The sequence below is a fragment of the Musca vetustissima genome, unplaced genomic scaffold (assembly GCF_032173495.1).
Source record: "Musca vetustissima isolate MV318-11 ecotype Yass unplaced genomic scaffold, APGP_CSIRO_Mvet_v1 utg8676, whole genome shotgun sequence".
NCBI classification, from domain to species: domain Eukaryota; kingdom Metazoa; phylum Arthropoda; class Insecta; order Diptera; family Muscidae; genus Musca; species Musca vetustissima.
The window spans coordinates 52,272-124,360 of record NW_026877688.1 but is presented as its reverse complement, the minus strand read 5'-3'; the positions used below and the strand labels follow the sequence as shown (position 1 = coordinate 124,360).

The 72,089-nt window shown below is 34.7% G+C and overlaps 1 protein-coding gene across 1 annotated transcript; it reads right to left on the bottom strand.

Annotated features, from left to right (window-relative positions):
- Positions 1–13,064: 13,064 nt before the first annotated feature.
- On the bottom strand, positions 13,065–62,902 carry LOC133322369 (putative uncharacterized protein DDB_G0271606). Its single transcript, XM_061531371.1, is given in 5 exon segments — positions 13,065–13,200; positions 26,852–26,966; positions 61,447–62,437; positions 62,439–62,452; positions 62,455–62,902. Coding segments are annotated over 5 exon segments (1,704 nt in total).
- Between the last annotated feature and the right edge of the window lie 9,187 nt (positions 62,903–72,089).

The window sequence follows — 72,089 nt, the reverse complement described above, 5'->3', positions numbered from 1 at the left end:
TGTTATGCATGCAGCAAGTCCTTCTAAAAATATATAATCCTCCCCAAAAAATATATCCATGAATAATGATGATGATTCATGATGACTCTGCTGTAATAGTCGATTATCAAAAGTGAAACTACAAAAAAAGAGATTAATTTTTATTGCACATTTTGCAGCAACTGATAAGAGTTGCAATCTCAGACGCATAATAGCACATTCACACGAAAGCACACTCACATACAAGTGTGAAAAGAAGGAGAAAAAAGAGGAAAACGGATTTTTAAATAAAAATATATTTTTTTCTCATGGTAAAAAATTTTCAGATTCTGTTGCTTTCACTTTTTGGCTACTTTTTTGTGTGTAAACTTTTTTACGAAATTTCCTTCATTTTTCTTGCTGATAGCAATTTAGAAACTTTTACGACATTTACTCGAATTTTTTTCATATCATGTTGGCTATGCTGTTGCTGCTTTGCATGCGATTTTTTTCATCTAACTTCCTTCGCATTATATCACATTTATTTTAGGCGCGCGCATTTTTTGATTATTTTTTTTTCTTTCACTTTTATTAGCTCAGCGAAGACACCATGGATTGAGTAGGGGAGTGGTGCTGGGGGTACCACTTTCACGCTAGATTGAATTATGATTTTCGATATTCGATTCGCTGAGGCGCAAAATTAAATTTTTTCCTTATATTCATCGCTGGCGTTGTTATCATTTTAATTCGAACCAACAAAACGACGACCAAACCAAAAAAAAAAAATGCCGTTTTATGCAACGTTTAAGGATTCACTCGTTCGTTCCTTCGCTTACACACTCACTAACCGGCAACCGAACAATGTAGACTATTTTCATTTTCCACTGTTTGTTGCTCAGCTGGTTGGTTGGTAGGCTGGCATTCTCCCGGGGGGTTTCCTTTCCCCACCAAATACCTTTTTGGCACCTTTTGCTTCAGCATGTTTTGTTACCAAAACCGAACTCAACGAGGTGTAAGTGACTGAATGTAACAAGAACAACAACAACAATATCAAAAACCCAAACAAAAGCAACAATAGGGGAGACTGGGGCACCTTCGGCACTTTTTTTTTAGAGCTCTATATCTCAGTAATTATTCAACATATATAACAACTTTATGGCTGATTATTGTCCTCTGACTCTTAATTATAAAAAATAGTACAAAAAAGATATAAAAAAATAGTATTAGTTAACAAATTTTACAGTTTTGTAAAAAAAGTCAAATTCGCCGAATGTGCCCCAACCCGGGGTAGCTTCGGCATTTGATGGGGCACATTCGGCATCATAGTCATAGCCGGGTAATTGTCATCGCTATCAGTCTAGTTGAAATTCTGATCCTCTAAAAGCTCTATTTGGTTTGAATACGCCACACAATGTTTGAATTATAGGGCTTTATTTTCTAGTGTCGGACGTTTACATCTGAAGGTCGCACACACCATCAGAAATAGGGGGTTTCTATCGCATTTTCGTCAATACAAGCACGTCTGATGTTATATATGCGAATTCGAGCAATATTAAAGGATTAGTTTTAAAGACAAACTCAAAAACATTTTAAGGAAATAATATTACACAATCTGTATATGGCCGAATGTGCCCCACTTTAAAATGCCGAATGTACCCCGAATGTACATTTTATAGTTTTTTTCATTTTTTTCGATCAGATTTGTAAAAACTTATATTTTTAAATATTTTTATAATAATACACATCGTAGTTAACCACTTTTTAATAATATTGCCTTAAAAATTTTAAAAGTTTTATACATGAAATACTTAAGAAATCGAAATATTACCAAAACATCTTTAAAATTACAAAAACCCATGTATCTAAATAAGTTTATTAGCTAGAAATTTCAAAATTTGTGTCAGTTATTTATTTCGATATTCGATACCTATGTATCGAAACTAGTGATGTACGGTGAGAGCTTCATATCGAAAAGGCGATTGCCGAAGGTGCCCCGATGCCGAAGGTGCCCCAGTCTCCCCTACATACAGATAGAAAACCCCAACATTGTTGCCGCCAACCTCTGCCATTGCCGCCTGCAACCACCACCGCCGCCGACATCGTGGTAGAATCTTCAACATTGTTATTTGCATGTTTTTTGCCTAGTCTGATAATAGTTTGTTGTTGTTATTGCAATGAAAAAAAAAACAAAAAACTTTTCTAATACATTCTGTGGTAGGTTCATTCGCATTTATTGTTGTTGTTGTTTTTGTTGTCTTTTCATTATAACACAAATTCTCCTGCACACAGTGTGTGCGTATATTTTTTATATGTCTGTCCATAAATATGTAACATCCACACATACACACACATACATACAATGAATGTAAAATGTCTGTGCATTCAAGTGAGCAGACCCCACACCCCAGCTACTACCCATCATTTTCAAATGTAATCAAAATTATAACTATTTACAGCTGAGAGCAAAGCCTTGCTAAGCTTTGGGGTTTACTTCGTAATGTCCTTGTAGTGGTCCTTGAAAAAATATTCTTGAAAAAATCCACGCCTTGTTTGTGGTCCTTGAAAAAATATTCTTTAAAAAATCCACGCCTTCTATAGTCCTGGAAAAAATATTGTGTTAATCCTTGAAAAAAAATTCTTTAAAAAATCCACGCCTTCTATAGTCCTGGAAAAAATATTGTGTTAATCCTTGAAACCCCCCCCCCCCCCATTTATAGTCCTGGAAAAAATATTGTGTTAATCCTTGAAAAAAAATCTTTAAAAAATCCACGCCTTGAGTTAATCCTTGAAAAAAAAATTCTTTAAAAAATCCACGCCTTGAATTAATCCTTGAAAAAAAATTCTTTAAAAAATCCACGCCTTGAGTTAATCCTTGAAAATAAAATTTTTAAAAAATCCACGCCTTGAGTTAATCCTTGAAAAAAAATTCTTTAAAAAATCCACGCCTTGAGTTAATCCTTGAAAAAAAAATCTTTAAAAAATCCAGGTCTTGAGTTAATCCTTGAAAAAAAAATCTTTAAAAAATCCACGCCTTGAGTTAATCCTTGAAAAAAATCTTTAAAAAATCCACGCCTTGAGTTAAGGCTTTGAAAAAAAAAATTCTTTAAAAAATCCACGCCTGGGGTGAGCCTTGAAAAAAAATTCTTTAAAAAATCCAGGTCTTGAGTTAATCCTTGAAAAAAATTCTTTAAAAAATCCACGCCTTCTATAGTCCTGGAAAAAAATATTGTGTTAATCCTTGAAACCCCCCCCCCCCCCTCTCTATAGTCCTGGAAAAAATATTGTGTTAATCCTTGAAAAAAAATCTTTAAAAAATCCACGCCTTCTATAGTCCTGGAAAAAAATATTGTGTTAATCCTTGAACAACCCCCCCCCCCCCCCCCCCCCTCTATAGTCCTGGAAAAAATATTGTGTTAATCCTTGAAAAAAAATCTTTAAAAAATCCACGCCTTGAGTTAATCCTTGAAAAAAAATTCTTTAAAAAATCCACGCCTTGAGTTAATCCTTGAAAAAAAAAATCTTTAAAAAATCCACGCCTTGAGTTAATCCTTGAAAAAAAAATTCTTTAAAAAATCCAGGTCTTGAGTTAATCCTTGAAAAAAAATTCTTTAAAAAATCCACGCCTCTAAATAGAGCCTAAAAAAAAAATTCTTTAAAAAATCCAGGCCTTGTATAATCCTTGAAAAAAAATCTTTAAAAAATCCACTCCTTGAGTTAATCCTTGAAAAAAAATTCTTTAAAAAACCAACGCCTTGAGTTAATCCTTGAAAAAAAAAAATTCTTTAAAAAACCAACGCCTTGAGTTAATCCTTGAAAAAAAATCTTTAAAAAACCAACGCCTTGAGTTAATCCTTGAAAAAAAAATCTTTAAAAAATCCACGCCTTGAGTTAATCCTTAAAAAAAAATATTCTTTAAAAAATCCACGCCTTGTGTTATGACCCTTGAAAAAATATTCTTTAAAAAATCCACGCCTTGTGTTATGACCCTTGAAAAAATATTCTTTAAAAAATCCACGCCTTGTGTTATGACCCTTGAAAAAATATTCTATAAAAAATCCACGCCTTGTGTTATGACCCTTGAAAAAATATTCTTTAAAAAATCCACGCCTTGTGTTATGACCCTTGAAAAAATATTCTTTAAAAAATCCACGCCTTGTAGTCATCCTTGAAAAGATATTCTTTAAAAATCCACGCCTTTTTTTGTGATCCTTGAAAAAATATTCTTTAAAAATCTAGCCTTTTTTGTGATCCTTGAAAAAAATATTCTTTAAAAAATCCACGCCTTGTTTGTGGTCCTTGAAAAAATATTCTTTAAAAAATCCACGCATTCTATAGTCCTCGAAAAAAATGTTATTTAAAAAATCCATGCCTTGTATTGTTCCTTGAAAGATATTGTTAAAAATATCCATGCCCTATACAGTCCTTGAAAAAATTTCCTTTAAAAAATCCTCGCCTTATGTAGAGCTTGAAAAAATATTTTTGTAAAATTAACCCTTTGTCCTGCTAACATTTAGCTCACTACTGTTAACACCTATTTTACATGCAAATATAAAATGTGTTGATGTGTTATATGGCTGTCTGTCTGTCTGTCTTGTTACACTTATAGTCAATAATAGTATCCTCATACGCCATTTCCGTAGGCATCCAATATTTGTGTTGGTGGTGTGGTAGTCACAACAACCAGGCACAACACACTCACACACACCAACAAACTAAAGAAAACAATACAAACACACGCATCGTGTAGCAGTAGTTTCTAGACAACAATAGTTGTTGCTTGTTGCCGACGACTGTCTGGCAGTCAGGCTAACGTGACATGACGCGATCGACCGACCGACCGACCGTTCAACGAACGTATTTTAAATAATTGTTATACAATTTTGTTAAAATTTCGTCATACTTCGTTGTTTCTGTGCTTTCAATTTTGTAGACCATTTAGAATATTTACATGAACACCAATGGGGCGGATGGATGGGTGCATGGAGAATATGATGGAATGATATTTAGGTGTTTAAAATTGGTAGTTGTCCAATTCATACCTTCGGTACAACATGTTAGGCTGGCATAGCCTAATTGCGGTAGTGTATGGAAAAATATAATAAACAATTTAAGTTGTTGTTGTTTCCATAAAGCGAGCCTAAATGCTTTCATTTTAGATATGTAACAACTAAATTGTGTTATTATTATTTGTGCGCTTAGCTGCCAGATATGAGGATAATAATAGGGTGGAGAGAGCGAAGGATTTTTTAAAGAACACTTCAAATGCAACTACAAGCTCGATTTGTTTAAGAATATTTGTCAGGACCACTACAGGGCGTATTTTTTTCAAGGACTATACAGGACGTGGATCTTTTAAAGATTTTTTCAAGGCCTGCACAGAGCGTGGATTTATTAAAGAATATTTTTTTATGGACAATTACAAGGCGAGGATTTTTTAAAGAATATTTTCAAAGACCATTACAAGGCGTGGATTTTTTAAACAAGATTTTTTCAAGGACTATACAAGGCGTGGATATTTTAACGAATATTTTTTCAAGGACTATAAAAGGCGTGGATATATTAACGAATATTTTTTCAAGGCCTACACCAGGAGTGGATATTTTAACGATTATTTTTTAAGGCTTCCCTAAAGCGTGGATTTTTAAACAATATTTTTTCAAGGCCTACACCAGGAGTGGATATTTTAACGATTATTTTTTTAAGGACTATACAAGGCGTGGATATTTTAACGAATATTTTTTCAAGGACTATAAAAGGCGTGGATATTTTAACGAATATTTTTTCAAGGACTATACAAGGCGTGGATTTTTTAAAGAATATTTTTTTAAGGACTATACAAGGCGTGGATTTTTTAAAGAATATTTTTTTAAGGACTATACAAGGCGTGGATTTTTTAAAGAATATTTTTTTAAGGACTATACAAGGCGTGGATTTTTTAACGAATATTTTTTCAAGGACTATACTAAGCGTGGATATTAAAATATCCACGAAGAAAATTTTAGTAGAACACTTTTTGAAAAAACTTCCCAGACTTTAATTATGAATATTTTTTTTTTAAATATATTCGTCCACTCCACCCCAACATATTAATTACATATAACGTATATAGATTTCACTTCATATATGCATGTATGTACGAATGTGTCCTCCAATGTTTTTTTTATTCAAAAATTCTTTTTTTTAATTTGTCTGGCTGCATTTGAATAAAACTGCCCAATTAAGGACACACAACCACGAACACGAACTACAAAGACAGAACTACAAACAAAAAAACTCAGAACCATAAATGTTTCAAACTGTTTGGTTGGTTTGTTTCTAAGTTCTTCTTCTACTTTGTTACAATAAAGTTTTTGTAGTTGTTGTTGGTTTTATTATTTACATATATCCAGGTGTAAAGTCCCAGTAGTTCGAGTAACTGGTGATGAACTACATATTTTACTAATTACCTGTAGGTACCACTAGTTACCACTTCATGCCCTAGACTGGTGAATTTAACATGTGTATGTCATTGGGGAAGTCAATTGTCCCCTGCCTGCGTTACCAGTATACAGTCATTTCGATAGTCGATTCATTACCCTTTGCATTACCAGTAACTACTGAACTGGTATGATGTGCGTAGACAACCTTTTCAATTGACAAAAAAATCCAACAGTCTACTTTGTGTTCCTTTTTGGGGTATGAAGTAACTAGATCACCAAGTAACTAGTCGTATAACTATATAAAGGCAGACAATTGATATTTTTTGAGCAACTGGGGTGAGTGTCAAAAGAAGCCCCACATACTATACTATGGTTTTTGGCATATATGTGTATTTATTTTTTGTTTTTTTATTTTGATAATAAATAACTTTCACATTGGAAACAGAACAGAATGGAAATTAGCATTTTTTTCTTTTGTGTGTGGAAAAAATGCCAACCATGTCATGCCAGTCGGTCAAAATGCAATTTAATTAGAAATGGCGGGAGTAAGGTGACTAGGTGCTATGCGCTACAGTGTTGGAGGTGGTGTATTTGGGGTAAGGACTAAACAAGGCGTGGAGTTTTAAAGAATATTTTTTCATGGGTCAAAACACAAGGCGTGGATTTTTTAAAGAATATTTTTTCATGGGTCAAAACACAAGGCGTGGATTTTTTAAAGAATATTTTTTCAAGGGTCATAACACAAGACGTGGATTTTTTAAAGAATATTTTTTCAAGGGCCATAACACAAGGCGTGGATTTTTTAAAGAATATTTTTTCAAGGGTCATAACACAAGGCGTGGATTTTTTAAAGAATATTTTTTCAAGGGTCATAACACAAGGCGTGGATTTTTTAAAGAATATTTTTTCAAGGGTCATAACACAAGGCGTGGATTTTTTAAAGAATATTTTTTCAAGGGTCATAACACAAGGCGTGGATTTTTTAAAGAATATTTTTTCAAGGGTCATAACACAAGGCGTGGATTTTTTAAAGAATATTTTTTCAAGGGTCATAACATAAGGCGTGGATTTTTTAAAGAATATTTTTTCAAGGGTCATAACACAAGGCGTGGATTTTTTAAAGAATATTATTCAAGGGTCACAACACAAGGCGTAGATTTTTTAAAGAATATTTTTTTAAGGACCACAAAAAAGGCGTAGATTTTTTAAAGAATATTTTTTTAAGGACCACAAAAAAGGCGTGGATTTTTTAAAGAATATTTTTTCAAGGGTCATAACACAAGGCGTAGATTTTTTAAAGAATATTTTTTCAAGGGTCATAACACAAGGCGTGGATTTTTTAAAGAATATTTTTTTAAGGGTCTAACTAACAAAGGCGTGGATTTTTTAAAGAATATTTTTTAAAAGGTCTAACCAATGCGTGGATGTTTTAAAGAATATTTTTTTCAGGACTATTACAAGGCATGGATGTTTTAAAGAATATTTGTTTTCAGGACTTTTATGGATGTTTTAAAGAATATTTTGTTAGGACTATTACAAGGCGTGGATATTTTAAAGAATATCTTTTTAGGACTATTACAAGGCGTGGATGTTTTAAAGAATATTTTTTCAAGGCCCGTAAAAAGGGTGGATTTTTTGAAGAATATTTTTTTTAAGGACCACTACACCACCCGTAAAAAGGATGGATTTTTTAAATAATATTTTTTAAGGTCCACTACAAGGCGTGGATTTTTTTAAGAACTTTTCAAGGCGTGACGTTTTTAATTATATTTTTAGAATTAAAAAATTATGTCTGTGTCCCCTATACTTAGTATAGAGTGTTACAACAAAATTTTGGTATATTTCAAAATTGCTGACAATTATCAACTGCAGTGCCAAAAATGTCCGTTGTCAAGAGCAATGCCAAAATATAAGTTGACTGTTTTATTGACAATTTAATAACGAAATATAAAACCTCGAAACAAGAGAATGGCAAGAAAGAACTTGACAAACAGGTGAGATAAATAACTGAAGGGTGAATTGCAGATTACAAACTAAAACATATGATTTGTGATTGAAATAAAAATGAATAATTAAACATTTTTATAGTTCACTGACAATGAATGGATATTTTTTAAAAATTTTTATTTTACATAAAAATATAAAAATTGTGTCCATCGTTTTTACGGGTAACTTTCCCGTTCAGAAAATTCTTCAGTAGGTTAAATATATGCCAAGGAGCGTCGATAACATTGTCAACCTTCTATCGATCACAGGGTTTACATGTGCAATTCACCAAATGATTGTGTCACTGCTTTCGATTACAGGGTGACACTGTTTTCAACAATACATGGTTCGTGTATATGCTACACACATAACAGCAGAAATTGTCTGAACTAATACATTTAATTACTTCTTGAACGCATGCCCATATTTACCCTACTGATGACTACTTTTAACCGACATTTTTTATGATGATCGATCAATATTCAGCGGGTCAAATGGGCCAACAAAATTTGTCTAAAAGAAGGATGGTTGACCTTTAATCTAATATCTAATCCCTTGAAATAAGAAGACGGATATTGGAGAAATACAGACTGATTTCGAAAAGCGCTTTACATATTATAATATGGTTCAAATTTTACCATTACTACATATTAAATGTCCTTGAATGAATTTAAATATCGGAAAAATATTTCCTTACCAGGGATTAATATCTGGAGAATGTTAAAGTTCATGGATAGTTGTGTAGAATTGCCGACTATGCTGCCCACTTTACTGATTTGTTCATTTGTCTGTAACTGTTAATTATTATTATTTTTTGAATCTAAATTAATTTTTGTATTTTTGGAAAACAAAATGTAAATCGAAATCTCAGATACTGCTGTCAAAATATAATCATAAAACATTTTTAGTAACGTAAATTGCTATAAAGAGTAATGTATATTTCTAAATTAAAAATATTTCTTTTGGTTTTTCTCTAGCATATCAATATTTGTTTCTTTAATATTTGATAAACCTGCCTACATTTCCCCCATTTTAGTAATACATATTTGATCCGAATATTGTCTTTAAATGTTTTTCCATTACTTCAAGTTATTTTACTTTATTTTTATTTTCATGCAATTTCCCTTTAAAAATTGTTCTCCAACAACAAAAAACATGTTCGCTAACCACGAAACGTTTAAAAAAATAAATATCAAAGGCATGATGGAAAAAACATGACTGACATATGGTCAGACAGAGACTGGTTTGGAAAACCTACAATGAGGATAATGTGTAAATGCATTGAACAACTTACGAGAACGACAACAACAACAACAGTAGCAAAAAAAAAGAAGAAGCACACAAAAAACGATTACCACTCAGAGTCACACATCAGTACTACGTGTACTGCAGCAGAACACGTTTGTGTTCGTGCAAATCCAAAGATATGTTCATGTCCGCATCATGTGAGCATTTTGGAAGTGAAACCTACAATTACGATTTTTTATTTTGCTTTTTGGCAGACATTTAAAGGTATGAAATCTCAAAAACGTAGTTTGGGAGGGGGAAATAATAAGAGACACAATTATTGGAAAGTTTTTTATGTATTTTTTAAAAAGAAAATTGGCCTAATGAGTGAAGTATATTTTTTTCAGAAAAAAATCGGAGATAACATTTAGAAGTGATAGTAGAGATTAGGGAAATAACTAAGCAATATAATTTGTGGTATTAATTTATATAAATGACAGTATTAGTTTGAAATATATAGTTCAGATTTTAAGTATCATCCAAGTCGCATTAAAAAAAATCTGATAAATAGATTCGAAAATAAGACAAATCTGTCCCACATAATATTATAATCCTCATATTACGGTATTAGGCTATGTGATCACTGGGTAGTAACTCTTCCCTCGAAAATTAAAAATATCGATCGCTCTCTTGGTACGCTCCCCATATATTAGTCCAGGTCTTTTGTAGGTATTTTGATTCTTCTTGGCTATAATTTTCAATATAACGCTATGTTTCTACATAGCGTCCATTCAAAAGGTAGGCGACGTGTGTTCAAGGTATGTACTCGACCTATTTTCTAACACAAGATTCCATAGTTTCGCATTTCCTGGCAGCATTTTGTCATGGCATAACCATTACATTAATGTTTTGATTGATGTTATGTATTTTGAATGCCCACCTCATGGTTCAGGGTATAAAAAGTTTAGCCCGGCAGAATTTAACGACAATTGTAGTTGTTTTTCCTTTATCGAAGTAGATTTACGTTGACATTTTGAGAGGGCGAAAGATTTCCTCACAGAAAATTTTCATTATCGGTACGTGTTATAAACACCCTTCATTTAAAGGTTCCGATCTAATTTAGGTATCTCGTAGGTCTCTAATTACCTATGATATTACTAAAGATTGAGATTACTGGTTCCGAAAAAAAACAAATTAAAAGGTTCTTGTTCTGATGTAGCCGGCCATATTGAGACACCTTTAGGGTCCCCTCCTTCGGAATATGAGATAACAATTAATTATTTCGGATTCGAAGAAAACACCTCATGAGAGAAAATAAAATCAATACAGTACCCAATACGGGCTTTGACAGATTTTACGATTTTTTAAGACCCAGCCTCATTTTTCAACCGAAGTACCAGCAATTTGAAATGTTGGGTTCTCATAGGATAGAATACCCCCTAAGGTCCTAAGCACTTTATTTTATCAATGTGTCTGCTATTTTGGGGTTCATACAGTACAATCGATTTGTCAAAAATGTCTGAGAGAAGTTGTGACAAAACACTGCTCCGAATTAGTTCTATTTTTCATATATAAAAAATTGTATCCACCGTTTTTACAGGCACCTTTTCAGTTCAAAATATTCTTCAGTAGGTTAAAAATGGACACGAGTTCAATAAGTAATGAAATGTATCATATGCCAAGCAGCGTCGATAACAGTGTCACCCTGCTATCGATCACAGGTTTACATTTGAAATTCACCAAATGATTGTGTATCTGCTATCGATCACAGGGCGACGCTAAACATATAACAGCAGACATTGACTGCAATTTGGGGTTTCAGTTGACATAACCATATACTTTAAAGATCCAAGGTAATTTTTTCATACAGTACAATAGATTTGTTAGAAATAACTGAGAGAAATTATGACAAAACACTACTCCGAATTATTTGTATATTTAGTGTATAAAAATTGTGTTTACCATTCTTACAGGCTCCTTTTCAGTTGAAAATATTCTTCAGTAGGTTAAATATGGGCACGAGTTCCACGAGTAATGAAATGTGTCATATGCCAAGGAGTGTCGATAACACTGTCACCCTGCTTTCGATCACAGGGTTACATCTACAATTCACCAAATGATTGTGTCTCTTCTATAGATCACAGGTCGATACTGTTTTCGACATTACATGGTTCGGGTACACGCATCACACATAACAGCATAAATTGGCTGCAATTTGGGGTTTCAGTTGACATAGCCATATACTTTAACGATCCAAGGTAAATTTTTCATACAGTACAATTGATTTGTTGGAAATGTCTAAGAGAAGTTATGACAAAACACTGCTCCGAATTATTTGTATTTTTCGTATATGTGTGTCTACCGTTTTTACATGTAGCTTTTCAGTTAAAAATATTCTTCAGTAGAGTAAATATGGAAACGAGTTCAATAAGTAATGAAATGTGTACTATTGCATTCTAGTGCAGACAAATATCGTCAGAGAGCATTGTCATGTGTGTAGCGTAGATATAAACCAAGAAATGTCGATAACAGTGTCACCCTGATATCGATAACAGGGTTACACCTGAAATTCATGAAAATATTGTGTCCCTGCTATCGATCACAGGGCGACACTGTTTTCGACATTCGTTCGTTTACACGCTACTCACATAACAACGGCACATGTCTGAACTAAAACTTTTAATTACTTCTGGACGCATGACCATATTTACCCTACTGATGATTATTTTTAACTTAAAAGGTATGTGTAAAACCTATAGTGCCCATTTTTACCCTACTAACATGATCGTTTTTATGATGATCGATCAATATTCAGCGGGTCAAATAGGTCTAGAATTTTCAGTAAAATAATAAAAAAAATCGATATTATGGCATAGATGTTAACTCCGTAAAAGTTTTGTCTATTAACGTTGCCTGTGTCTAAAGAGGGATGGTTGACCTTTAATCCGATATAAAATCTTTTGAAATAAGAAAATGGAAAAGCGGTTTGCATATTCTAATAAGATACAATATTATAAATTACATTACATGTCATAGAAACAATTTAAATATCGCAAAATATTCCCTGACTGTAGATTAATATCCGGTGAAAGTTAAATTTCATGGATAGTTGTATAGAATAACCAATTATGCTGCTCACCTTACTGGTTTGTTTATTTGACTGTAACTTTTAAATTTTTTTCACTTTTATTTTGGTATTAATTAATTTTTGTACTTAATTATCATTTATTCAAAAATTATAAAAATTCCATTCCTTTAAATATTAAAATTGCCAACGTAAATTTACTGAATGCTGAGAACCATTTAAGTGCAACAAAATTATTGAACATGGATGCCTATATAAAATGACACTCTTATTTCTACTCAATAAATTTATGTATTTGTATGCCTATCTGTACGACGAAGAAAATGTATGTCATCATCATAGTTCCATTACAGTTCGTTTTGGGGCAATCGTGTGTCCTTATAGTTGTCCTAGTCCTCGTGATTGTCGTCACCAACGTCATCGTCATCATCCTCATCATCACCACCATCATGGTGCCAAGAATCATCATCATCATCACAGAAATCATAATCACCATCACTTTGTGTAGTTTTGTTTTGTGCCTGACTTTTGACGGAATGGCAAATGAAAGAGGAAACTGCAACTAACGTGGTCGAATGAAAAAAGACGAGGTTTATAAATAAAACGTAAAAGTGGTGTTTTCATTTTGTTGTTTACAAATAGAAATAAAGAAAAACCATACGAAGGAAAATCAAAACAACAAAACCAAACAACACAACCCTTCTTTTTTTAGACAGAGGTTACTATTTTTGTAAAGCTTTAGCCATGACAGTGTACACGAGGAGACTTTGGTGCCGCAGTTAGTAGAGGTTGTTTTTTTATTTTTCTCCACTTTCTTTATTTTCCGTTTCTTTTGCGAATGTTATTGGCATAACTGACACGTTTTTGGTGGAAAATGTCGAAACGAAATTTCGCAAAGCTCTTTTTTTCCTTCCAGATAACAGTGCTGGCAAGTGTTGCAACTGACCGACTGTTATAAGCTTTTGCTTTAGCATGACTAAGTTATGAGATTTAAAAATTTAAATGCTATATTTGACATTTCGAGTGTAGGTAATAAAATAAACCGTTTATGATAGTGTTAACATTTTTCTAATGCAGGTTAGCGTTGAATATTATGGAAGAGGTAATAAAAATTGTATTTCATAAAAAAATATTATTTTATAGAATACATATGAATGGAATGGTATTTGAAAAGTGTTGCACAAAAATATATCTGAACAACAGGAATACATCTGAATAAGTGAGGATGTAGAAAAAATTATTATTATTATCGATATGAAAACAGACCGTCCATCTCAACAATCAGAAATGATTTAGATATATTATCGTCATCCGCCACTTTAATTTTTAATAAAGGCGTATGCGCAGTTATGGACCGCACTTGTTAAGAGTGACATGCTTGCCCTGTCGTTCTATAAAGTACATATTCATATTGAAATATTTTAATTTGGCATATGTAGAAAATTGTCCTAGCGGGTCAGGTATGTTGTATAACACTTTTTTATAATTACCACAATGAAATGTAAAGGATGATTTTCTATAAAAATGTATTATTTGAAGTAGCCCACAAAACAAGTACGGACAGAATTTAAACATTAGAAGACCCTAGTCTAATTTTGCAAAACAATTGCCTTTTGTTTAGAATTTTAGATTTACAGGGGAAAAAACTCATCATAGCAGAAAATACCAGCATATATCTATGCCTTAAAAGCTCACACTTTGTCGTTGTAATTCCAAATTTCGGATTCTAAGAGCATTAAATGTTTGTTGGCTGAACCTCTTCATCGTATATCAATGAAATCCCAAAACTATTCAGAATTATTTGTATTTTTCGTCTATAGAAATTATCTCTAATGTGTAACGGATTCGAAAAGTTGTATTTCATAATGAGTCCAAACTTTAAAGTGCAAAATATTCATTAGTAGGGTAAATATGGACACACGTTCAAAAAGTAATCAAAGGTGTCAAATCACATTTTAGTACAGACAATTGCCGTCAGGAGGTGCTATCGTGTGTGTTGCAGAGATACGAACCATGTAATGTTGAAAACAATGTTGATGCTATCGACAACAGAATTACGTCTGTACTTCTTGAAATAATTGTGTCCCTGCTATAGATCACAGGATGACACTGTATTGATTTTACAATTTTAGGTTATTAAATCGAATCCCAAGAGGAATGAATATGCCCAGGTTGAAATAGGTCAAAATGATTTCAGTCGGTTTTACGCCTACCTTTTCAGTGTAAAATATTCATCAATAGGGTAAATATGGGCACAGGGTTCAAATGTGTCAAATTACATCTTAGTACATACCGTTGCCGTCAGAGGGCACTGTCGTGTGTGTTGCATAGATACTAACCATTTAATGTTCATAACAATGATGACGCTATCGATCACAGGACTACGTCTGTACTTCATCAAAGAATTGTGTCCCTGCTATCGATCACAGGGTGGCACTGTTATTGATATTAACATTTTAGGTTATTAAATCGAATACTCAGTGTAAGAATATGCCCTGGTTGAAATAAGTCAAGACTTCTTCCCCATATAAATATCCAATATCCTTTGTATTTTATTGTAAAAGTCATAATTTTAAATCTCAAAATATGTGATTGTAATTTATTATTCCATATTGCATATTCACCGGCGACCCAATTAAGTATAAATATTTTATATTCTTGGTCCGAAGAAAATCTAATGCAGATTTAGCCTTGTTCCTCTGCCGAATCGCGTTTGAATTCGTTTATTTAAAAAAGAGCTTTAAAAATTTGAATATACACTGTGACAAATATTTAAGATGGAGCTAATATTTCCAGAAGGTTTGGTATTTGGAATTTTGGGCACATTTTTCAATCAAATTTCACAACTATGTTGTCAGGATATTATAGCTTTGTGCAGCCCTAAGCGTATGTAACACCGCGAAATATTGGTCCCAGACCCACCCTTTAGTATACCGATCGCCATATCTCGACTAGCTGAGTCGATCTAGACATGTGTGTCCGTCCGTCTGTCCATTATAATTTGTAAACACGATACAGGCCACAGTTATGGATCAAAATTCACGAAATTTTGCATGCAGGATGGGTTCTGACCAATGAAGACCCCTAATGTTTTTCGTAAAAATCAATTAATATTTAGGGGATAAAATTGACCAAATACTAAATTTTTGTCGGTTTTTCTGGTCGCTCCAGAGGCCACAATTATTTCCCGAACATCGTAAAATTTTACGTACAGAAGGGATCGGGCCAAAGAATAAGCATGCCTGTTTTGATAAAGGTCGGTTAATATTTAGCGGGTCAAATGGTGAAAAATGACAAATTTTGTATTCTATGGCATATATATTTAGCTCTGAAGGACATAGACCCGAGAAGTGGTTGGCCGTTAAGTTGATACCAATTATATTATCGTATAATATGAACTCGGATGTTGGAGTTACATTTAAATATTTACTGGTGCTTACGTATTAATGTATTATTTTGTAACTCATTACCACACTGGAGGACGGAAATATAGCGATGATCGATTTAAAATTTTCCATGAGGTTCCAGTTATGGCCAAGGACAACGCCTATAATTTTCAGTGATGATCAGATAATTATTTTGGGATAAAGTGGACAGAAAATATATTTTTTTAGTTTTTCGAATCGATTTATTGGCCACAATTATAAGCCGAACATCACCACACAATATTCGGGACAGAGGGTGCAAATATAACGAAATATTGCCCAGGCTCGGAGTAAACATCTGCAGGATGTTGGAATTCCGTGGTAGTTGTGTAGGGTATCGGTATGGTCGGCCCCGTCCGAATATACTGCTCCGTTCACTGGTATTTTTAGACCTTTTACTGGGTGGCAAAACTTCGTAAAAACGGTTCAATATTGGTATTATGGGGAGTTTGGCCACGATTTTCAAAGTAGCTGTAATTTTATATTTGGTGAACATTTACCCACATTTCGGGTAGCACCTAATTAACGGATGGACCCTAAATAACCCTAGATAACGGAATTAGGTAATAGGTAAAATAAAATCATTCGAATTTACTGCAGCAATGTCATCTCAAAAAATGCATGCAATAGCTACAAATCCCGATATGAAGCTTTCTCCTCAAGTATAATGGGTCGCCAACAAAAAAAAATATTCCTCTGGGATTTCATATACTCACCAAGGTCTTTCAAGACCATGGCGACGATTTTGTGGCACAGTGTAATGGGTACATATATTTAAACCTTCTATACTCATCATATGCGGAACCTATAATGATTGCATATTAAAGAGTCAAGATGTCGGAAAAAATGTCATATAATGTATGAATAAAAATAAAACTTTACTCCAAGTAAAAAAATGGTAACCAAGAATGGCCACTTCTCCTTGAGAGCGGTGTGGATTTTAGAATATAGACGACTTTATGTATTTTCGGTTTGCGCACTTTATTTGTCGCTGCACTTTATAGCTTCAGATCTGGCAAATTTTAAAACGTGGTAAAACAGAAAATTTTTACGAATAACGATTCCCTGTCATTTTGCGAATATCGATACCCTATCTGAAATCTTATGACCTATTTTTTGTGGAATACTCTATGATTCAAGAAAATAAGGACGAAATAGACGAACGAGAATTCAAGAAAACAAAGAAAAATTCTCATTCATTTTGAACTGTCAATTGAAGTTAAATTTCCTAACCTCCTTTTCATTACAGCTCATGTATTTTCTATTGGATTTATAAAAACACTTCCCCTTACAATTGGATTTATACAGAGCAATGGTACATGTGTGGTCTCTCTACAGATTTACTGGTCTATATAAAGGCATTGGTCTGTATAGAGGCCGATTAAAAGTAAATAAAGATCACAGTTCTGCAGAGGTATGTATAAAGATCAATGAGTTTGTATATGGAACACAGAGCTTTATATAATCGAATTGGTCTGTATAGGGGTCACAGGCCTTTGACCAATTGGTATGTAAGCAGACTGATTGGAAGTGTATAGATACCACAGATCTACTGAGAGACCATAGGTCTCTATAAAGACCAATTAGTCGGTATAGGGAAAACAGGATTTTATAAATGCCAATTGGTCTTTATAAGGACTTGTGACCTCTATACTGACCAATTGGTCCTTATAAACCGCTCTCTTCTCAAAATAAACAGATAAACCTCTGTTTTCCTACAGCGTATTACCAATTAATCCATTTTAATAAACCTCATAGTACAACATTTTTATTTTCAACCCCGGTTCAATTTTTTATATCAAAGGGTAATTCATATACCTTAAAAAGGTGATAGTTTTCGTTGTGAATAACTTTTGACCCAATTTTATTTTAAAACCCATAATTTTTTACCTTTGACATCATACCCTCAATATTATTGATTTCAAAATCATTTCAATGGTCATTAAATTTCTTGTGAAATATTGCTTCTTTTGTCCAAAAAAGAATTTAAGGCGTTGCTCTTTTTTTGTAGCAAAAATTTTATCTAATCTTGCAGATATACAAAAATATCCACATGGTCACACATACACAAAAAAACACCTTGAAATAATCTTCTTGGGGAAAATATAGATTTTGGCAACAAATCTTCAATCTTTTAAATCAATTTTTTTCCACCCAATAACAACAGCAACGATAATAAGTAAAGAGAAATCAGTTCACATCATCCGTACAGCATAATACCCTCATATTTCGAATTTATATCGAATGCCAATACGAAAATTAGAAATCACAGACGATTTCTTCAAACACACAAATAATTGATGACAATGATTTGAGTATATGGTTTGAAGGGTGCTACATGATGAGGGGTATGTAAGGGGCATGTTTAGTTAATTTCAGGATTGGGAACATGTCTTCTCAATAAAGAAAAAAAAAATAATAATTGTTTGGTAACCATGTGAGAAGGAACGGTTGGGGGATTCGTAAATATGTTAATTTTGGATTGGGAAAGATATGACTGGATAGGAATAGGGGATACTGAAAATAGGAGTAACATCCTTAATGTGGAAACGTCTAGTCTGGGAAGGACATAAGTGGTAGGCAATTGGATAACGACTGAAAGGAATAAGGGAATACTGAGAATAGGAGTAACATCCTTAATTTGGCAACGTCTGGTTTGGGAACTGTTTCGAGGAGAAATTATTAAAAATTATCTTCAAATATTCCTTCCTACAAGTAGGAAGGTAATTAAAATAATGTGTAGATATTCCACAAGGGGCCCTATGACTTTTTAAATTTCGGACGTGTATTTCAGGACCTCAAGTTCCCAAAAAATATTCAATTATTTGATGCCTGCAACATTTCAACTACATCCCTGTTTACAATAGACTCAGGCGTATGTAGTCTTTATAGAAAAAATATAAAATATCAAGAGCAAAAATCTTAAAAATATATTTTCAAAAAATGAAGCCAAGTACAAAAATTTCGCTCAAGAAGAAAGAAGCTGAAGGTGAGAATGAATAGAATCGGCACAAAAAATTATTTAAATTAATTGGAAATGATATACAAATATACCCAGCAAAATAAAAGCGGTTTAAGGTTAAATGATAATATATGCGGAAACACACACACAGACAAAATAAGGCTAGCAGCCAGAAAGTAGCAGCAGAAGAAAAAAAAATTGAGAACAAAATTGCAACAAAAACAAAAATGGGGAACATTGAAAACAGAAAACGGGGTCAAAGGGTAAATACGTTGAATAGTATAAAAAATTAATTATTGCTGCTGCTGAATATACGGCACAGTTGTAGAAAAGGAAAATATAAGATGCTGTGTAGTCGAAGAAGAGAAAGAGGCTGTGGAAATATATAGATTTCGCATATTGACTTTGGAAGAGTAGAGAAGAGGAAAAAATGGTTCAAAATTCGAGCTTGAAGTGCAAAAATAGGCTAGAAAAATATTTTTATATTATCTTAAAAAATATTATTTTTTTTTAATTTTTTCAAAAGGAGAGAAAAATAGAGAGAGTGGAAAAAGAGGTTAAGAAAAAAAATTAAAAATAGGGGGAAGGAAAAAATAAATATTTACAGTTTTTCAAGACCATTTTTAATGGCATTAACTAGGAACATGATGCTAGGGGTTGTCTAGTGGAGAGCAATTTTCCTTGCCTCTCCTACAACGTGATGTTACTGCAGCAATGTTGACATCCAAACGGAATCTTCTTCAAATTTAATTATATTATTTTTAATCCTTTGACACTTTACATATTTCCTTATAGCTTAATATATATTATTATTTTTTCTTTGTGCTACAACTCTGCTACTCTGATTAGCATAAAACTTCCGCTTTGCCTTAAAATCGTGACATTTTTCCGCAGGAAGTTCCTTTGATTCCTATTCTTTTTCAAATAAATTTTATTTTTTCTATTATAATTTTTTTACATTTATTTATTTGACACCATAACACCACATAAACATCAACATCATCAGCAACCAAGTGGAACGTGTATAATAAAGGGCGAACAACGACGAAGGCACAATCGTGTGTGTGTGGCTGACTAACAAAACACAAAACTTCCGTTTCCGTTACACGTTTTCAACAATAAAAAAGACACGTTCAACTTTTGGTTAGTTACTTTAAAAGGACTTTTACGAACTTTCTTTTTTATAAATAAATACTATTTAAATTATTATTTTTAATTTCCTTCACATAACTTCTTTTTTTTATTTTTTAATCAAAAATATATTTCCTTTCTTCTCAATTTCTTCTTAATAATATTATTTTTATTTTTTTAATTTCTTTTCTATGATTTTTTTTTCTTGAGCTCCAAACTCAAAACTGGCTTTTGCTACCGTCGCCTGGCAGAGAACACTGCCACTACTGCAACTACCACTTCCACTACATGACACACTGAACACTTCTACTTTTTTTGGCAATCGCAAAAAAATACGATGGAAAAAAAGTACGTTGTCAGTACACGCTGCTAACGCTGCAAACTATGACTGTGTCCTGTCACTTTTTAGTATTTTTTATATTATTTTTATATATTTTGTTCGTAAAAGCCAACCATCATCATGGTGCTGGCTGATGTTGTTGTTGTTCTTGTTATTGGTGTTGTTCTTGTCTGATGTTGCATTTATAGTATTTTAGTATTTATTTGTTTTTTTTTTATTATTCGTTCATATTATTATTTTTTTTTTTTTTTTTTGGAATCTCATCCGTGAGTAGAGTATAGTATGCATCACAGTGGGGGGAAATTATTTTTGATTAATTTACAAAAATTATAAAAATATTTCTGTTGAAGGAAAAATTCAAATTAATCAATTTTACAGGTCTTCAATACATAAAAGAGAAGAAAACTACATGTAGAAGGTTTATTAGACTGTGCAACAAAAATGGGGATAAATACCTTGATGAAAATCCAGAAGGAAATATTTCTCAAAGTTCGGAGATATGGATGATTTTTTTTTGCTGGCCACCGTATTATACCTGTCTATATAGTCTCATATCTTGATTTGTATCTATTGTATGTATTTGTTGAGATTTCACTTCTGTAGTAAAATCGAAAAAGGAATTTTTTGTAGAATATTTAGTCCTTCTAACTTAATTTCTTGTGTGTCCTTTTCGTCCTTAATTTATTAAACCGGACTCTAATTATCACAAGATGCTATTTTTACAATATTCTGCAAAAATGTTGTTCATACGATATTAGGTGGGGTCCTCAAAAGATGAGAAATCGATATTTTGACGTTTTGATGACATTTTCTCAATTTTACTCGTTCCATGTCAATAAACCCCTATATGTTTGTATTTCAATAAATTCAGTATACATTCCTTAATATGTACAACTCTCGGATTCGTCCGAATTATTTTCTAAAATCGTATAAAGTTATGCCAAATATGTCAAAAACAAAAAAAAATATTTCGATAAAAAAAATTTAAAAAATCACACAATAAATCGGCTCTATCTTTAAGTCTTAGGATCGAATTAAATAAAAACAAGTAACAAAGTGTCCGTGCCGACAGATATATCTTATGAATTACACAAAAGGTTTAATTATTCACTTTATATATAGTATATGTTCTATCAATGAGGTTTCGATATAATCTTGAACACATCGGTAATTCAATTGGCTTCATATTAAAAGTACAAGTATATGAAATACTGACCCCTTCTGGGAGAGTTACCAGAAGGAGAGGACCGACGGGACCCACCTCCGGCATTAAGTCGCCTGATATTGGATTTATAAACATTGAACATTTTTACACTTTGTGAGAGCTGTCTACGGATTTTTGGTTCATATCAAATACTTCATTCGTCTGATATCGATTTTTTAAAGATAGGAGGAATCAGCAGGAGTGGACCTTCAGAACATGGTTTTTGATCGCTTCAACAATAATTTCTGGAGTCGAAAATCGTTGCACGCTGAAGCCAGGCAAACTAAATGTGGATTATCAGTCAGAATTTGCCATCCTACTTTGCTCAAGCGGAACAGTAGCCACATTTGTAGATTTGCTTCGAAGTGCTCATTAGCCACAATACTGAGGGTATAAAAAACATGTCTGATTCTCAAAAGAAAATGTGTCCAAATTCCTAAAAATAGCAAAAATTTGGGAAGCCATTTTGTAAGGGCTACACATAAACTTAGACAAATATATCCCATTTTCAATATCAGAAATCCTATGAGTAAAAGCAACATATTTCAAAAGTTATTGAATATTTCCAGAAATGGAGAGACGGAGCTAAACCGACGCGGGATGTAATTATTATCATGTATTAGAATTACAAGTTGCGAAAATTTTTTCTGATTTGTATACCCTACACAACTATGTTGTTAGGGTATTATAGCTTTGTGCAGCCCCAAGAGTTTGTAACGCTGCGAAATATTGGTCCTAGACCCACCTTTAAGTATACCGATCATATCTCGACTAGCTGAGTCGATCTAGACATGTGTGTCCGTTCGTCCGTCCATTATAATTTGTAAACACGACACAGGCCACAGGTATGGCCCAATCATCACGAAATTTTGCGTGTAGGATGGGTTCTGGCCAATGAAGACCCCGTTTTTTGGTAAAGATCAGTTAATATTTATGGGATGAAATGACAAAAAACATCATTTTTTCGGTTTTTCTGGTCGCTCCAGAGGCCGCAATTATGGCCCAAACACCGCGAAATTTTCATGGAGAAGGGGATTGGGCCAAAGAATAAGCATGCCTGTTTTGATAAAGATTGGCCAATATTTTGCGGGTCAAATGGACCCTGACTTTTGTGTGAAAAATTACAAAATGTGTATTCTTTGGCGTATATATTTAGTCCTGAAGAATATAGACCCGAGAAGTTGATTGTATATCCAAGAGGAGTGGTTGACCTTTAAATTGGTGCCAATTATATTGTCGTATGTACTCGGATGTGGGAGTTACACTTAAATATTTACAGTTGATTACGTATTCATATATTATTAAGTAACAAATTACCACACTAGAGGGCGGAAATATATTTTGAATTTTTCCATGAGGATCCAGATATGGTAAAGGACAACGCCTATAATTTTTGGTGATGATCAGATAATAATTTTGGGATGAACTGGACCGACAACTTTTTTTGTGTTTCTTCGAGTCGATCACAACACAACCCACGGTGAAGGGAATCTGAACAACTAATTAGAAGGGCTGTACTGAATACTAGTAATATATGTTGACCTCTACTCTGTCATGAAGGTGCAAATATCGCGAAATATTGCCCAGCTCAGAACATAGAACCACAGAAAGTTAGATTTTCTTGGAAGTTGTGTAGGGTATCATATGGTCGACCCCGTCCGACTATACTGCTCCGCTCACTGGTTTAATGTTAATAAACAAATATAATATTTTATAGTATTTTGGAGTATCATTCAGAATTTGCCATCATATGTTGCGCAAGCAGAACAGTAGCCACATGTCCAGTTTTGCCGAAGAAAAGCACTTTGAAGTGCTTCTTCCAGAACATATTTCATTCTATTTGGCTAGTATGTGAAATAAGAAAGTGATGTGAAAGCAGGCGTTTCTTTCCCACATCACTCGCGTCATCCGCGACTTCACTTAGAAGAGTGAAAATCCTAGTTCAGAAGACCCCAAACGCATGAATGGCCGCTTAAACACTCGTAACTATCCATTGTAACTCTTCTTACGTTTTTTCTGGTTTGTAATATGTCGCGTAAAATCTATTCATTCATTTACTATAAATTGGCGGATCACTGATTCAGTAAATAGTTGTTCCGCGCTAAAGATTTTTAAGAACTATCCTCTTCAATGACAACGTACATATTTAACTTCCTTGTGTGATGTTAAAAAATATAATTTCCCCCCACTGTGTCTTTTTCATATGTTTTGACAAAAAAGAAAAATCTGGTGTCCGTCTGTCAGCCTATACTCTTAATTGTAAGTATGTGTATGTACGGGTGTGCGTTTGTATGTTTAGCTGCTGCTGTTACCAGCATTATTATTATTATTGCTTTTGTTGCAGCCACACAGTCTTCTGCTGTTTTCTGGCCATATTGTGTTGCAGCGTCGAAAACGTCGAAATGCACTTTTGTTGTTGTTTTTGTTGCATTTGGAATTTTGTAGTAATTGAGTGTCATTTGACAAATGTATGCTTATATTTTGGGCAGGTTTTTAGGTTTAGTTCATTTTTTTTTATTTTCTTCATTTCACATTTCACTACCGTGGCTAATGTCATCTTTTGGTGTCGTTGCTTGTGTTCGTACGTCCGAAAGCTTTTTTGTTTGGCTGGCAGGCAAGCAAGCTGGCTGATAGGCTGACTGGCTGATTTTTCTTCTTTCTTGAGTTTTTGGCATTTATTGTCCATGTCCTTTATATTTTTGGAGCCTTATTGTTGTTGTCGCTGTTGTTGCTACTACTCTACTCTCATATAGGCCTGATTTACGCAACAACAAACAAACAAGTAATGTAAAAATGTGTGTGTGTGTGTTTGGTGTTTATCTTGTTGTTGCAACTGCTGCGGCTGCTGCCATTTAGTTTGTACGTATCATCATAGCTTTGTATGTATGTAGGTACTCCAAAATGAAGAAAAGTTGTAAAGTGCAAAACCACGTTAGTGGAGTAAAGTTTGCTATTTTGTTGTTGTTGTTGCTTTTGTAAAGTTCGTATAAGTGTGTATGTGTGTGTTTGTTGTATAGTTTTGTCAACTTATACTCAGTAGTGGTCCCATGATATATAAACTGTAAATATGGCCCTCAACCAAAAACCACCGCACATTGCCTGTCCGTTACACACACAAACACACACACCCTACATGCGACTACCTTTCATTTCGTACTTACAAAAATTACTGACCAACTTTAGGTCTGTTTTGGCCACAATAAAACATCTACACATGGCCGTTATATCGCCAGAGGAATAAAACGACCAAAGAAGCAGTAGCATCAGCAGCAGCACCAGTAGGCAGTTTACAGCTCATCTTAGAGCCATCAGTGTCATCTTTAGTCTCTGTGGAATACCAAACCAAACCGACCAACTGCCTAGCTAGTATACAACTGTTACCGTTCAGTGGCATTCTCAAGCAGCAGTTCCTCTTGACGATGGCGATTTTGATGATGTGAGGATGTTATTTTTCCAATATTTTGATATTTTTGTTTTTCATTATTGTTGTTGTTGTTGGTTTTGTGTTTGGAGTATATGTTCAGGATTATTAAAGAGTATTTTGGGGAAGATGTGTCAAAAAAAGTTTTTAGCAGAAGTAGTACTAATATAAGTTATGAGTTTCGAAAATCGATAACAGATTGCTAAGTCGTAGAGTTTTGAAAATCTGTTCTGGTCAACTTGATATGGACCACAGGGACATATCCGCACAGTTATCGGCATATATTATATACAGATGCAAAATGAATATCTGTGGACAGTAGTAGTAACAATCCGACGAGAGAGATAGATAACAGTACTTGAAGATACATGTAAGAGAACCCAATTTTTATATACATTTTTAGCAATGTGTATCCTCCATCGAGTAAACAAGCTTCAAATCGCAAAAATGTTAAATTGTCTGCAGTTTTTAATGTCTATGCTTTTATTTATATGGACTTCCTTGAACAAAAAATCTCCATCAAGAACGCCCATTTTGTAGCATTAATGGATGGATTCTCTGTCTACTATTTCATGTGTTCAGATCTCAAGTAATCGCTGTCGAAACAAAGGCATTATTTTGTAGCAAAGGCCATATTGCATATATTGATGGTGGAATCGAATGTATTGGAAAATATCTGAATTTGAAATTAATTAATTGGAATTATAGTTAAGCGATTATGGTATCCGAAAAACGTATGATACTTCTGGGTACCTGAAATGTTAGTAAAACCTTCACAATACATAAAATTTAATTCGAAATTCCTGGTAAATCTGGCGGAGGTTATACAATGTTATTATGGATGCAATGAACGTCCATTAAGTTTTTATACCCTCCACCATAAGGTGGATATTCGTATTATGATGTATCTTCTTCAGCATATGCTCCTCCTTGAACACACACTATTTCTTGATGAGGGTTTGGTATTGATTTTCGTCAAGTTTTTCAACAGAAATGGCTGGAATTCGGCTTTAGGGGTTATCATTAAGCAGCATCAAAATTTTCCTATCAAAATTATTTAAGTTAGCTCCTAAAACTATATGACTTAGATTTGAGAAGTCGTTATCCCTAGTAAAGACGACTGGAAACGTGGCAACCCTAATCTAGGCCGCTTTCTATACAGACGGATCCAAGATGAAAGAAGGTAAGAGGGCAGCCGTCTACTGTGAAAGGCTTACCTACGCTCGAGGCCTAGCTGGATAGCAACTGTAGTTTTTTTTTCCAAACTGAAATCTTCACGATCTGAAAGTCAGCGGAATTCATAAAAAGTCTGGACGCAGAGATCGTTGAACCGGTGACTATCTTTGTGGATAGTCATGCGGCTCTTAAAGCCATCAAATCATGCAACATCAAATCTGAGGTCGACCTCTAGTGTAGAGCAGTTTTGGAAACACTTACTTACAGCTATCGGCTATGTTGGGTACCAGGACACTGTGACATCACGGTTAATGACAAAGCAGACAAATTAGCTAGACGCAGATTTCAATCTACAGATCTAGCAATCGATGGCTCAATCAAAACACCCATTTGTCACATTTTTCGGAAATTTGATGCGTTCTTCGACGAACGAGTCAATGAATTCTGGCACAACAAACCTAGGTGCAATGTGTCAAAATCTATCTGGCCGACTCTGCCACCAAGAGAACAAACTCACCGTCGAACCTGAGTTAAGCTGAAATCAGAGTAATGACAGGAGTCATTACTGGTCATAGCAATATCAGGGCCTTTAGCAGTAATTGTGACCATATTGTTACTGAGTACTGCAGACTCTGTGTGGATGGAGAGGAGACGGAGACAATTGAGCATCTCCTGTGTCGCTGTCCAGTCCTAGCCTACGGATGGCTAGACTGGTGGGTGCTCATTTCCACCGTGTCTAAGCTTCTATTCAACTATTGAACCTGTTTTAATCCACAGCATCATTAGAAACCTTTAGGGGTTGGGAAAGTGCAACCTTAGCACGTAATATATCATCTGTCCGAATTTATGCTGCCATCGAAACTATTTACATACCTCCACATACTTCTTTGTTTCTTAGCTTCTTAATTTTTCTTATTTCTTCTTTCCCCCTTTTTTCTTCACTCCTATAGATCCCTCCATATCTTTCATCGATGATCACAATGCACCAGATGGTCTCAGAGTGCAGCTGCCACATTAGTGACGGCACATCCCCATGATCATCCCGAAAATCATGTCCGCATATATCAAACAAAGTGGTTGTATTTTTTCGGTACGTTTAAAGGTCTAAGCCGCATTGTCCATTCGAATTGAATGTAATTTGACAATCCATTTTCTTAAGTGTTGGAGAACATCTATGCCGAATATGTCAAAGTTTTGACATAGACCTCACATAAAGGTCTCAGCATAATTGTCGACATTATTAAGGCTTTAGACGAATTTCTTTACTGAAATTTGGTATATCTGGATTTTGAGATAGACCCCACATAATTGCTATTATGAAAGTTTTACCCAAATTTCTCTACCCAATTGGCTTTAATTTGGTGTTCTTGGCTTTTGAAGGATGAACAAATTGTCAATATAGGACGAATATCGGACGAAGACGTCATATAATGGTATGACGGCTTTGGCTTTTTCATATATTGGTACGTCCCCCCTTTTTCTGTATTTACGATCCGAATGAATGTTATTTTACATACCATGCTCTTGAGTGTTGGAGAACATCTTTGCCGAAAATTATATGGGTTCATGTTTTGACCTAGATCCCACATAAAAGTCGCATTATTAAGATTTTAGCCGCATTTCCCCATAGAAGTGGCTGCAAAAAATGGTCAATATAGGTCCATGTTTTGTCGAAAGTTTTCCTTGTAGTTTTACATTCCGAGTTTTGGAGGATGAACACACATTTTTGTGGAAGATGCAGGTCCATCTTTTGATATAAGGAAGAACCCGGCCCATTTTCCCATTTTTAAGGTTTTAGTAACATTTCCCCAAAAAGTGGCGGTCATTTAGAATTCCATATTCTTGGAAAAAATGCAATATCATTGAAGAATATTGTTCAAAAATTTTATAAATAGTAGAATAAGGACCAGGTTTACCATCGATGACTCCGACTTCAATCATAGATCTCCTTTAGTCCTTACATGTTCCTTCCTACCCATAAAAACAACATAAACTTTTCCTAAAAGGTTAACTACGTTGCCCAAATAATTAACATTTTCAAAATCTCAACGAAATACTCTATTAAAATTCCTACATAAAAACAACAATTCATCGCTAAACGATTTCCATACGCTTTTTTGAGTGACGTCGACATTCAGTATTTGCCATTCGGCAACTATGCCCTATGACGTAGACCTTTGATCTACAAAAGGAATTCAATGCGAGAGTAAGACAGCAAGTGAGCGGGAAACAGGTGACGATGTCGAAAACGACGACACACTCAAATCAAAATATCGATTTTGAAACGGGTTTTGGCATAAACATGAAAAATAAAGTGAAATTACTCGTAAAAGTGACACACATACACACACACACGAACGAAACGTAACGAACTCATTGCATTGCCTGACATTCGGTTTAGATTTTTAAAAGTGTCATTGTCTCAGCAATAAACCATTCGTAATTTATTGACACATGTATAATACACACACAGGCACACATACACGTACGCCTATAAACACTAGGATATAGGTGGTGTATAAATGTGCATACACACATACGTACACACAAAGTGAAACAAATTATAATGACCTCGAGAAGTAGGTGATGACAAATGTAGTAGGCTTTTAGAAAAGAATGCGACACTTTGCGTCGTCATTGCTTTGTTTGTTGTTGTTGTTGTTGGCATTATTTGGGGAAAAAAAGTATAACAAATGATGCCATTTAATCCGCTTTTTGCATTGCATTAAATAATGGCAATAAATATTTATAGTTTAAAATCGTTTAGATTTTAAAATTAGAAAGCATTTGAATACAATTTGTAACAGAAAACCACTGGATATTTAGAAAACCTCTTAGCGGACTTTTTGATTTTTTTCAATTTCAAAAATTGAAATTATCGTTTATATTATTATTGCTAAGAAAATAATTTTGTTGTTGTTCGGAACTTTCGTTTTGAAATATTTAACAGTATGTTATTTACAGAATTATGGAGTAGATATAACAGTAAAAAGCTTTTCCAAAATAAAAGCTTTTTTAGACGAAAGCTTGTAAAGAAGCAAACATCAGTGACAGTTACAAAATCGTTACGTATGAAAGAGAATATTTAAAATATGCAGAATTTTCATATGGTAAACAATAAAGAACAATTTATTTCCCATTTTCGATAGAAAAAAATGTTGTATAAAAAATGAGAATGCCGGTAAAAGGACGGTACTGGAGCTGAGATATAAAAAACAACAACGCAATAAAGAATTCTATAGAAAACCCGCCCTAGCAGCCTTGAGGATAGTAAATATTTTTCTTAAGAAAGAAATAATTTTTTTCAATAGGAAAAATCTTTTCTGTGGACTGTCGATTTACTATAAATGAAATCAGACAATTAGTCAATTCTGGGGATCTTTTCTATAGAAAAAAATAACTGTCCTGAGACTGCACAAAAAACTGCCCAGTACTGTTTGACGTGCGATACCAGTCAACTCTCTGAGTGAGTCTTTTTGGCCCCCATTTTCCAGGAACAATTCCGAGTATGTACCAATTTGTATACCCTTCACCATACTATTGTACAGAGTATTATGTTTTTGTGCATATGTCTGGCTCTGGTATGAACTAGGATTATTGACTTCGCTCTAAAATTAACAAAATGGCGGACCTTTGAATTTTTTCTTTTTTTTTTTTTTTTGGAAAATCGCAGATTTTTGACCAAGATCCAAGTTAAAAAATAAGGAAGATCTTCACCGATTGGCTTTATCCTAGTTCATACGATAGCTATACACTCACAGAGAACGTGTAAAAATTTGTAATCGATTGGGTTATTAGTTTTTGAGTTATCGTGCCCGCCATTCGCAAAAGAGAAAAATGAGTTTAAAGTTTAAGAAGCCCTTTCGCCATAAATCGGCTATATTTTGAAGAGTTCTTGAGATTTTCACTTGAAATTTTGTAGGGACATTCTTGAATTAATGTAGATTCGAATTAAATCATAAAAAATGTTGACCCCAAGAATGGGGGGTCCCTTAATTGTAAACAAAGTACAGGTCGCATTTATGATTCCAATTTGATAAAATTTGGCATATGTCACTTAGTTGGTCCAAGGACGAATCCTATTGAAATTGGAGAAAATCGGTTCAGTTTTAGATATAGCTCCCATATATATATATTTTCATCCGATTTTATCCAATAATTGCCCGATTGGTACAAAATTTTGCAAAGCGTACTGAATTATTTACAGACTGATGTCTGTGAAGTTTTGCTAAAATCGCTTCAGATTTATATATAGTTCCCACATACAGTTTCGTTCGATTTTATGTGAATTATGCACCAAACTCCCAGTATTTGTCCGATTGATACAAAATTTTGCAAAGCCTACTGGATTAGGTCCAGGTTGATGAATACAAAGTTTCGTTAAAATCGATTCACATGTAGATATAGCTCACATATTATCCGATTTTATATGAATGATGCGATTGGGACAAAATTTTGCTCAGGGTACTGAATTATATTTCGACGTATGTATGCAAAGTTTTGTTAAAATTTGTTCAGCTTTAGATATAGGTCCCATATATAGTTTCATCCGATTTTATGTGAATGATGCACCAAACACCCAATATTGGTTTGATTGGTACACAATTTTGTAAAGCGTACTGAATTAGGGTCGGTTTACAAAAAATGTGTTTATATATAGCTCCGATATATAATTTTTCTCTATTTCATTTCATACAAATGGTACAACAAAAAATCCAAGTCTGCCCGTTTGACATGCAATTGATCATTGATTTCAGGATGGTATGTTTATTGGTTCAAATATCTAAGTAGATCAAATTATAGCCCGATTCCATCTCAATGGTCCTTCTAAGATGCTATGTCTGTTCTATCTACAGGTTAGGTTAAAAATAAATCCATTATTTTTATATGAACTATAGGACTTTATTTAACATGCTTCGGAATGTCCGATTTAGCCCAATATGCACCGTTTTGTAGTATGATTTGTTGCCATTTTAAAGGTAACTTCCTAATGCCTCTATCATAGAAGTCCTGCTCTCTATTTGCAAACAAATTTAGTAGTCGATATTCACAATTCCCCTTAGATACCAATTTGTTATCATTAAAGAAATTTTGCAATGCAAGAACGAGATGATAATCGCTTGGTGTCAAGTCCGCACTGTATGGCTGATGCATTAAATCTTCCCAACCAAGCTCCCGAAGTTTCTGGGTAGTCACTGTAGATGTGTGTCGCCTAGGGTTATCCTGGTGGACAATTCTTGCCGTTTCTGGTCAATTGTAAATGTTTAAAACAGTTTTATGTTCGATTTTTAGCTCCTGGTTACGACTGCTAACATGCCGGTCAACTTCGATCCTTTTTCTGATTTATCGACATTTTCGACGATCAGCCTACCTGTGCGAGGTGCATTTTTGATATCAAAAATTCCTGAACGGAATCTACGAAACCAAAATTGCACATAATTGGCTGTTACATTATCGGAACCATAAACACCATTTGTCATTTTTTTTTATTCACTTCCATTTTTAACACCCTGTAACTCACAACTGAGTGCACCAAACAAAAAACGGCAAAATATTTTTTTTGTCACCTTCCAACCTGTCACCCTTCCAACCAGCATAAATCTGAAATTGTTTGATCGATACTTTAAAAGAAATCTATCAGTACAGTCATCTGCCGAAAAAATAATGGATTTCTTTTTCCCCAACCTAATATAACAACCAAAATTGTTGTATTCGGGCTATTACATGCAGCAAAATCACTGTCCGAAGGTGTGATTAGACCTTAATTTTTGGAAAACGACGATGGAAAAATTATCACCGTCAATTCATCGTTATGGTAGCGTAATAAGGGACTTATTTGCTTGCTACTGAAGAATATGACGTGGAGAATATGTGGTTACAACCAGACGTTGTCACATGTCACATAACTCGAGCGAATATAGCATTATTGCAAGAGAGACATTATCTAGTCTCGTAATATCTCGTTGTGGCGAGGTTAACCGGCCACCAAGATCATATGAATAGACTTTTCATTTGGAGCCACAGAAAAACTGTCTTAAGCAGATAAATCATTCACTTTTGAACACTTAAAAACCAATATGTGTCAAAAATTACGTCGAAATAATCAGTGCAATATTTCGCTTGAAGGTCATTTAAATAATGTAGTGTTTCACACATAATGTCAACTTCCAAACTTCGTAATAACAAATATATATTATATAAGGAAAATTCATATTATATGTATTTTATTTGCGTTTACTCTGTGATATATACCTAAATCTGAATCCATTTTAAACAAAACTAAAAACAAACTAGTCTAGAGTGTAGACTCTAGACTTCAGGTGTCATCACTATTTCACTAACATTTACCACATGTGGGCGTATGCGAACTATGTGAACTTTCGAATAATATCACATACGCCACCTTAGCTTGTATCAAATACCCGTGAATAAAAACAAACAAAAACAAAATTTGTATTTGAGAATTATGTTCATAATTAATAACTCTTCGTTTTTTTTTTCGATGACTAAAAAATCAGAGTCTACAAAAATCCAAATAGATTAACATAGTTTCCACAACTTTCTATTTTCGTTTTTTCTACTTTTTCAAAAATTTATTGTAGCCCAATCTAAAGTAAACCTACACTAAACTACAAAATTATTTGCCCTTAAAGGAAACCCCCTTTGAATAGTTAGAAAATTTATTCTGGTCTACGATTTGCGACAAAAGTAAATCCAGCTACTACAACCACCCCTTAACGGAAGCAATATAAAACTAACCACAACAAACAAATTTCATAAGGAAAACCACCACCACCACCACACTACTAAATAATATTTTTTCAACAACTTAAGTAGAAAAAAAGGCTTAAAAAATTAGAAAGTTTAAACAAAAGTTGATATACTTTGCAAACAAACAAAAATCCCCCCTAAAAAAATGCACAAAAAAATATTTATCAAAATCAGTTTCAAAAGTTGCGCATTCTGGGGCGACGATAAAACTAAAAACCCAGAAATGATAAAGACACAAACAAGACACCACCACCACATCCAAAGTAGTAAAAAATGTCTAAGGAAACAACTACACACAACTTTTGTTGAAATATTTCTATGACGAGAAGAAAGAAAGGCAAAAATATGATGATGAGTAAAACTCAAAAAAAAAAAAACAAAAAAACAACAAAAATGGTAACATTTTACCGCAACATATGTTAAATGTAGTTAGCGGTTTTGTGAAACAACAAAGAAAAATATTTCCACAAATTTATTGAAAGGCTACCCAGTAAACCAAAAATAGCAAGGAATGAATATTTGAAATTTATGAAGTTATGCGAATATGACACACGTGCTATTTAAGGGGAAGAAGAAACAAGTTTTTGCTTGGTGGCGGCGACCATGACATACCCTACACATGTATTTAAAAAAAAAAATATTTATATCATAGCGGAGTGGAGTAGGGGATGATAGATACCAAGCAACGGCTCTGTTTGGCTTTAACATGGAGAAGTCCAGGCTTATCTTGGTCCCTCTTTCATCTCAATTGTGGACACTGACCTCCCCGCGGTAGCCATTTTCACCTGGGGTAGGTATTTTCATCACCCGATGAAATAGTGAGCTAATATGTGCCGCGAGTTCACATATAAGAACTATAAAAAATGGGTTGAGACGTCGGGTTAGTTGCCCACACTCGAAAAACCCATGAAAAACATATGAAAAAGCAAAGAAAAAGAAAATCAAACTAACCTAATGTTGACGACCCCCGCAAACGTATAAAGGACCACGATCTGCGAATCTGCACTTGGAACGAACAGGCGCAGTCTTCGCTTTGGCGGATGTACTCAAGTAGTAAAAAGCCGATATTATTGTCTTACAGGAAATGCGATAGAAAGGGACTGGCGAAAGTAAATCAGATGATTACGCCCTATATTATAGCTGCCATGAAACGAGACATGAATTTGGCTGCGGATTTATGGTTAACAGGAGAATAAAAGACCTCGTCTCCAGATTCACTCCAATAGATGAGCGAATTGCTATAATCCGTATAAAAGCGAAGTTCTTCTAAATCAGTCTCATTTGCGCCAATGCTCCGACCGAAGATAAAGATGAACAGACCAAAGACATATTTTACGAGCGCCTAGAAACAGCATACGATCGTTGCCCTGGCCATGACATAAAAAATTCTGATAGAAGATTTTAATGCAAAAATCGGAAGGGAAACTATCTTTGGTCCCACCATCGGAAAATTTAGCATCCATGAAGAAACATCAGACAATGGCATGAGGTTGATTGACTTTGCGACAGCAAAAAACATGGTAGTTAGCAGCACCAGATTCAAGCATCTCGATATACACAAGGCCATTTGGATTTCTTCGGATCGAACAACGAGAAATCAAATCAATTATGTTGTGATAGACGGAAGGCATTCATCCAATGTTTTAGAAGTCTGATCGATCCGGGGAGCGAATATCGATTCGGACCATTACCTTGTGGCAGCTAAGGTACATACCCGTCTTAATGTAGCAGCAAAGGTGCGATCTAATGTAACACGGAAATTTGACGTCGAAAAGCTGCAAACACAACATATAGCAGAAGCCTTCTACGCTCAACTTACCCAACTGCTTGACGAAAGCACCCCTTGTCCCGATAATAATATAGGAGCACAATGACAGTGAATTGCCCACTCCCTACAAACTGCAACAAAAGCAACACTTGGGTACCAAAGACCACCATCAAGAATTCCGTGGTACGATCAGGAGTGTCATAATGCTAATGCTGATATGAAAAACTCAGCGTATAGGGCAACCCTGCGGACAGTAGCATTGCGTAATGCGATGGAGAACTATCGGGAGAAACGTATTTTCAGAAAAAACAAGAAAGAGCAAGAAAAACGTGAGCAAGAGCAAATCGAGATGTACAGGTGTCAGAATGAAGTCCGAAAATTCCACCAACGTGTAAAACACCAAACCAAAAGCTTTGGTGCAGGCACATCCTCCTGTAGAGTGTATACCACCTAGCCAAGATGAAGTCAGAATAGCAATCAATCGGCTGAAGAATAATAAAACAGCAGGTGCCGATGGGTTAAAAGCCGAACTATTTAAGACTGGTGGTAAGATGCTGGTAAGGAGCATGCACCAGCTGATTAGTACAATTTGGCTAGAAGAATACATGCCCAATAACTGGAACTGGAACTCAGCATCCTGTTTCCCGTGCACAAAAAAGGAGACACGACTACAGAGGAATAAGTCTCCTTCCAATCGCATATAAAGTGCTATCCAGCTATCCTTTGAACAAATTGAGAAGGAGTCTGCATGAGTGGGTCTGGCAGTAAAAGACGAGAAGACCAAACTGATGGTATCAACGCGCAAGACGTCCAATAGACTCGGTCCAACTGTGGAACTTGAGAACTACAGCTTCGAGGTAGTCAAAGATTTTATATACGTTGTTATCGCCATAAATAAAACGAATGGCATCAGTTTTGAAATTCGGAGAAGGATAGTGATGGCCAACCGATGCTACACAAAAGCAAGGCCACATCCCGCCAGACCAAGCTCACACTCTACAAGACGCTTTAATATGGATCTAAAGCATGGGTACTTTTCTTAGAGTGTTTGAGAGAAAAATTCTCAACATTTTCACTTATAGATCTATGGGCCGATCTGCGTTGATGGTAAATATTCCCGTCGAATGAACCATGAGTTGCACCAGCTATTCTCGGACATCGACATTGTTAGACGTATTGAGTTGCAGCGACAACGTTGGCTAGGTCATGTTGTGAGAATGGATAAAGATGTCCCTGCTCAGAAAGCATATAAAAACGAGCCTACTGATGGTTCCCGTAGAAGGGGAAGGCCGCGAATCTTTTCTAAGCTCGGCTTATGGAACAAAAGTTCTGTCACAAGCCAGCTATGTATCATAGCTGATGAACATTTTTCAAAAAGCTCGCCATCGATCTTTTTTTGGTGTCTTGAATGTCCACTTTATGAGGAAGGGTATAACATTTGAATATTTTGCAGTAGAGTTGGCACTTCTTGTTCGCATTTTTCACGTGCAGATAAATAAATGGATATCTGAAGCGAAAATATGATTAAAGTTAAACTATAACATAATGATGAGATTTCGACTACTGTTCAAGGGACATCAACCCCTCTCAGATGCTGCTTCACCAAGACAATGTTCTCAAATTGAAGGATGCTTGTAATTAATGCATGACCCTCAAATGGGCATTTTATTGAATAGAAAATCTGATTTTGAAAAAATGAGTCCGCATAATATAACCCATATATATCTTAAAAATGTATGTATAAGAAAACCCTTGCCGAAAACCCCAAATCCACATGTAGTAGTGTAGGGTATCATATAATCAAAATAACCGACACACTCACACCCAACCTCTCTTTCTGACTTATATTCAAAATTGAATTTTAAGCTCAATAAACGTGTAACCTTTTTTCCACAACGTGGTGGTGATAATTCAATGCAAAACACACACCGTCATCGTGGTATGTGCCTGAACGGTGTAGAATTGGCAAAGCGGAGGTCTTTAAAACAAATTACAAGTTGCGAAATGATATTTCGTTTCGCATGCCACCAATGCAACTGCAACAACAACGGCAACATCAACACTAATACCTTCAGAATAACCAAAAAGGTACACAGAAAATATGTATTTCAATTTAAATTCTCAAACGCAAAAACTACAAGAAAAAAAACGTTACGCTTAAAACGTGTGCACATATATTTAAGCGTAGATACAACTGCTGACGTTGTTTTTTGAGAGAATTTGTTTGTATTACTGTTGTTGGTGGTGTTGTAGCGAAAAAAACTAATTCCGGTGTTAAGGTCATAATCGCTTTAAACGCTTACAATAAAAAAAATGCAGGTGGAGAGGCAACAAAAATATAGACAAATGTAAAATAAAGGTGTCTGTGCGGGGGAATATTTATATTTTGAGAAGGATTTCGGGGTTTGGAAATCGTTGGGCATTAAAATAAATGAAAACGAACAGTTCTTCAATTCAAAAAAAGTATGCTGTGGCGTGGTAACTTTTACTTATCCGAGACTAAAACAAAAAAAAAAAAGAGACTAAAACAACTTATGTCAGACAATTGAACACGTTCTAAGATGTAAGCGCTATATCCTTCAATTTCATAAAAAAAATTGTCTATGTCATCTCTTTGAACACTTTAACACGTTTAGGATGTGAGCGCTATATCCTTCAATTTCATAAAAATACCAAAAATCGGTTATGTCATCAATGTAAATAGTCAGCTGGGAGATTTTGTATCCTTTTTGAAACCAGACTAATTATAACACTCACTAAGTTTTAAAATGTCATCAAGGACCATGCCTTGTAGTGATCCTTGAGAAAATATTCTTTAAAAATACCAGTCTTCTATTGGTTGGTAATTGAAAAATATTCTTAGTATTCATAAATCCTTGAAAAATTAACTTCTAAAAACCCAGGCGTCTGTAAGTCCTTGACGAATTAAATTTTAAAAACCCGGGCGTCTGCAGGTCCTTGATTTTTTTAAATCCAGGCGTCTGTAGATCAATGGGAAATTTTTTAAACCCAAACATCTGTAGGTCCTTGATAAATTATTTTTTAAAAATCCAGGCGTCTGTAGGTCTTCTAAAAATTGATTGTTTCAAAATCCACGCTTCTGTAGTGGCTTTGCAATGGTTGGTACATGAAAAATATTCATTATATTTTTAAGTCCTTGAAAAAAATATTTTTTTTAAACCCAGGCTTCTGTAGGTCCTTGACAATTAATTTTTAAAAACCAGGAGCTTGTAGGTCCCTGAAATTTTTATTTTTAAAAATCCAGGCGTCTGTAGGTCTTTGAAATTTTTATCCTTAACAAGTGAAAAAGCATTAAGTTCGGCCGGGTCGAACTTTGGATACCCTCCACCACAGGTATACTGACAGGTATTTGAAACGAAAAAGTGGACCTATATTTATAATTTTTAATAGAGATATGTGGTACCCAATAAGAACCCAATGTACCAAATTTCAGCGAATTCGGTTGAAAAGCGCGCTCAAGAACCCCAAAATACCGAAAATTGGGGGTAATATGTATCCAAAAAAATTGACCTATATTTATAATTTTTTGTGGAGAGATTTGGTGTCTACTATGAACTCAAAATACTAACTTACTGCCAATTCGGTGTAAAAAACCCAAAATACAGAAAATTAGGAGGTACCGTTATATGGGGGCTACAAGAAAAAATGGACCTATATTTATACTTTTTTGTGGTTACATTTACTACCCAAAAAGAACCCAATGTGCCAAATTTCACCGTATTCGGTTGATAAATGCGCTCAAGAACCCTAAAATACCGAAAATTGGGGGGTACTGTTATATGGGAGCTATACCTAGACATGGACCAATATATCCCATTTTCGAACTTGACCTGCCGGCAAACAAAAGACAAACCTACGCAAAATGTCAGCACGCTATTTCAATTCCTTGAAAAGATAGCGTGATTACAACAGACGGACAGACGGAAGGACATGACTAGATCGTCTTAGAATTTTACCCTGATCAATAATATATATACTTTATAGGGTCGGAAATGAATATTTCGATGAGTTACAAACGGAATGACAAAATTAATATACACTCCATACTATGGTGGAGGGTATAAAAATCCAGGCGTCTTTATGTGCTTGACATTTTTTAGGTCCTTGAAAGAATACCTTTTCAAAATCCAGCGTCTGCTGGACATTGAAAAATATTTTTTTTTTTTAAATCCAGCCTGTGCTGGACATTGAAAAACATTTAACATTTTGAACATTTATTAATAAACGCTTCTGTGGGTCCTTGAAAACATATTCATTAAAAATCCAGGCTTGTGTATGTCCTTCAAAACATATTCATTAAAAATCCAGTCTTCTGTAGGTCCTTGAAAACATATTCATTAAAAAACCCACGCCTTGTAGCGGTCCGTGAATGATATTCATTAAAAACCCCACGCCTTGTAGTGGTCCTTGAAAGATATTCATTAAACAAACCTCGCCTTGTGGTGGTCCTAGAAAAAATATTCTTTAAAAAAATCCACGCCTTGTAGTGGTTCTTGGAAAAATATTCTTTAAAAAATCCACGCCTTGTAGTGGTCCTTGAAAAAATATTCTCTCAAAAATCCACGCCTTTACGCTTCCGTGAGTCCTTTAAACTAATATTATTTAAAAATTGACGCTTCTGCAAGTCCTTGAAAAATTATTAAAAAATGGTCCTTGAAAAAATATTTCGTGAAAAATCTAAAAATCTTTTCAAGTAAATCCACGCCCGAAAAATTATTCTTTAAAACATTCAGGCTTCTGTCGGTCCTTGAAACAAATATTACTTATAAAAACCCACATTTGTAAGTCATTGAAAAATTAGTAATTAATAAAAATATCCACTTTTCTGATCCTTGAAAAATGTTCTTCGAAAAAAATATTTTTATAAAAACCCGCCTTAAAAATATTCTCCAAAAAACTCCTGCTTCTATCTTGCTTGAAAAATATTCTTATAATAATATATAAATAGAATCCTTAAAAAGATAATCTTTAAAAATAAATGATATTATTTCTTTAAAAACACTTTCTATATAAAGCCACGCTTGTAATAGGCCCTTAAAAATACTCTTTAAAATAGCCACGCTTAAATTGGATGTTTATAAAATATTTATATATAAAATTTAAAAATTCTAGCTAATGGTTGCTTTGGAGATCCAAATTACTTTTCCTATTAGGAATGGGTTTCCGAGCCTGTATTATCAAAATAGTTTCAATTAACTCCCAAGACAACTGTTCATCATTTCCAACAACACAAATCCCAAAACACAAGTGTTGTGACCTCTTCGTGGTTAACTTCCCATTGACCCACATGTTATTAAATTAAAGATGAAAATCACATTTTAAACACGATGTCATGACATCGATATGACCCCATATCCTAGAGGATCACGAAGGCATGACATTGTCTTAAGAGCATTGCCAATTATATAAAGTGTAAGTAGTTGTATGAACTTATCGTGATTTTATTTTTCGTGAATTCATCCCAAAAAGCACCCCCAACTGTGACCTAAATTTCGATTTTGCATGCTCGGTACCAGCCAGCCAGCACCACCAACAAGAAAAACAAAATAAACGCATTGTCACACACACACACACACATGGAGCCTCCTACTCACTTCCTTTGTAAATCATAATAACTCATTAAAATTTTTTTACTTTTCTTTAACATATTTCATATAAAAGGACGAGGAAAAAATAAGCAAGTCATTTTCAGACCGATGGCAAACGACAAAAAGATGACAACGTCACATGTTCATATACAAAAATTTGAAAGAAAAAGCCCCAAAAAATAAACAAAAGGAATGAAAGAAATAATAACAACAGCAATATTCAAATTATGCCTACAACTTTCTCTCTCCCATATATATTCTCACATACTCACTCCCAAGGCTCAAGGTCAACTCGTGTTTCCCAAATAATTCGTGTTTCCCAAAAGAAAAAACTTCATATAATGAAGCAAAACAGTAACAACAACACAACCATACACCCATTTAATGAGTCAAAAACACGAAACTCTCCTAACCAAACAAAACAAAAACACGAAGCCGAAGGAAGGAAACGAAAAACAAACTCCGTTACCACCAGCCAACAATGTTGTTGGTTTTAATGCCTCAAGAGAGTTACAATACGAGAGGAAGAGAATTAAAGTTATCCTCAAGTCATAAGAACAACATCACATATGTGTGAGTAGTTGATAATAGAACAGAGATTTACGTAGAATGATATTCTCTCTCTCTCACAATTTGCATACAATTTGTTGTTGGCTCCACTTGTATATGTAGCTATTTTGGAGTTGTTTCTATGGCAAAGAGACTCAGTGTGTGTGAGTGTTTTCTCCATTGGATTTGCATTTGGCTGTGACTCTGCGTCACATCAAAAACACATGCAATTGTGATTGATTGTCATACTGTTTCGTAATGCGAATAAATCAAATGGGAGGGGAAGAAAATATGTAAATCATAATGGGAAATTATACACTGAACAAAATTAAAATAAAACCTCGAAGAAAATAAATTAAGAGCACACAATTGTCAGTATTAATAATAAATTAATATTGCTGGTTGGAACTAAGGACTCAAATTTGTTCGCTATAATGTATAATATATTGAATTTTATTTTCTATATAAAGTAGTTAAGAAGACATATTCGTAGGACAGTAAAAAATACGTTCAATTCGGCTAGACTTGTTTTCCAACAGAGAAAAAACTGGTCAGTACCCACCATAAGTACTTGCAATAAAGTTTCCACATAAAATATATTATACTGGAGCGTATGATTTATATGTTATACCTCGTAATTCACAGGTCAGCAAAGTAACACTTGGATACCAAAAACCACCAGCAAGAAACCCATGGTATGATCAGGAGTGTCGTAATGCTACTGATGTGAAAAATTCAGCGTATAGGGCAACCCTGCAGACAGTAGTAACACGTAATGCGATGGAGAATTATCGGGTGAAAAGAAGAGAGGAGAAACGTATTTTCAGAAAATAGAAGAACAAAAAAAAAACGTGAACGTGTGCAAATCGAGATTTACAGGAGTCGGAATGATGTCCGAAAACTTTACCTACAAGTAAAACTCCAAACCGAAGGCTTTGTGCAGTCACATCCTCTGTAGATATGAAGAAGGAAACCTGGTGACAGATACAGACAGCGTGCTGAGAATTTGGAAGGAGCATTTTGAAAAACTTCTGGTATCAAATAGTAGCGGTGAAGAGGATACCCCAGAACCAATTATAGATGACGGTATAGAATGTGTCCACCTAGCCAAGATATAGTCAGAATAGCAATCAATCGGCTGAAGAATAATAAAGCATCAGGAGCCGATGGGGTACAAGCCGAACTATTCAAGACTGGTGGTCAGATGCTGGTAAGGAGCATGCAATCAGCTATTAGTACAATTTGACTAGATTAATGCATGCCCAATGATTGGAACCTCAGCATCCTGTGTGCCGTGCACAGAAAAGCAGGCAAGACGATATGTGCCAACTATAGAGGAATAAGTCTCCTTCCAATCGCATATAAAGTGCTATCCAGCGTACTGTGTGAACGACTGTAGCCAATGATCAATGACATTATTGGACAATACCAATGTGGCTTCAGACCTTGCAAATCACCATTGACCAGATTTTCACTCTGCGCCAAATCTTGGAAAAACACATCGACACATTCCACCTAATCGTCGACTATAAAGTCGCATTCGACAGCCCTATCCGTTCAGAGGCGTTTAAAGCCATATAAGCGTTTGCAGGATAATTTTAACAGGCACAAGATCAGCAGTTATAGTCGGAAAGGACCTCTTGGAGCCCTTTAATACCGAACTAGGATTCAGACAAGGTGATAGTTTGTCGTGTAACCTTTTTAACATCCTGCTGGAAAAGTCATAGGAGAGGCAAAAGTGAACAGAAATGGCGCTCTGTACAACAAATAACAAATATTCCTCGCCTACGCCGATGACATCGACATAATGGGTCGAACATTGAGAGCGGTAACAGCCACCTTGGAACAAATTGAGAAGGAGTCTGCCAAAGTGGGTCTGGCAGTAAACGGCGAGAAGACCATGCTGATGGTATCAACTGTGCAAGACGTCTAGTCAAAGATTTTATATACCTTGGTACCGTCATAAATAAAACGAATGACATCAGTTTTGAAATTCGGAGAAGGATAGTGATGGCCAACCGATGCTATTATGGTCTAAGCAAACAACTCAAAAGTAAGGCAACCTCCCGCCAGACCCAACTCACACTCTCCAAGACGCTGATACTACCCGTGCTGTTATACGGATCTGAAGCATGGGTTCTTACGCAAGCAGATGAGGCAGCCCTTGGAGTGTTTGAGAGAAAACTTCTCCGAAAGATCTATGAGCCGATCTGCGTTGATGGTAAATACCGCCGTCGAATGAACCATGACATTTTACCATTGTTAGAAGCATTGAGCTGCAGCGACTACATTGGCTAGATCATGTTGTGAGAGTGGATGAAGATGCCCCAGCCCACACGGCATATAAAAGCGAACCAGCTGATGGTTCACACGGAAGGAGAAGGCCAAGAACAAGTTGGAAAGATCAAGTCGAAGACAAAATCGCCGAAAATGGTCTTTCAAATTGGGAAAACTGCACAAATTGGAAAAACGACGCGCCTGTAAATCTTTTCTAAGCTCGGCTTATGGAACGAAAGTTCTGTCATAAGCCAGATAAGTAAGTAAATAACTGAGAGCATTTGATTTAAAAATAATCTCTTACAGGGACTTTATCTGCGGAATATATAAATGACGATGCTCAAGGTTTAAAAATAAAATTCTTGTTCACATAGCGAACAGGGTTTTTAAATAATAAAGATAATGAGTGTCTTGCTGTGGGTCTCTTGTCTAAAGGAGAGAATATTTAGTTAAACAGGGATCTATTTTTGTATACAGTCCACTTGAGATAAGATATTATTTTGGTCGAATATGTGTACACAGGAATAAGATAGGAATTTTCTATTGCCACATGTGGAATGTCTGGGTGAGATTACGGGGAGTAATCTTCAATACAGAATGATAAGCATGTTTAGTGTGCTTGCCACATATCAGATAAAGAAATGTGTGTGTCCACTCCATGTGTTATGGCAGATGCAACCTCTCTCTCTCTCTTTTACACATTAGTCTTAGATAGGTTAAGTCATATTGTAATACTTAGTTCTTAAGGATCACATTTTATACCCTACACAACTATGTTGTCAGGGTATTATAGCTTTGTGCAGACCCAAAAATTTGTAACGCCGCGAAATATTGGTCCTAGACCCACCTTTAAGTATACCAATCATACCAGTCATATCTCGACTAGATGAGTCGATCTAGACATGTGTGTCCGTCCTTCCGTCTGTCCATTATAATTTGTAAACACGATACAGGCCACAGTTATGGACCAATCTTCACGAAATTTTGCATTTTTTTGCATTTAGGGGATGAAATGGACCAAATACTTAATTTTTGTCGGTTTTTCTGGTCGCTTCAGAGGCCGCTGTTACATCGCTAAAGGGATCGGGCCAAAGAAAAAGCATGCCTGTTTTGATAAAGATCGGTCAATATTTAGCGGGTCAAATGGACCCTGATTTATGTGTGAAAATTACAAAATTTTTATTCTGGGGCGTATATACTTGCTCCTGAAGGACATATACCCTAGAAATTGATAGTATATCCAAGAGGAGTTGTTGACCTTCAAATTGATACCAATTATATGGCTGTATGTACTCTGATGTGGGAGTTATACGTAAGGTGACTATGTGCATACTATAACTATTACTCCATTAGAGGACGGACATGTCGCGCTGATCGCTTTGAAATTGTACATGAAGTTCCGATTATGGTCAAGGACGACGCCTATACTTTTCGGTGAAGTTGAGATTTCATTCAGGGTATTCATTGAACTGAAACTTTAATTTTGTCAGATTTTCTAGTCGCTCCTGAGGCAATTATTATATGCAGAACATCGCATATTTTACAAGGGGGATCTGACCAAATACTTAGAGCGGCTGTTTAGACGATGATCGGTCAATATTCCGAGAGTCAAATCAACCAAAACCTAAGGCGACCAATTTTTTATTTTGAGGCGTAAAAAATCACTTCAAGAAAAAAATGTTGGAAAATATGCTAGGCTTAGAAATTGTTGGAGTTTTTGATCTATAATCGGTAAAAATGGTGCAAATATCACGAAATATTGCCCAGGCTCAGAATAGAGAACCGCAGAATGTTTGCTTTTCGTGGTAGTTTTGAAGGGTAATACTATACTACTATACTACTCCGCTCATTGGTTATATTCATAAATTACTGTGCATAAATGCACCACGAACAAAGAAGACGTGTTATCTCTCCGCGGAGAATATCCGCGTCAACCTAGATAACAGATCCCTAATTAGCAATTCTCAATAGAAAAAAACACAGTCCAAACTTATTTAATTTTATTTTATAGAAAACAGTTCTGATATATTTTTATAAACAGCAAAAATTGACTATAAAAACCCCATTTCCAGAGGATTAAAAAAAAATGTATTGAAATAAAACTTCTCAAATAATAAATATTGAATTGAAAAATTGAAATTGAAAATTGAACTGAAAGAATTGTTTTAGTAATACCTGAGAATAGTAGTACACCTTGTAGCGTATAAGTAATTTGCGGTAAAATAATTTAAAAAGAAAGTATACGCATACGTTACCACTCACCACCTCAGTCATTATGCTGCCAAAAGACGTTTTGTCGTGAAAGGTATAAACAGGCACATACTAAATATATAATGCATAATAATTTCTAATAACATTAAAAATTATTGCCTTAGTATACCACCCTTCGTAAATAGCGTTTAATTGTTATTTTTATTTATATTACTTATGCTCTCCTCCATAACCACATACAGACGCCAGACTAGCAAACACACACTCACACACACTTCTGCTATGTTAAGTGTTATTGGCATTCTTTTGTTCATTTCGTTTAAAGTTTTGTATGAAAAAAAAAATAATAATTACTATCGCCAATACAATCCCAAACAAGAAAAACTACAACAACAAACGCATAACAATTATGAAGAGAGCAGAATGTTGATTGTAATAGTAGAGTGAATTTTGAACAAAATGTACATACATATCCATATATATTGCAATGTAGAGTGTGTGTATATAAATGGGTAGTAAACACAATTTATATATATGTGTGTGTGTGTGGTTTTTGCGGAGTATGTTAACAAAACTTTTTATTGTAAAGGCTCGTGAAACTAGAAACGAACACACAAATAGGGAGTTCAATGTTTATTACCGTTGCGTGTTGAAAACTATTGTTGTTAGTTGTTAGTTGCTGGTGTTGTTGTTGCTGTTAATGCTAACTACGCTATATACCAACTTGTGGGCCAAACATTTGTGTCAATGTCAACGATTGTGTTGTTGTTATTTTTTATACAATCTACGTTTGATTTTATATTCTCTGCGTGCGTAAATTGTGTGATTGGGAATCATTAAAATTATTGTTATTTTATTTGTTTCGAAATAGCAACAAACAATACAAGAAATCTCTGTAGATTTGGAAGTGGTGTTATTAAAAATAGGCATACGATTTCATCAATTGAAGAGCATTTTGATTGCGGTTTTTCTTGAAATATGTTTTAACAGTTCGATTATATATCTATATAACCATATAATATATTGATGAATGAATCAGAATATAAACACCATATAACACAAAAACTACTCACGGGGATTTGCAGCATTGAAGGACTACCCATATGCCTTGGTATACTAAAAGATTTTTGTAAAATTTACATAAATTTTTATTTTTAAATCAGTTAAACTGAACTTGCTATAAACTCAATCGTATAAAATGTTATAAAACTAGCCGATAACAACACAAAATTTCTCATTTCTCATAATTTTACATAATGTTCCTAAAAAGGGGTAACAATAAAGGATTTCTCCAAAACCTTGCATTTTGGGGATATGATGTTTTTGATAAAAATACATATATAAATGTGATCGATAGCTTTATCTATTTTTTGTCTGTTTTGTCAGAATTTTCTATAAAAATTTGCACCATAAAACATGGTTGTAGCAGTTCATAATATTCTACAAAAATGTTCGTCATAACGTTTTACTATAAATCTCAAATAGATCAAAACTCGAAAATCCAAAAATTTAAAAATGTGAAAATTCATTTTAGGGTTTAAACCGATCTTATTCCGAGTTTGTGCCAATTTTTCGCATTAAATGTCGCTTTAGAAGGATGACATAGAAGACAAAATAATTCTCCATCAATTTTTATTATAAATCACTGAACAAGATTAAATTCGTTGTTGACTTCAGTAAGTGTTAATTAAACACCTTGGCGAAATGTATCAAAATCTTCAATAAGACTGCATCTTAGGATTATTTGGTCGGAGACAAAACTATTCGACATTGAATTTCACTATAGTTACAAAAGAGAGGGTTTTTATAAACTCGATATTTATTTGTAAAAAATTGTCTCTAATTTGTTATATTTTGATAAAATGTTGCACTTTTTCAAAATAAATTGGAAACTACCCCATATATATTCTCTGTAAAAGAATATATCGGTAAACGGTTAGGTAAAAAGACATTGTTATGTTATTCTCGATGCTCACTTAATTCCCTAGTAAAAGTATGCAACAATAGCTATTAGACAGTATTGAAGAGTATGATTTATATATTTGGTGTTCTTAGTCATACGACACCGAGTACCATATAGAAATTCTTGAAAATGATAGAGAATAGATTGCTGCAAATATGATCTGGTAATGGAAATATTTTCTTCAATTAAATTTTCCAAAAGGGACTAAACGTGTCTTTGTTTTTATTGTTTAAAAATATTTACATATGTCGATATTTTTATTACAAACATTTTCCAGGGTATTTCTACAAGCGCGGGTTTTTCATAATCTATACAACTATGTTGTAAATGTATTATAGCTTTGTGTGGCCTCAGAAGTTTGTAACGCCGCGAAATATTGGCCCTAGACCCACGTTTAGTATACCGATCATCATACTCGACTAGCTACCGATCTAATCAAGTGTGTCCGCCCATCTGTCCATTATAATTTCTATACACGCTACAAGCCACAGTTATGGACCAGTCGTCACAAATTTTGAATATAAGACCGATTCTGGCCAAAGAATACCAATATTTGTTTATGTCTATTTTTTGGTAATGATCGGTTAAAATTTACTGGATGAAATGGATCAAACACTTTATTTTTATCTCTTTTTTTCTGGTCTGCTTAGAGGCTACAATTATGACCAATGAACAAGGATAGCTTTTTTCATTAAAATAGGTCAATATGTAGCGGTTGTGTGAAAATTAATAACATTTAACAAATTATATGGTGTATATATATTTACTCCTGAAGGACACAGAATATATTCAAGAGAACTTGGTGCACTTTATAGTGATGTAATACTCGGATGTTGGAGTTGCACTTAAATAGCTACGGGTTTCTACGTATTCTGATATTATTTATTAACACATAACTATACAAGGCGGCGGAAATATAGCCCTGATAGCTATGGCATCTTGCATAAAGTTCCAGTGGGGTCAAGGACGACACATATTATTTTCGGTATTGATCAGACTAGGTTGTGGAAAATGTCGATGAAATCGGAGAAATAATCGAAATTGACCGGTATGTTAGCAGTCGTAACATCATTTACACAAAGCTGGATTCAAAAAGAAACTCGATGTTTGGGCGCCACACCAATTAACAGAAAAAATAGGATGCATCGAATTTCCAGATATACCCATTTCCTAAACGGATGATGACTGGAGATGATAAATGAATCACATACGATAACCCTGTGCCATAACGATCGTGGTCAAAGAGCGTGAAACACCTCGGTGGCCATACCAGGACAAACGGCCAGGAAGGTTCTGCTATACATTTGGTGGGACTGGAAGGGAATTATTTATTATGAGTTACTTCAATATAGCCAAACGCTAAATTCTAATGTTTATTGTTAACAACTGGACCGTTTGAAGATGGCAATTGACAAGGAACGGCCAGAATTGGCCAACAGGAGAGTTGTCGTGTTCCACCAGAACAACGCTAGCCTATACACATCTACAGTGACACGCCAGAAACTCCGGAAGCTTAATTGGGAAGTTTTAATGCATCCGCCATACAGCCCGGACTTGGCGCCAAACGATTATTATCTTTTTCTTGCATTGCAAAATTTCGATAATAATAAAAAAATTGATATCTAGGGATGATTGTGAAAGTAGACTACTAGAGTTTTTTGCAAATAGAGAACAGGACTTCTATGAGAGGGGCATTATGAAGTTACCTTTAAAATTGCAACAAATCATACAACAAAATGGTGCATTTTTGTCTCAAATCGGACTTTCCAAAGCATGTTAAATAAAGTCCTATAGTTCATATAAAAATAATGGATTTTTTTCCAACCAAATGTATTGTCAGGGTAAGAAAGATTATTTGTTGACCTCTAATCGGTCCAAAAGAGAGCAGATATCAAAAAATATAGTCCAGGTTCGAAATATAGATCCGCACAAAGTTCGACTTCAGTGGTAGTTGTGTAGGGTGTCATATGGGTTGGCCTCCCTCCGACTATACTGCTCCGCTTACTGGCTTAAAAAATAATTTATGTGTTTTTTATATTCGTTTTCAAGTTATATATGAAATGCCAGTTACCCCTGAAAGTATGCAACATCAACTATTTACACTATTAAGGCGTATGATAAATATTTTTGGCGTCATTATTGAATTCGCTCGAAAATTAGCAAATGGCGAAGATATTTTTTTAATCACAAGTAAATTGGGAATATCTCCACCTCTTGGATTTATCCTAGCTCATACGATAGCTATGTGGGTCCAGAAAAACGTGTTAAAATTGGAACCAATTAAAGTAATAGTTTATGAGTTATCGTGCCCGCCATTCGTAAAGCTCTGTTTCGAGAAAAATGTGTTTAAAGATTGAGAATCACCCTTTCCGTCGCTTGAATTTGATACTGACAATCTTCAAGAGACATTCTTCTAAGACATTCTTAAGAATTTATAGGTTCAAATTAAATACAAATGAAAACAAAAACTTTTTTGAGAGTGTGAATAGACCCCTCATTCACGGTTTAAATAAATTTTGGAGACCAATTTAAGACTAAGACTATGACTTGTATTAAATTCTAATAAAAATCGGTTCAAACCGACTCATATCATTTAAATGGGGGACAAAATACCCATCGTTTATTTAATGGTGGTGTAGATTTTGATTTCCTCATTTTTTATTTTCACTTTAAATCCATTACTACCATTAAATCCCCTCTTAATTCAAATTATCGATCCATAAATTACATTAATAACACCCAAAGTAAAGAATACGATATTAATTTCACCCATTTCGAAACTGAAAACAAAAACAGCAAAATTATTATACCTTTTAAGGTAAACAGGTCATAACCATGAAACTCCAACAATTTTTAGATTGACCGTGGGAGGTGGTAAAACACACAAGCACACACATTGTAGTTATTATTTTGCGGATCAGATAAGTAATAAACAACAGAGACCACCAGCGGGTTATTTCGCGCATACCCATTATTCTATACCTTACCTTACCACGTATATATGTATATTGGCATGCTAAATAGACCACACGGAGTACCGATTTGAAATGCAAAACTACTTTGTAAATAGAAAAGTAAATTCTTGTTTGGTTTCTGTATGTATTATGAATAATTCATTTCAAAACAACTCCATTACATATTCCCATTTTCGCAGTGGCCTTTAAGCTAATGTGAATAATGTGCGGATAGACTTTTTTCAAAAAAAAAAAAAAAAAAAAAAAGTCACGTGATGTGAAACATTTGTTATTACACGTCTCTCGTTGAAACAAATATTTTTTGAACGTGGCAAGGATTTATTTAAATATTCCCCTTTAAAAACTCGACTCCATCTGTTATCATCTTCCAAAAGTTTGCAAACAAAATCTCTCCAAACTAAAATAAGCAAAACAAAAAAAAATCAAGTTAACAAATTAAACCTTTGAGGCTTGTTGTTGAACTTTGTGATGGCGTCTAATAGACGCTGAAAAAAACTAAACTGAATCAGCAGCAAAAAGACATAAAAAGCATAATAAATTTTACTGGAAACGAAACAGCAAGGAGAAGAATAAAACACAAAGCCAAAAAAAGTAAAATCCAAAGAACAGGAGCAAATAACACACACAGACAGACACTCAAAACAAGAGGAAACACAAGGGCCAGAGGATGCTAAAACAGTTTTATACTCCTCAGCAGACACAAACATTAAAATTCTATCACAAAATTGGCACCGAAATTTTTGTCTGCAAACAATCGGAAACAAAAAATGAAACCAACAAATTTGCAACAAAAACAAAAAAAATTTCAGGCTCTTAAAACAATTCACAACAAATGGAAGAGAAAATCAGAAATTATAATAAACGTACAAAAGGATGCCAAAAATAAAATTTTCGTTTTATTTCAATGCAGGAAATTGAAAACGAACGAACAATATACACACATATATATTGGGGTAGCTATATGTAAAAGGTTCAACGACTTCAGCACTTCCGCAAAAATATATTAATCACTTTTATCACTTAGGGCGTAAGGGAAACGGGAAAAGATTTATAAATCGTGTAATGTTGGAATTTATGTACGAATTAACAGGATATCCAAGGCAAAAAAGAACCGTGATTTTTAACGCCAATTATTTAAGGGCACTCAAGTATGAAAACAATTGGGAATGAAATACGTGGATTTGCCGATTACGATTTCTCGATATCCATGAATTGTAGGTATATGGTAGTGGTAATATTACTGAGATGAATGTTGTTGTCTAATACGTTAACCACACAGTCGACTCTCTGAAGGGACCTTTTCTCAGTCCTCTTTTCCAGAAATGTTTTAAAACTCATTTAAAACGAGGTTATAGGAGGTCAGAATATTCTACAACAATGTTCCCCATTATGTTTGACTATAAGTCTCAAAATATATCCAAACTCGAAAATCAGCATAAACGTCAAAAATCTTAAAAATAGGAAAACACATTTTAAGGTTAAAATCAATATTACTCCGAGTTTATGCCAATTTATCCCCTTAGATGTCGTTTTTGAAGGATGGTATAAAGGACAAGAATACTCTTCATCAAATTTTAGTATAAGTCACTGAACAAGAGAAATCGGAATATAATATATATGGTTAGGTTAGCTTAGGTTGAAAAGAGGGTTGGATGATACCACCACATGTCCAACATGAGAAGGACATACACTTAAGGGGACCCCCCCCCCACATTCTCGGGGTCAAACATTTTGTTGATATAATTCGAATCTACACTGATTAAAGAATGTCCCTACAAAATTTCAAGTGAAAATCTCAAGAACTCTTGAAGATATAACCGATTTATTGTGTCAGCATCAAATGACGGCTAAAGGGCTTCTCAAACTTTAAACGCGCTTTTCTCTTTTGCGAATGGCGGGCACGATAACTCAAAAACTAATAACCCAATCAATTTCAAATTTTTACACGTTTCTCTGTGAGTGTATAGCTATCGTATGAACTAGGATAAAGCCAATCGGTGAAGATCTTCCTTATTTTTTAACTTGGTTTTTGGTAAAAAATCGGTGATTTTCCAAAAATATTTTTCCAAAGGTCCACCATTTTGTTAATTTTAGAGCGAAGTCAATAATCCTAGTTCATACGAGAGCCAGACATGTACTCTTTCTAACACCGTTGGAATTTTCGGATTCCGATGTTCCCCTCAGATCGCTTAGTCCGTGGAGAGTGTCATTTCCCAAGAATTGTCTCCGAAGGCATGTAAATGCTGGGCAATGGCATAGGAAATGTTCCAGCGTTTCACTGTCTTCCCCACACGCTCTGCACTCGTTACTTCCTTCGCATCCAATCTTTAGTAGATGTGCCTTCAGGCCGAGGTGTCCCGTCAGAACTCCCGTCAGTCGGCGTATTTATTTTTTGTTCAGCGTTAGGATTTGCTTAGTTTTGTCTTCACTTGGGTCGTCTGATCATAATAATCATAACAAACATAACCGTTATGAGAAATCATTAATGGTTTTTATACATTCCAGAGAGAGGATTTGACTGACAATATATTGATATAGAAGAGGTTATATAAATATAAATAAATATGGACGTCAATTTCACAACCATTTTTTCAGAAGTCCCCAGTTTGTATGGGGCACAAAGTTTCTTAGGACCCTACTGCAATTTTTGTAATTTTCAAATTTGATGAAAATAGAAGAACAAAGTTTTATATACCCAAATTAGAAATACTTTTTTTACAAATAAATATCGAGTTTAAAAAAAAACGTTTCTTTTGTAACTAATGTTGAAATTCGATGTAATTTTGCCTTTGACGAAGTACTCCTTAGATGCAGTCTTACTGAATATTTTGACAAAAAAAAAAAAAAACTTGTTGCTAATATTAGTTTGTGGAAAAAGAAATCCATTTTTTAAATGAACTATAGAGGATAAGGTCTCCGGATGTCAGGGCCAAATATGCACCGTATTATTGTATGATTGTTTGCCATTTTAAATGTAACTTCATAATGGCTCTCTCATAGGAGTCCTGCTCTTTATTTGCAGCCTGATCATAATATTCAGACAAACATAACCGTCTTGGAGAGTCGGAAGAGAGAAGAGGCTGACAAGATGATGGAGGAGGTTAGTAAAGATGTCGCCAACCTCACAACCAGGGAGAAGTAGTTGTCTGGGGCACAAAGGCGGAAGTTGGCCAGAATGAACCGGATGAACAAAAAGGGCGAGCTACCAACAGAGGCTCAAAAGGATAAGCCTGACCTTCCCTCCACTTCTGCGGAAGCGGCGAAGAGGATAAGGTCTCCGGATGAGCAGGAGAATGTCAAATCTGCCAAAAAGAAAAAGAGCTTCCCGGCGACCGATAATAAGAGAAAGCTGAGTCAAAACAGCGTCACAGGAGACTGCCACGAGAATCCACTGACGAGCGCAGACGAAGTGCTGAGTCGGAATCTACCGCAAAGACCGGGAATCAAAAAAGGACCAACCGAAATTTGCGAAAGAGAAACATGACAGCAACGGATGGTAAGGAGCCGCCGTCTAATGCCAAGGTTGCCAGGAAACGTTATCGAGGCGAGCTCTGCTATGCAGTGATCGACGGGTATAGCGCGTCCGGTAAGCTAAAGAAGGAGACCAATAAGGAAGTGTTAAATGCGGTCAACACCAAGATTATGGAGTACCTACGACAAGGGGACTTCAAAGGGGACTTGTCTAATGCTGGAATTTGAATTTTTTAAAAATTTTCACACAAAAGTCTGGGTCACTTTGATCCGCTAAATATTGATCGATCTTCATCAAAACAGTCATGCTAATAAAAAAGATTGATTAAAAAACCAGTGAGCGAAGCAGTATAGTCGGACGGGGCCGACCATATTAAACTCTAGACAACTTCTACGAAAATTTGACTTCCTGTAGTTCTATTTTCTGAGATTGAGCAATATTTCGCAATATTTGCACCCTCTTGACCGACAAGAGGTCAACAAATATTACAAATATTTAGTACAGCCCTTCTAATTGCTTGTCCAGATTCCCTTCACCGTGGGTTGTGTTGTTCTGTTAGATCGACTCGCAAAAAATACAAAAAATTAAGATTTTTCTCAGTGTAAAATTTCGTGATGTTCGGGTTATAATTGTGGCCTATATTCAGTATATTAGGGATTTTAAGTATGTTTTTCTATACCACTTTTTTAGAGATTTTAGGGTGTTGGGTATGTTTTTCAAAAAAAAAGTCGGCTGTTGTTAATATTTTATGCGCCGTTAGAAAATGTAACAGACTTTGCTTATGGGCTTGACCCTCGTCGAATATGACATTTTTGACACAACTGTCAAAATAGGTAATTGGTACTAATTTCCTATTAGTTTTTGGTACAAACATTTTTATAATTCAGTATCAAAGAACAGTAACCAGCTACAACATTTGTATATGTGTTATATAGGAACTTAGATATAGAGCTTTAAACAAAAAGTGTCATACATGGCTAAGTCTCCCAAAGTTTTGGCGCATCTCTCATATGTCCGTTTTGTTTATTTAGAGGACTTTAGGCAACATTTTGCAACCGGATCAAAATCTTCTTACTAAAAACTTAAAAATCGGTCCACAATTTTATACTGCACTAGTTTACTCATATCTTATGAATATACATAATACCGTTACCCTTTACAAATAACAAATGTATATTTTATCTATTTTACTGAAGAGGACTGTAAACGATTTGAGCTTCGGTTTCCTATTTGAACATTTTAACCGAATTTATCCATCGAAGTGTCCGTCCGGGTTCTCGTAGATTGAAACATTTTATATTGAGTTTTTTTTTCTTGCACATGGTTTCTATACAACAGTCCCGATACATTGGAGTTCATAGCTTAATTTCATAATTCATTCATCAACTTGAGTGTCGGCAATATGCTATTTCTGTTTACCAAATAAACAACCCGCTTGTAGACAATTTACAATGACTTAGATTCCATATAAAGGTCCCGACATTTTTAAACAAATTTGAATGACTGCCCGAGTAGTAAACTTCTTTTGTAACTTCCCTTGTAAGACTACGTTTTTAAATATATGCCAATAAAATTTATTCCTCATAAAAAATTAAAGGTGTATAAGATTTAATATTTTACAAGGTCGTGTGAAGAAATCTTATACACATACCATTCTGAACCAAAATTTCCCATTGGTAAAATAAATAATATTTCTTACAATCAAGAAATATTACAAAAAATATAAAACAATAAAAAATCAAAAAGTACAATGCAAAAAATTTCTGGTGTTCTCTTTATTGTTGTAATGGCTCCAGCAGTGTACACCTCAAGTCACCGGCAATCGTCGTTATCCCCATTGGCCCACACCAAAAAACCAACAACCAATTCAATTATTTGATCAATATTTTTTTATGGGGAATTGAGACATGCCTGTTTTTCGCCGTTCTTCGTTATGTGTGTGTTGTTTTTATTTTTTTCTACAGTTATTTTTTTATCTTTTCCTGTCAGTTGCTTTCTAGGTCTTTTGCAATGACATATTTTACCTGTTATGCCTATCACCAAATTTTAACATTGGTTGTCTTCTTTATCCTGATGGTAGGATGGTAAGCCCCCATGTTCACCAATGTTCTGTGGTAGCAAGCACGTAATGCAATCAGCACACTAGTCGTTGTAGTTGCCGTCCACTGCAAAGCCAACCAATATTTATTGACTTTATGAAAGCAATTTGATTTCTATCGCCTTTGAAATGTGTACTCTACAGGCGGAGGTGAAAAAATGTGGAAAATGTTTGCTATAGAAAAAATTTCCACAGTCTTTCGTGGACTCTTTTTCTCTATAATTCCACGGTACTCTATGGACTCTTTTTATACAGAAAAAATTCCACAGTCCTCTGTGGACTCTCTTCTCCATAGAAGAAATTCCACAGTCGTCTGAGGACTGCTTTTTCAATAGAAAAAAAACACGATTCTTTGTGGGCTCTAAATTATATAGAAAAAATCCACAGTCCTCTGTGGACTTTTTTTCTATAGAAAAAAAATTCCATAGTCCTCTGTGGAATCTTTTTTCTATAGAAACAAATTCCACAGCCCTCTGTGGACTCGTTTTTCTATAGAAAAATCCAAAAAAAAAAACACGATTCTTTGTGGGCTCTAAATTATATAGAAAAAATCCACAGTCCTCTGTGGACTTTTTTTCTATAGAAAAAAAATCCATAGTTCTCTGTGGAATCTTTTTTCTATAGAAAAAAATTCCACAGCCCTCTGTGGACTCTCTTCTCCATAGAAGAAATTCCACAGTCGTCTGAGGACTGCTTTTTCTATAGAAAAAAAACCACGATTCTTTGTGGGCTCTAAATTATATAGAAAAAAATTCACAGTCCTCTGTGGACTCTTTTTTCTATAGAAAAAAATTCCACAGTCCTCTGTGGGCACTTTTTTCTATAGAAAAAAATTCCACAGTCCTCTGTGGGCACTTTTTTCTATAGAAACAAATTCCACAGTCCTCTGTGGGCACATTTTTCTATAGAAAAAAAAATCCACAGCCCTCTGTGGGCACTTTTTTCTATAGAAAAAAATTCCACAGCCCTCTGTGGACTCTTTTTTCTATAGAAAAAAATTCCACACCCCTCTGTGGACTCTTTTTTTTATAGAAAAAATTCCACAGCCCTCTGTGGACTCTTTTTTCTATAGAAAAAAATTCCACAGCCCTCTGTGGACTCTTTTTTCTATAGAAAAAAATTCCACAGCCCTCTGTGGACTCCTTTTTCTATAGAAAAAAATTCCACAGTTCTCTATGGACACTTTTTTCTATAGAAAAAATTCCACAGCCCTCTGTGGACACTTTTTTTATAGAAAAAATTCCACAGCCCTCTGTGGACACTTTTTTCTATAAAAAAAAATTCCACAGCCCTCTATGGACAATTTTCCACAGCCTTCTGTCGACACTTTTTTCTATACAAACAAAATTCCACAGTCCTCTGTAGACACTTTTTTCTATAGAAAAAAAATTCCACAGTACTCTGTGGACTCTTTTTTTATAGAAAAAAATTCCACAGTTCTCTGTGGACTCTTTTTTCCATAGAAAAAAAATCCACAGCCCTCTGTGGACAATTTTTTCTATAGAAAAAATTTCACAGCCTTCTGTCGACACTTTTTTCTATACAAACAAAATTCCACAGTCCTCTGTGGACTCTCTTCTCCATAGAAGAAATTCCACAGTCGTCTGAGGACTGCTTTTTCTATAGAAAAAAAACCACGATTCTTTGTGGGCTCTAAATTATATAGAAAAAAATTCACAGTCCTCTGTGGAACTTTTTTCTATAGAAAAAAAGTGTCCATAGAGAACTGTGGAATTTTTTTCTATAGAAAAAGGAGTCCACAGAGGGCTGTGGAATTTTTTTCTATAGAAAAAAAATTCCACAGTACTCTGTGGACTCTTTTTTCTATAGAAAAAAATCCACAGTACTCCGTGGACTCTTTTTTCTATAGAAAAAAATTCCACAGTTCTCTGTGGACTCTTTTTTCCATAGAAAAAAATCCACAGTCCTCTATGGAATCTTTTTTCTATAGAAACAAATTCCACAGTAATCTATGGACACTTTTTTCTGCAAAAAAATCCCCAGTCCGCTGTGGTATCTTTTTTCTGTATAAAAAATTCCACAGTAATCTTCTTCCACTTTTTTCTGTAGGGAAAAAATCTAGGGTACCCCGTAGTCATCTATACCGACACAAAAAAAAAAAAAAAAAAAAAAAATAAACTTTGACGAAAATTCAATAATGCACCAGCCAATCACTCTTTATCCTCTATCCCTTTGAACATTTATGATTCGTGTTGGCTTTTCTTTGGTTTTTGCAATTTTCTTTTTTTCTTGGCCTATGTTGTTTGCCATTTTTATTGGTGCTGCTGCTTCGGCAGCTACGTCTGTCGGCATAACTAATTTAATTTTGTGCTAAATAAATATTTTATTAAATGTCTTGGTGGTCGGTCGAAGGTTAAATGTAAGTGCTTATAAGGTTATTCTCGACAACCGCAATCAGCTACCGAGTAAAGACAATAATGACCCTTATCACCATTTTAAATATGGGCAATAATTCATTATTGGTTATTTTAAAAATTCATATAGAAGCAAACGACGCACAGACTTACACACACACACAATGATAGCGACAACGATTTCTGTGTGGTATCGGGTTTCAAACAGGTTGTGTGCATAAGCTTTGCTAGGGGACGAGTATGCGTTTGTGTGTTCGGTTATTGTTGAATTTTCAAATATGTTGTGATATAAATTTTTCTTGTTTGGCTGTCTGTCTATCGGACGTTCGCCCGTTTGGTCAACAACATCAATAATAGAAATGCGAGAAGAGAAGGCAAAAATGCATTCATGCACGTTAAAAGCTTTGCAATTATTATTGACAATTTATTTAAGTAGAAACTGGAAAAATATATTTATATAGTATTTGACATATTCGAAATTTACAATGTGACATTGTGTCCATACGCACAGAGTAATTAATTTTATTTTAATGTTATGATATAAATTAAATAAAGGAAACATTTACACGAACTCCACCAACGAATTGTTTATTTTTTTATAACAAAAAGAGTCCACAGAGGACTGTGGAATTTTTTTCTATGGAAAAAAGAGTTCACAGAGAACTGTGGATTTTTTTAATAGAATAAAGAGTCCACAGAGGACTGTGGAATTTTTTTCTATAGAAAAAAGTGTCCACAGAGAACTGTGGAATTTTTTTCTATACAAAACAGTGTCCACAGAGAACTGTGGAATTTTTTTCTATAGAAAAAAGTGTCCACAGAGAACTGTGGAATTTTTTTCTATAGAAAAAAGAGTCCACAGTGGAATGTTGAATTTTTTTCTATAGAAAAAAGATTCCATAGAGGACTGTGGATTTTTTTCTATAGAAAAAAGAGTCCACAGTGGACTGTGGAATTTTTTTCTATAGAAAAAAGAGTCCACAGTGGACTGTGGAATTTTTTTCTATAGAAAAAAGAGTCCACAGTGGACTGTGGAATTTTTTTCTATAGAAAAAAGAGTCCACAGTGGACTGTGGAATTTTTTTCTATAGAAAAAAGAGTCCACAGTGGACTGTGGAATTTTTTTCTATAGAAAAAAGAGTCCACAGAGGTCTGTGGAATTTTTTTCTATAGAAAAAAAGAGTCCTCAGTGGATTGAGGAATTTTTTCTATAGAAAAAAAGTCCACAGAGTACTGTGGAATTTTTTTCTATAGAAAAAAGAGTCCACAGAGGACTTTGGAATTTTTTTCTATAGAAAAAAGAGTCCACAGAGGACTGTGGAATTTTTTTCTATAGAAAAAAGAGTCCACAGAGGACTGTGGAATTTTTTTATATAGAAAAAAGAGTCCACAGAGGACTGTGGAACTTTTTTTCTATAGAAAAAAGAGTCCACAGAGGACTTTGGAATTTTTTTCTATAGAAAAAAGAGTCCACAGTGGACTGTGGAATTTTTTTCTATAGAAAAAAGAGTCCACAGTGGACTGTGGAATTTTTTTCTCTAGAAAAAAGAGTCCACAGTGTACTGTGGATTTTTTTTCTATAGAGAAAAGAGTCCACAGTGGACTGTGGAATTTTTTTCTATAGAAAAAAGAGTCCACAGAGGACTGTGGAATTTTTTTATATAGAAAAAAGAGTCCACAGAGGACTGTGGAATTTTTTTCTATACAAAAAAGTGTCCACAGAGAACTGTGGAATTTTTTTCTATAGAAAAAAGTGTCCACAGGGCACTGTGGAATTTTTTCTATAGAAAAAAGAGTCCACAGGGCACTGTGGAATTTTTTTCTGTAGAAAAAACTTTTTTTCTATAGAAAAAAGAGTCCACAGAGGACTGTGGAATTTTTTTTCTATAGAAAAAAGAGTCCACAGAGGACTGTGGAATTTTTTTCTATAGAAAAAAGAGTCCACAGTGGACTTTGGAATTTTTTTCTATAGAAAAAAGAGTCCACAGTGGACTGTGGAATTTTTTTCTATAGAAAAAAGAGTCCACAGTGGACTGTGGAATTTTTTTCTATAGAAAAAAAAGTCCACATTGGACTATGGAATTTTTTTCTATAGAAAAAAGAGACCACAGAGAACTGTGGAACTTTTTTCTTTAGAAAAAAAGTGTCCACAGAGGACTGTGGAATTTTTTTCTATAGAAAAAAGAGTCCACAGAGGGCTGTGGAATTTTTTTCTATAGAAAAAAGAGTCCACAGAGGGCTGTGGAATTTTTTTCTATAGAAAAAAGAGTCCACAGTGGTCTGAGGAATTTTTTTCTATAGAAAAAAGAGTCCACAGTGGACTGTGGAATTTTTTTCTGCAGAATTTGAGTACTGTGGATTTTTTTATAGAAAAAGGTATCCACATTCCACAGTACTCTGTTCTATAATCAAAAAATATATTTACGATATTTTTCATAAAAAAAATCTGTCTTAAATTACTTCATATCCCACCCAAAATTTGTGTTAATTTTTTGTATTCTTTTTTTAATAATTTTTAAATATTGTAAATTTATTTTAAATTACTATAAGCATATTTTGTGTAAGCTAAAGACGTTTGCTGAAACTGGATTTTTTCAAAGCTACAAACTAAAGAAAAAAATTGCGTATTTAAGCAAAAATTTGTTTGTCAAAAAAAATTATGGAAATTGTGTAAGTAGACTCTCAAAAAAATTTGTTATCAAATTTTGGATACAGGTGTCAGTAACAGGGTGCGGAATTTCAATTTTTGTTTGCATAACTCTAATTGTTAGTTGTCGTTTCGAAATGCTATTTTTTATATAAAGATGTACAGAACATATTTGATTATAAAAATATAACTTTAAAGCAATTTGAACTTAACCTTTGGCCTTTATGGAAGCTGCTTTCCATACAAAAATCAAAAAATAAAAGTGCAACAAAATTGTGATAAAAAGCGTTTTTTTATTATTCAAAAACAATATTTCAACTAAAATTATTTGAATATTTATAGTTTTGGTTTTGGGTTTTGATTTTGGCATTGCAAAATATGGTGGTAGTATTTGGGCGGCTGCTTAAAGCCATATTGAAAATTAAGGCAAATATATAAGAGTTTTGGGTTTTGAGTGTGTTTGTTTGTGAATACTTGTCATGTTGTTCGGCCAGAGCCTGCAGATGCTGTTCATAGGGGTTGGGTTCATCCTTCTTCTTGTTGGTATTACGCCGCGGACGATTCATCATGGGATCTTCCATTTGTCGGGAATTCTGATTCTGTTGCTGTGGCCTTGGGCCTGGTGGTTTTTTCTTCTCCTTCTTCTTTTTCTGTTGCTCGTAGAAGGCAGCATTGGCTGAGGCCACGGCCGCTTCTCGTTCCAGTTGCTGTTGTTTCTTGGCAGCCATGGCGGCAGTTTGAAATTGTATTAGATGTGAACTGCGCCGACGTAAAGCCGAAGCATAGGGTCCACCACCACCCACACCAAAGAGACGTTTTATGCGTCGCTTGTTGATAAAACCCAAGCCAGAACTTATGGTCGAACTACCGGCATCACTGCTGCCGGCAACCATGCGACTGAAGTTCGAATCCAAATCGCAAGAGTGGCTGCCATTAAAGGTCACACCGCCTATGGTGCCGGCCGAATCTGCACCACAGGGAAAGAGATATGTATTGAGTGTGCTCAAGGTTGTGGAAGTGTGTTGGCGTGTTAGATCTCCCCCACCACCACCACCACCGACAGCGCCGGCCTCTGAACCACCACCACCTCCTCCGCCGACATAGCCATTGTTGTTTTCATGATCACCATGGCCACCACCTCCTCCAGTGTTGCCACCGGCTGTGGTATGCTGCAATGACACCGCCTGGGCCGTTGATCCAGTGGCAGTGTTTTGTGAGGCTGTGGTATTGGTTAGACTGGTGGCAGTGTTCGTATCGTAGGAATGCGGATTGACATAAATGTGATTATTATTGTTATTGTAGACATAATCGCGGCCCAATTGTGGAGGTGGAGCATGTGCCGGTTGCTGGTGCTGGGCCGGTGGTGGTTGATGCTGCTGCTGCTGGGGTGGCGCCTGTTCCGGATTGTTGTTGGTCAAATTTAAGTGGAGATTAACTTGATTGACGTAATGGGCAATGTTACGTTGTTGGGCCAAATTTTGTGGATTGACGTGTGCAGGAGGCGGGTTGTTGTTATTGTTATTATTATTGTTGTTGTTATTATTATTCTGTTGATCTTGTACATGTTGTGGTGGTTGCTGTTGTTGTTGTGGGGGTCTTGCCTGTTGGCCAGGTGGTCTTGGATTATCTGCAGCAGCGGCGCCACCGGCAGCAGGTTGTTGTTGCTGCTGGGGCTGACGTTGTTGGGCAGCCGCTGCAGCTTGAGGTGGTGGGCCCGCTGGTAATATTGGTTGTATCGGCAATGGTTGCAAATGTGCCCGCTGTAGCTGCTGTTGTTGTTGCCTGCGTTCGGTACTGCCACCACTGGATGTACCACAACAGTCACACGTTCCCGAATCATGTGAACCAACCATGTTGTGTTAATGTTTTTTTTTTTATTTTCAAATTTTTAGTACAAGGTAGTCAAAATGTTGATTTTTTGTAGTTGATTTATTAATTGTTGTTAAATTTTAATAATTGGTTTTGTTTTTATTGCATTTTTGCTGTTGTTGTTTTCCTTTGCTGGTTTTCTGATATGCGTTGTAGCCGTAAAGTTTGAAAATTATTTTCGTTTTAAAAAATAAATTGCTTGTGCTGAAAACCAGTTTTTTTGTTATTCTGTTTTAGTTTTGATGTCAGTTTATACTAAAGCTTAGCTTATGATTTTACAGCAAATTTTTGTGTTAAAATTGGTTTGATATTTTAAGCGTTTATTTTATATTTATGTTGTTGTGCTTTTTGTTTCGTTGTTTTTTTTTTTTTTGTATTATTTTTTCAAAATTATTATGAACTGTAAAACATTTAATAGAGTATTATTATGCAATACGTTTAATCAGTTTAAACACATTTCAATCAGTTTTATCATCGATATTTTTTATTTCTATTTAATATTGAGCAAATAAATGCTGTCAGTAGATCCAGGTTTTTATTTTTAAACCACACTTATGAGTGCCAAATTAACACTTATGATACAAATTAAATTAAATCGGTCGAAAATATGTATATATATATATATATATATATTGAATCTATATCTAAATCTGAACCGATTTTCACGAAACATACCACACATCACTCTGGACCTAATTGAGTACCCTGTGCCATATTTCGTGCAAATCGAAAGATATATAGGGACTTTGAAGCCCCATTTACCATAGATCGGCCGAAAATATATATGGGAGCTATATATAAATTTGACCCAATTTTCTCGAAACTTGGCACGCGTCGTTCTAGACTCAATTCAATATGATGTGCCAAATTTCGTGCAAATCGAAAGATATATAGGAACATTGGTGCCCCATTTGCCTTAAAATATATATCTGAACCGATTTTCTCGCACACATCATTCTGGATCTAATTCAGTACGCTATACCAAATTTCGTGCAAATCGAAATATATAGGTACTTTGGTGCACCGTTTACCTTAAATCGGACGAATATATATATGGGAGCTATATCTAAATCTGAACCGATTTTTCCTAATTTCAATAGGGTTCGGTTCGTCTTTGGGCCAAATAAATAAAATGTGCCAATTTACATCCAATTCGAATTCGACCTCTACTTTTTTACAATTCAACATGGACAGACAGACGGACATGCATAAATCGACTTAAAAAGTGATTACATGCATATTCTCACGTGATTACATGTCTATCTCGTTTTCTTTTGCCTGTTACAAACATATGCACAAAGACATAATACCCTGTACCACGGTGTGCTGAAGCGTATAAAAAATAGGGAGATACAGTAACAGTCACATTATTTTTAATAAGTTATATTCAGAACGTGACTTTATGTTTTTTGTAAAGCGTGACCCACAATGAGATAACATTTTACTGGAGCAAAGCTCAAAGTTATCAGATGACTTTTGCCAAAGAATTGGATTATTGGCCCATAGTGCCGTTGGGTAAATAGATTTTGTGTAAAGTTTCGTGATGTTTGGGTCATATTTATGGTCTCTAGAGCGTCGACTTCATCCCCAAAATATTAAGTTGGGGAAAAAGAAATCCATTATTTAGGACTTTATTTAACCCCATGCGCGATTTTGGCCAAATCGAGCATTCCTGGTGGAACACGACACCTTTCCATGGTGGCCAATTCAGGCCGTTTCTGTCCACTTGTAAATCGTTTAAAAAAAATATGGACAATTTTTAACTCCTGGGCGAAGTCGTAACATGTCGGTCAGCTTTGATCATTTCATTTCTCCGATCTTTAACATCAGAATTTCCTAATTCATCACCGAAACCAAAATTGCACATAATTGGCTGACACAGTATCGGAACCATAAACACCATTCACAATTTTAGCCGCTTGGCTTGCATTTTCGCCTTTGTCAAAGAAGAACTATAAAATGTTCGGAATTTTCTTTTTGTTCACTTCCATTTTTTACACCCTGTAACTCACAACTGAATGCACCGACCAAAAAAAGCAAAGTTTACTGCGAAATGTCACCCTTCCAACGAGCATAAGTCTGCAATTGTTTGATCGATACTTTAAGAGAAATCTATCAGTACAGTCATCTGCCGAAAAAATAATGAATTTATTTTTCTTGCGTATGCTGAGAGGGATAGGTCCTCATTGAGGCATTCGAAAGTGGTTATTAGAAATCCCTCTCCAAGAGCTGCAATAATTAATCCAACATCATTGAAGATTTATTGTTATAAAAGTGATCAACAGCTTTTGAAAAGACATCATTGAATCGTATTTTAGGAAATATCAGTGAGATACTCAAATTCTATTTTGCGGAATTAAAAATATAATTCTGTTCAAAAATTCAGGACATCGAATCATAAATGTTGAGTTTTTCTCAAATTTTAATGTATGTTTGGTATCTTTTTTTCATATTTAAAATTAACCCGGCATCTACAATGATTATCAACTTGTAACTCTTATAGAAAATATATCTCAATTTGTTGTTTTTTATAGTAATCACGATGTAATTCTTTATTTAGCTTCATTCACTTTTTCCGAAATGTTAAATTTTTACTTTAAAAAAAAACTTTGTGTTTTATTGACAAACATATTTAATTTAGCTCGTTAATATCACTGTATTCAAAATCTCTAATTAAATTTGAGTGTATTTTGAAACATTTTTTGGTAGTTAGACCCAAACTTTACACTCCTTTACTTTTTTCAACACATTCTATAACCCAAATAGTGCTTAAAAATTTTTTTTGTTTCAGGGTCTCTAGTTAGATTAAAAAATTGGTTTGTATCTTTTGTTTTCTTATAAGAATTACAAATATTTATTATTTACAAATATTTATTTTTTATTTTTACATGAGTGTGACCATATGGTTTTTTTATTATTTTATAAATTTTTTTTTCATTTTTTTTATTATGTAATTTATATATATTTTCAAAAAAAAAAAGAAACAGTTTTGAAAATTTATATTTTTTGTATGTTTGATTTATTTTTATACTTTTCTTTATATTCTTACTTTATGTGATGTTTAAATATTCTAATTATTTTTTTCGTAGCTGTGATATCTTATATATTTTTTTATTTATCTCTTAAAACTGCTGTAATTTCGATTGACTACTGTTATATTTTGTTTTAAATTTTAATTAATATGGACGAAACCGAGTTTTGTATTTTTTTTTTATATGTGTTGGTGTTATAGCACTTATTTTTATTATAAATATTTTATTTAAATTGTGGACTTTGTTTGGAGGATAAAAATTGAGCTGATTCGGTTTGTGTTTTTCTATTATTTGCTATTTTAATTTTAAATATATTTCTATTATTAATTATTAAAATATTTTTTGAGTGCTATAAGCCACTTTATATCACAGCGGATTTTGCTTGTTTTGCTTTTCTTTTGTTTTACATGAGAGCAACAGTTACGAAACACAAGGTATTAAATATTAATGTGGCTCGGTTCTCATTTAAATGTCCATAGATATTCTAGGCAGAGAGTGAGAGGGCATAACAAAGTTCACTTTTGGGTAAAGAAGCGCGCGCTGCACAACTTTAAAATTTATTTTTGGAAAAAATTAAAAAAAAACGCACACTAAGCAACTAAGCGAAGGAATTTGAGAGAGTTTCTTTATTTATTAAATTTTTTTATTTAATTTTAGTAATTACAATTTCTACTTTTATTTGTTACAAAAAAACTTTATTTTTTTACTAAAATTTCTTCTTTGCTTTTCAAAATTTGGTTATTTTTATTTTTTATAGTATAGTTTTAGGCGTTGTCACATGGTATTTGTTATTTTTTTATTTCCTGTTTGTTCACTTCCTTTATCGTTTTGCTTTTTTTGATTTTCTTTCTTCTTGTTTTGCGTAAAGAGATAAAACTCCAAATTTGTTTTATTTGCAGAGCAGATTGAATGACAGCAGCAACAACATCACTTTAGAGACTGCAATCGGAGCAATGGCATCAGCAGCAGAAACTTTTTGGAGATGAGATTAGTTGCAGTTGCGTTAACGTAAGCAGTGGAGACCAACAGCAGCGGCAGCAACAACAACAATTCGAAAAGCATAGCAGAAGTTGAGGACGCTAAAATATTAACATTGGACAACGATAATGCGTTTCATAGAAATTTGTGCGGAATATTTCGATATCAGCTGTAAAAGCGGACAATATGTTTGACTACTTAAGAACGGCAAAATTTTTTTAAACTAATCCGTTTCACTTTTCAACAATTTTTCTCTTTTACGTTTTCTTTGTTGTTTGCAACTTTCCTCAGCGAAAAACACTTTTTTCTTCAGTTAGCTTGACATTGAATGAACAGAAAAAATTTCACACAACAACTTCATTTTTGGTGGCTCCACTTTTGGAATTTATTTTTATCACATGATTTCATCACACACAATAGCATTTTAGGGGGGGTTTCCACTGACTCCATTATTATTCTTCTTTTTTGCTGTTTTCAATAAAACAGAAAATATTTTTATGTGATTTTTATTTTTGTTAATAATTTTTTTTTTTTTTGTTTTCCTTGAGCTTCACGTTTTTTATTACACTTCAATTCATTTCATTTTTAGTTTCGTTTGTTTTCGGAATTTTGCTTCCATATTCCATATTATTTTTTTATAAAAATATTTCGACCCGTTCTGGCTTTGGTTCCGCTTAAATTATTCACTACTTCTCTTCGTTTGGCAAACAACAAATAAATTTTGCTAACTTTACTTAACTCGAAATAACCAACCAACAATCTGCAGAATGGAAAAAAGTCATACACACAGTTCGCTAGTCGATGGGTGAGTGTGTGTGTCCGTGCGTGTATGTGTATTTCCGTTTATTTCCGTCGTCGTCGTTGTCGTAGTCGCCGTCGTGGTAGTAGTCGTCGTCATCATTGTTAGTGGTGTGTAGTTCCTGCTCGAGAGTAGTAGAGTCAAGTAAAAGTCTCGTGTTGTGACTTTGGCACCGATACACACGCAAACCCAACCATACACCAAAGAAATGCCACCAACAACCACCACCAGCACAACACTGAAATATCCTAGTCAGTTCAGGCCCCACTTCGAACATACAGACACACACAAACAAAAACAAAAGCCTCGTACATAGGTCGTCATTTACAATCTTCCGTGTCATGTTTGCTTGGCCTAGAGTCAAGAGTATGAGGGCAGACATTCAAGCTGGCTATTAAAAGCCATATGCATGTGTGTATGTGTGTATTTATAAAATAAATGTTGTAAATTTAAGACTATATCCCAATAAACAATTTTCAATGAAGGAGGAAAGGAGGGTACATAGAGAGCCCAACAGAAGAGAGTTGTTTTTTTACTGAAGAGTTCAATGGAATACTTTTATAGAAAAGAATAAAAAAGAAGAGAGTAAAATAGACGATATATAGAGTATATAGGAACTGAAGACAGTATCCATATGAGTGAGCTGAAGAGAGTCTATTATAGACGAATTGAAAAAAAGTGTTTCATAGGCACGCCGAGTGTTTTATAGACGAGCTGAAGAGAATCTTTCATAGACGAGCTGAAGAGAGTCTTTTATAGACGAGCTGAAAAAAAGTTTTTCATAGACGAGCTGAAGAGAGTCTTTCATAGACGAGCTGAAAAGAGTCTTTCATAGACGAGCTGAAGAGAGTCTTTTATAGACGAGCTGATGGGAGTTTTGTATAAACAAACAGAAGAGAGTCTTCTATAGACGAGATGAACAGTGCCTCCTAAAGGGAGTATCTATAGAGAGAGAGGGAAAGAGAACCGTGTATAGGCGAGATAAATAAACTCTCAAATAGACAAACTGAAAAGACTCTTTTATATACGAACTGAAGAGATTCCTATTAAACGATCTTTAAATAATTTCTATATTTAGCTGAAGAGAGTTCTTCAAGAAGTGCAAGCTTTATAGTGAGAAGGGAACCTTTAAATGCGATGTGGCTAAGATGTCCTTTAGGAATAACATGAAAAAGGGAGACTCTGAAGAGGCGAACAAACGAAAAGGGCTTCTATGAACAATCTAAAGAAGGTGTCCTCTTAGGCTAGCTAATAAAGGAGGTCTTGTCTTTCATTTATGATTTGAAGAAGGGTGACTAAAGCAGGAAAACTCTGAAGAGGGAAGCCTTTATAGACCACCTAAAGAAGAGAGTCTCAATGGAAGGGGGCCTCCAGAGACTAGCTGGTCAAAGGGGTTTTTATAAGTTAGTTATAGGCGAGCTGCAAATTGTTTTTCCGCACTAGCTGAAGAATGGTAGACCTACGTTTAGACCTGAAGAGGCGAGCAACAGAAAAACGGCCTCTATAAATAATCTAGTGATTAATCTTAGGCTAGCTGATCAAGGAGGTCTTATCTTTCATTAATGATTTCAAGAAGGGTGACTAAAGCAGGGAGACTCTGAAGAGGCGAGCCTTTATAGACCACCTAAAGGAGAGAGTCTCAATGGAAGGGAGCTTCCAGAGACAGTGAGTCTATATGGACAAATTGAGGGGCCTGTGAATCCATATTGAAGAGCTGAAGAACCGGTGAGTCCATAGACGATCTTAAGAGCCACTGAGTCTATATAGACCAGCTGAAGGCCCAATGAGTCAATATAGCCGAGCTGAAAGACCAGTGCGTGTATATAGACGAGTAGAAGAACTTGTGAGTTTATATATATATGACCTGAAAGGCCAGTGAGTCTGTTAGACGTGCTCTATACAGACTATCTAAAGGACCAATGAGTGTATGTAAATGAGCTAAAGACCCAATATCCATACATAGATGAGTCGAAGGCTCAGCGAACTTATACAGACGAGCTGAAGGGACCGCTGAAAGCTCAATAAGTCTATATAGACGAACAGAAGAGCTGGTGAGTCTATATAGATGATCTGTAGAGCTAATGGTCAGCTGAAGGAGCTGTAAGTCTACACAGACGTGCTGAAGGCCCAAAGAGACTACATAGGGGAGCTGAAGGGCCAGAGAGTCTATGTAGATGAGCTGAAGGGCTAGAGAGTCTATATAAACGATTTGAAAGGCCAAAGAGTCTATATATAAGAGCTGAAGGCCCTGTGAATCTATATAGAAAAGCTAAAGGGTCAATGAGTCTATGTATGCGAGCAGAAGGACCAGTGAGTCCATAGACGAGCTACATGCCCAGTGATTATATGCAGACGAACTGAAGAGCCAATGAGGGCCAATCAGTGTGTGCAGGCTATGCTGAAAGGCTAATGAGTCTATAAAGATGAATTGAAGGGCCAGTGCGACTATGTATACAAGCTGAAGGGCAAATGAGCCTTTAAAGACGAACTGCAGGGCAATTATGTCTTTACAGACATGATACAGGGCCAGGGAGTGTATACAGACGAGCTGAACATTTTTGGAATCAAGGAATCTACATTTCGACGAACGTAAAGTTTACATTTACGGGCAAATTGATATGTCAGGTAGAACTTGAGCTGATCTGCACAGAGACAACCAGTCAAGGGATTATTAGTTGATCGGGACTTACAATTGTATCGAAAATTTAACATATTTCCACCTCTGTGGTCAACAAGCAAAATTGACGTATCTGTGTTTCGAGAAACCTGAGAGTTATTATTCTAAACCTGAGACCTGAGAGTTATTATTCTAAACCTGAGACTGTTCCTAAGCTTCAATATTGAGGGATGACGGTCAAATTTGTACTCATCCGAAATTTTTTTCTTTAAAGAAGAGAGCTCTTGGTGCTACGAAGTTATGGTCTTTTTACGGGAAAAGCTCCTGGATAGGATCGAATAGGATCATAATAAGCCACCATTCTTTTTTTAACACTTTGCGACTTTTTCTTGAAAGATCTCAAAATGATGAATTAATGAGGCTATAGGGGACATTACATCATTTGGTCATTTAAATGATATTTGTTATCAATAGATATTGAAATAGTTTGTTATTATTAACGACATACGCACCACTTTAGTATGTTAAAAAAAATATACGATAAATTAAATCAACTTGAACCCCCCTGTCCATATACTAAATAATCCGGTAGTCAATCGATGCAAAGGGTATATTAACGCTGAATATATTCTACTTATATGAGCTGACACGATATCATCTGTTCTTCCTTTGCGGCATTTTGTTCACTGGGTTATAGTTGCCATTATTGCCGACATTTTATCAGGCAAATATTCGTTTGCTATGAAATACTATGAATAAAACTGAAACTCGTCACACACTCATTCAGTTTTAAAACAAAAATGAACGAATCAACTTCAAGCTATGTCTCGTGTTCATTTATATACGTTTCATTAACTAGTGTTTGAGCGAACTTTCACCACCAACACACTAGTCCTTGTTGGCGACAACAAATCCATTCTTTTTAGTTGTAAATTTTTCATATAATCTCTGGTATTCAGTTTCACTAAAGATTTTGATTTCTTCGGCCAAAAAATGTTCGATTCAAACAAAAATCGTTTGTTTGTTGGGGCAGTTTGAAGCAAACACGAACTCAAAAGTTAGTTGTATGGCATTCTCTTCTGTGAAAATTTCAAGGTAATAAGGATAAGAGGGAGAGAGAGAGAGAAAATAAGGCTAACATGTGCTTGTTAGAAAACTAAGGCTAACTATAAGAGGTTAATAACTATAAGAGGTTAATAAATTCGTGGTTGAAATAGCATGGCACAAAATGGGCTAAATAATTCTCAAAGTTCTCAACGCCTTCTCCTGATAAAATTACATGTTTATAATTTATAAAGTAAAATTTGTTTATGAAAATATATATTTTTCTGACTTTCATTCTTACTGATCAAACTGAAATCTTAGTCCTTAAGCAACAACTATACCACGGAATTTATTCTATAAATTCACTTATTTCTTCACATCCGTTTTCTCTTTTCTTTTTATTCCTCCACTCGTTTCGCATTGATTTCATAATAAGCCAGACAAAATCAAAATTAACTGAGCTGAAGCTAATAAACTCTTTTTCTCGCACACGTTATCTCAGTTAACTACGAAGCTATGAGATTTCGTTCGTTTCTTTATATTCTCCCTTCAATCCGTAGCATATGTGTTTGTGTGGCCCCTACACGTGCTCACACAATTCATGCTCTTACTCGTGAGAGTGATATAATGTAACAAATTCCCCTAGAGCACACACATATTTAACAGTGTTGTTGTTATTGTTGTTTTGGCCATAACCCGAC